Below are 72089 nucleotides of genomic sequence, written 5' to 3' on the forward strand. Positions count from 1 at the left end.
TAGCCAACAATTGGTGCCTTAAACCCACCCCTCTCGCGACAAATTGAGGAGCCATCATTTCTGGTCTCCTGATGTGAAGCTTGCTACCCATATGGCATTCTACGGCATTGTTTTAAGCCATGAGTGAGTAGGAGGCCACATTTGTTTTCACTTGTGACCAGTTCCTCAAAAAGAAAAATCACCAAATGGTGCATGTTTTGCGCTGCGAGGTTCTCATGCATGCGTATTGTCAGAGAATTATGAGTCAATTGCAAGTAAATTAAATATCAAAATTCGATACGCTTTTCATGATTTGGTCATACATCAACCAGAATATGTTCCTCTAGGTCACTAAGAGGAGTTGAGGTCTTGAGGACACGACATGTTAATTATTTAACCTAAACCGAACATTATCCTTCCAAACAACCTGGTAATCCCTAAGATGCACATCATACACCTCACTAGCACCAACTGCATGAATAATCAAATGTTGCAAACCATACAAATGGTCGCCAAAACTCAAGAGCGGAAGCAAGCATTTGTCTTTATATAGAATATCTGAAAAAGGACCACATGTAACCCTGAGGGTGCTCTGATCTCATTCTACACCATAGGATTCCATGACTTCCAAATGACTCAGCAGCTTCCCATTACTGAAGCTCAATAGCCATGTTCAAATTGTTGTGCTACACTATGCCATCAAATGACATCAATTACTCAGGCTCTCTTGAATGTGCTGCCACAAGGGGGCGCTCCGTCCTCCATCATAACCTCTCCATCTTGCTGGCAACCTCCTCCACGTGGGCAGCAAGCTTCAATTCTCAAGTTGTCGTCCCGTCTCCTCTACCGGCCCTGCCTCCCAAATCCCCTCCCCCAACCCCCCACCCCCCCACCCCTTAAGGGCCTGTTCGGTTCCCGGGGATTGAGGTCCCGGAACCGTTCCGGCCAGGAACGTTTATTTAAATTGCACGTAGCAGAGTTCAGCGGGAATGGTTCCGGCCAGGAACTACTCTAAACGAACGAGCTCTAATACAAAACCAACTTCGGCAGTCCAAAATCTCAGAAACCCTAACACATCCCCCCTGTCGCCCAACATTGCTATCTTTCTTCAGTTCTTTGACTGAAAGTATTCATTGATTCTAAGTAGTTGAAATCTAGGAGGTGGGAGAATATAGAGAATATCTCTACACATTTTGGTAAAAAATACAAGACTTTTTTTTCTCACAATGAAGAGTTGGATTTAGTATTCACAAAAAAAGAGTTGGATTTAGAATAGGACATGTGTGAAGATAGAAATCAGTCGAACACCAGCTACTAGTAGCGGGGGCTACGAAGCTGATATCTAGGCCGCGTTTAGGCCGCCGCGCCGCCCGATTACTGTAGCTGATATCTACAGTAGCGTTTTGTTTTTATTTGGTAATAATTGCTCAATCGTTGACTAATTAGGCTCATAACGTTCGTCTCGCAAAGTACAACCAAACTGTGCAATTAGTTTTTGATTTCGTCAACATTTAGTACTCCATACATGTACCGTAAATTTGATGTGATGGAGAATCTTCTTTTTACATAGTGCCAAAGTTTGGATTTTGATGGAACTAAACATGGCCCTAGTGCGTTTGTTGACTGTTGACATGCTGTCACTTTTGGCCATCGGAATCGTCAGCGACTTTTAGCCTCGAGGGTGACTTCATGGTCCAAGTAGGCTATACACGTGTTACATCTGAAAACAGTAATTTCTAATTTTTTATCTCTTCGAAAGGAAAATCCTTGTGCAAACTGACAGCTGCTGTCTCCCTCAAAAGTTACTGTAGCCGACACCTAGGGCCAGCCAGCCGCAACAGCTGAAACCCAGCAGCCGAACAAGGCCATAAAGCAAAGGTTTGTTCAACTTGAACACGTCTTTGCTAGCTAGTCCCGTAGAGACCGGTCGTGCTGGTAACTATTTCATGCAGCAGGGAGGATCCAGCACCACCAGTGCGCGAGGTGAGCTTTATTTGAGCTCCTTATTGGAGCATTAAGCCCCTTCAAATTAAAACACTCTATACAGATTTGAAAATTAAAGGCAGAAAATAATAATGAGTCGGATCCTCTGGTACTATATTGTATCCGAACACGCACCCCTCCTTTCATGGGCCCACCAGCATATGCCAGATGGATTTCTTGCAAGAGTTGGCGGCAAGAACCGAACACACCGACCAGACTCCAGAGCAGTGGCGTGCATCCATGAGACGACTCACGACCGTACGCAGGCAGGACCGACCATGACGAGGACGAGGAGGATCGAGCCCGGTAGGCCCATACGGGGTTAGGTTACGCATGCATGGCTTGCACTTGAAGCTCCCTAGCTAGCTGAGAAAGGGGGACTAGAGATTCTTATTCCCCTGTTATTCCCTCCCAGATTCGTCGTCCGGTATATCAAGCATGAGAAGAAAACGCGAGAGAGGATAAGCAGACACATGATCGGGATGCCTTCATCCGTGACCACGTGAGTCGATCGGACACAGAATGACAGGGTATACGATCGAGGGTGAGGTCACAGTTTCACTTCCAGAAATGCATGTATCCGGGCCAGTTTCTCTCGCCCATGCATCACCTCGTACTATGTACACAGGAGTACTAGCTAGCTTGCTGCACACGCTTTGTCTTGACACGCGCATGTATGCATAATCAGAGCCTAACCTGTATTCAGACAAAGTTTTAATAAATAACGTAATAAACCATACAGAAACTGGATCGAGGCAGTAGTGGTTTTGGTGATGTGCATGGATTTGAAGATGGATCAGTTGCAGACTAGTGAATGAACCCTAGTGTGACATGGACGACGCACAGTACTGCGGACGGAGATAAGCCTCACAGTTTAATTTCCATCAGAGCGAGCGAGGAAGCGACCAAAAACGGAGAGAATCTCAGCGTGGACTGGGAGGGACCAGCCGCACCGCACGGCGGCCCGCGGCGAGATATTCCCCTGCGGCCGCTGCCCCTCCCTCCCCTCCCCTCCCTGGCCGCCCCGCCCGGTAGAATCCAAAGCCACCCGGCATGACATGATGCTGCCACTGTGCCACATACAACCAAGCGACCGAATTCCCCTCCTCATCACACGCGAACAGAACGCTCGCATGCGTCGCAGTGGGAATTCACGCGTGCTTGCTGCTTGCTCGGTCGACGCTCTAGCTACTCCTCCATCTTACGCTCTGGCTGGACTTCTGCAGCTGCGCGCGCGTCTTGCACATGCAGCGAATGTTTTCAGGTCCTGGCCGTGACGGCATCGGCATGCAAGCTCGCATACAGGCTAGCTAGGGCTGCATGTACCTTGCACGCTGTTCGCTCACCTAACCTAATCCTCACAGTGCAGTAACAAGTACCAATAGTTTTTTTCAGCTATGTATAGTATTATACTCCCTCGTCTCAAAATAGAGGTTGTCGTGGGATACGTGTAGGTCAAACTTTTTCAACTTTAACGTAGAAAATGCGTACAACATTTATATCTCCAAATAAGTTTATTATGAAAGTATATTCAACGATCACCCTAATAATATTAATTATGTATTATAAATATTAAATTTTTTTATATATTTTGTCAAAGTTAAAATTATTTGACTTCTCGGAAAGTGAGAATCACGTCTATTTTGGAGACAGACGGAGTATACATGTAGCTTGTCGGGTTGCTTAGCCTATCGTGGCGCCAATGCAAGTTGTGTTTGATCAGGGTATAAACTAATTCAGGAGCGTTTGCCTTGTGTTTATATATAGTTCGGACAGCGAAAGGCCACGGTTTGATTAGGTTTCCTTTGGCGCACGGCCTCACTACTTGGACTCGCTCTATCTGACTCGGCGAAGACTATCTTTTCCGGTTGATAGCTGGGACGACGGGTCGAGTATACATTATACGTGCGGCATATATATACTCGTATATATGCACTACTCCGTACGTCACCGTAACAACGCAATGTGATTGCCGGCCTAACAAAGTCACTTCGAGCGATTTGACGCATGCGTGCTTGTGGCAAATGAAATCCACCACCAGGCTATATATACCTATATATATTATCTATCTATATATCTTTATATATAGGCGGGGACATGCGTGAACTACGATCGATTATTTTGTAAAGTTAACCACCAAACCGGAGTCATGTTTACGTGTTGCTTTTGTCCGGATGCTCTTGGCTAAGCACATGTACAACTGTCGTCGGTCGAAATCTGAAGGGTTGTGACCTGTGAGATAGCTAGAAATAGTCATTTCCCAACATGGAGGGGGGCCTGAGATATATGGCTGTGGTCATTCGCCATCGTACATATGGATTTCCTTCCATTAAAAAGCCTAATAGAGAAATCAGCACACGTGAACTATTTACCAGTGGTGTATACTCCATATCTTTTGTTATGGACCTAAATATGGGCTGTCGTGATGGGCCAAGCGAGGCCCAATGCCGGGCCCTGGCCAGCCGCAGTCTCACAGGGGGGCACGCAAGGGCTAGGGGGGGGGGGGGGGAGCCCCACCGTCCCCTCTCACCCGGGAGAATCTGGAGTAGATAGAAATTAGAGATAGATTTTGGTAAGTTTGGAATAAATAAAGTAGAGTTTGTTTAGAAAATGAGAGTCCATTGCTTAGGAAATACTAAGATTAGTTGTTAGGAAAGGAGAGCTAAGGACTCCTCTAGTTTGCTTGGGAGTCAAGTCCTATAGGGACTTTAAATATAGAGGTCATGTAATTGTTTTGATCTTAAGCAAGAATTGAGCAGTTGCTCTCCTCTCTCTCTCTCTCTCTCTCTCTCTCTCTCTCTCTATCTGGAGTAGATAGAAATTAGAGATAGATTTTGGTAAGTTTGGAATAAATAAAGTAGAGTTTGTTTAGAAAATGAGAGTCCATTGCTTAGGAAATACTAAGATTAGTTGTTAGGAAAGGAGAGCTAAGGACTCCTCTAGTTTGCTTGGGAGTCAAGTCCTATAGGGACTTTAAATATAGAGGTCATGTAATTGTTTTGATCTTAAGCAAGAATTGAGCAGTTGCTCTCCTCTCTCTCTCTCTACCTCTATCTCCCTACGCCTCCACCCCTCTCCCTGTGCCTGCCCTGCTCGGCCTAGCCGTTGCCACCCTCTTCCCTCCTGCGACACCTGCAGTAGCCGACACCCCTCCTAGCAGGACTATGACACCTGGTATCCGAAGGCCATTTTACATCCATGGGCAACACCACCACCATGTCCACGGAGACGGAGTGGCTTGATGCCTTTGCCGCTGACCTCAACAAGCGCATGGAAAAGGTGTAGGAGCACCTTGTCAATGTCGATGCTCACCTGAGCAACATGGAGCACGGAGGCTCCAAGGAGAACACCGACGTCACTGTTGTGGCCAAGGCAAAGCTGGAGTGCGAGGCCGCCGCCAAGGAGCTCGAGGTGGAGACTAAATGTGCCATGGAGAAAGTTGGACGCGCCTTCCTCAAGGAGAAGAGGGAAGGATCAACATTGTCGGGGATCCTGAGATCATGGAGAAAGTGATGAACAAGTTGTTCGTCGCCATGCCAGAGATGGGGTGTGCCACCCAAGATTCCCATGCCCCCATCATACTAGCACTCATCATCAGCACCGGGTTCCTTTCCCATCCTCCAATTGCGCTAACACAATTTTTCGTTCGCCACGTATGATGGCAAGGAGGATCCACTGTCCTGGCTTAATCGTTGCGATAAAGTATGGTATGCCTCTTTTCATCTCATAGGTGGAGCTTGACAATGGTACATGTGCCTGACGTAGGACAAGGCGGTGACTGATTGGGCATACTTCCCTCGTTGCGTCATTGAGTGCTTTGGGCCACCGACCTGACTGCAACCCACTAGGCGAGCTGGTGTCCTTGTGAAAGACCGACACCATCAATGACTACACCCAGCTGCTTCCTAGCACACGTGGAATGTTTTGGGACCCTTGATGAGCAACAATAGGGCAACATCTATGCACCGGTGGCCTGCTAGAGCCGCTGAAGACGGACGTGGAGCTCCTGAACCCGCAGAACATGGAGATGGCCATGTCTTTGGATCGCGTATATGAGCGGCAAGCAGGTGTCATCACTTGTCTATGTTAAGATACCCTCCTATTTGTAGAGATGGGCCTCTTATGTTGCCCACCTATTGTAGAGTCGAGATGGAAGACTATAGGAGCGTGAATAATCATTTCTAAAATTAATCACGCCAAGTGCACATCGCACTACTCCTGCTCAGCCTAGAAATTCAGGGGCTCAGAAATTCCAAGGCAGGGTTTGGAATTTTTCGACCCAGAAATGACAAGCGAACCAGAGCACCCTAGTAGGAAATTTCATCAGAAATTTTGACCCTCTCGGAAATTCTGAGGATTACAGAAATAGCCCGCCAAACTTCATTTTCAAAGCCTTTTTAAATGTGCTCAACTCCACCAAGTATTCCAACATATCAAGTGTGTGAGTTAGCATTTTGGAACATTTTTCTCTTGTACCTCACCACTGTCACTAAGTGCAATGCATATGCAATAAATGAAACTCACACATAGTGGCTGTAACACCCTCGGTGTTATGCCCTAAATAAATTACCAAATCATGTCATGAGCATCATGTTTACGTGATAATACATGTGATGGAATGAATAGATGAAGTATTGCAACCTAAAATAATCAATAAAAATGCTAAACGAGAAGCTATTCCATAACTCAGGCAATTATCAAGTAGGGTTTTAAACCAATTTTTATTGAGCAAAAATATTATAGAAAAAGTTTGGGAGAGGGCAAACTTTGAAGTACAAACTTTGTAGATGACAATGCAACTCTTGTTGTAGAAAAATAGAATTGCAAGCTAGTATTTCTAATAGCTTAGAAATAGAACTTGAAATTGAATTTAGCTCAAGACTTAGAAGATTCTTTAAGTTTATTGACAGCAAGACAATGTCATGTTTGGGGATTTATTTTGTAAAATTGAGTTAAGAGGTGATGACAAGCCTAACCGCATGTGGCCAACCCTCCTCCATCATTCTCCACTCCAATTGTCACCTCAGCCAGGTCCACGGTGAGCCCCTATTGCTCGCACGTTAGCTAGTTAGGCTTCTAGCCACCCGAGCTCACCGGAACAGTTGTGTCGCCGTCGTGGATGGCCGCACGCCGCTGCAGCCTTCACCAGCGAGTCCCACCACCCCTCACCATTGCTTAGCGTAGCCACCAAGATCAGAGATGGTGATCGACCTATTAGGTGGGTCCCCGCAGGTCCTAGGTGGCCGGTGTAGGCGCCCAGTATCGTCGCTTGCCACGCCGCCGTGCCGCCATGCACTGAGTTGCCGAAGGTGTGCGCGGGTGAATTAGGGAAAGATGGGGGGTTAAGTGAGATGGTCTGGGAGAGGGGTAAATTGTGTTAGTACATAGTTGTGATTTAGAAGAAGTTCGAGGCCTCTTTTGCATAAACGCCAGCGCGAGCAAGATTCCCCAGCCACGGGCCGCCTCGCGTGGGCCGGCCTCGCGTGGGCCACAGAAGCGGGCTGGTGCGCGCATGCACTATGTCGCGAGGGCCGCACATGTGGGCCGCGCGAGAGATTCACTTTTCATTTTCCTAAGGAATTAGAAATAGTTTTCGAATTTAATTTCAGAGCTGATCTTTGGTAATTAATATAAAATCATGTAGGTGTCCAAAAATTATAAAACAAATTTTGTTATGGTCCTAAAATTGTGATCTATCTGTTGGTATATTTAGTTCATATTTATATGTGTTGACACTAGGAGCTATTAAATCATTTGAGAATGCTTAATAATATTAAGTTAATTATTGTAGGATTTTTTGTGGTAAATTGGTGATAGCTTTAGTCCTAAAATTTTTATAGTAGCTTCATTGTATTATTATGTGCTCATTGTAATTTTTGTAGCTTTAGAATAGATTAAGCATTAGGGTAGTTAAATGCTCTTTGTTTCAATATACATTAAATCATTAGTAGAAATAAAGATATATCCTTAATTTGTAAAGCTAAGGGTTTGTTAGTTGAACCCACACTTTGCTTGATGAAGATGGTAGTTAGCTTAGTACCTTAGTCATTAGAGCTAGCTTAGTAGCTTAGTATGAGTATTCTTATTTTAAGAGTTGTTGTTGCCTAAATGCTAAGTGTTGCATCATCATTGCATGCATGAAGAGAACGAGTTGGCGGAGATCGTGACCACCGGCGATCACGAGTTTGAGGAGATCATTGAGGAGTACGAGGAGGAGATTCTCATACAGGAGGAGGTCCCAAAGCCATCACTGGCTGACTCAGTTGACACCGCGTCTACCCAAGGCAAGTCCCGGTGCATAACCCCTTATTTTTTATAATCACTATATATATATGTGATGTGCATTTATGTTACAAGAATTTTATGAAAACCGCATGCATAGATATATCTACCTATGAGTCCTACTAGTACAGGTTCAAGTAGCTGCTATGCTTAGGTTTTTGGTAGTGTGAGTAACCTGCCGTTACTCACAATAAGTGATTATTGTAATTACTCATGATAAAATGATGAAAGAAAAAATGAAGACTAGCAGGGATATGGTATGGGTTATGGTGGGTGTGGCGAGTTGTGTCCCACGGCCAACGGGGCATAGCTTGGTTACATTGTTTTCCCTGTCTGTGTCAATTGAGGACCGTCCATTGCTGTGGATGATAGTCAGGTCACAGACTTATTATCCTGAGCACATACTTGCTTATGGGAGCTAGAAGGCTCATTACGCTCTTATCATGGGTTCTAGCTCTTTTCGGACTAACTGATTGGAGGCGGGGAAAGATGAAGGTCTAAGCACCATATTGAGACCGGGTCTCAAGTGTGGGGGCTTGGAGTCTAAGTTTGGACAGGGGACCTGGACCCCGTGACATGAGTGAAATAGGTTGGTATTGTTTGTGCCTAGGGTACAAACGAGGCATGTGTTTCAGGGTACCCAGATAGGATACATTGGTTCACAAATCACTATTTATGTGAGATGGTACGACTTGGCTATGGTCTAGCACCGTAGTAAGAACTGGAATATGAAAGATGGTAAATTGGTTCTGATTTCTCAACCCTTGCTTGAAAGTAGAATAGGTGCTTATCTAGAATGGTTAGCTAATGAAGTAATTATGACTGCTAATTAAACTTGATCTTAAGGACATACTTCTAGTATCGCTTTTCGCAAACAAAAAGAAAACAGCAAACCCATATTGCCTATCATACCCCTTATAGTTGGGAAACTATTCCCACTAGTTGGGTAAGTCTTGCGAGTACATTGTGTACTTAGGGTTTATTTTACCCTATTGCAGGTGCAGCTTGAGGAGTTAGCTCTTGTGTGGAGGATTCTTCTAGTGGGCACGGATGGATCCTTGTATCGTTTCCGCTAGATGTTCATTTAAATTCCGCTATTTAATTATCGCACTCTAAACTCTGATATTGTAATAAATAATTTCCAAGACTCTATGTTGTAAGAAATTGATTAAGTGATGTAAGCTCGTACTCATTATTGGATCCTGGATGTAAAACTAGATTGTTTCGAGTTCTCCCTTGGGGTGGGCTCGATGGAACTATTCGGTTTAGCCACTTCCGTGGTGCTTAGTGTCTAGCGGAACACAAGCGTCTCCGAAAGTGTGTTATTTCGGGTGGTTCTACCACAGGTGGTATCAAAGCCAATAATGAGTATACGGGTTTAAGAACTCTTTTCAAAACCTAAAATTTGACCAACAAAAGCTTTGTGAAAAGTAGGATGCGATAAATTACGTAAATAAGTATAAGCCCTAGTAATATGGTCTATCTAGGATAGTGGCACTGGTTTTATCTAATCAATTTTTGCAGGTACACTAACTTACGCTGCGTAAGAATCGTTTAGCGTACGGAAAGTGAGTGTGCGCTGTGCCAAAAATTATATGTGAATGCCGCTATATTCTGGCTTGAGCTGAACGAATAGGTCAATCCATGCATCATGAAAAGAGAATCTTGCTTAAACTAAACTCTCCCACACGTATAATTTTGGGTAGTAAATTGATAGGATAATAAATAAAGAGAAATGCTTTAACTCTTAAGAAAAAGTTCTCGCTTGTAACCATTTATTGGGCCTTGTCATATCTCTAGCCGTTTGTTTCTAAGTATGGAGGCCTGGTCCCTAACGGTGGGTTCCTATCTTTTTATAGATGAACCTAAGGTCTAGTCACGGGAGCACCAGTGCTAGGATGGGCCATGGTCTTGGTGAAGACCAGGGCAAAAATGGTCGTGGCGATGATCATGGCATTGCCAATGTGGAGAGCCACGAGGCCCTACTCCTTGGTCCTCCTCCTCCACCACCACCCTCGCCTCCGATGACCGACATCAAGATGATGGCTGCTCATCGCGAGTCAGCCCATACCCTAGAGATGCTAGCATAGGCTATTGGTGGCTTCACCCATGGAGGCCCCAGTGGCAATGGCGGGAACGGGGGTGGTGCCCGCGGTCTCGAGAGGCCCTGTTCCTATCAGGACTTCTTGGGGACACACCCAATCATGTTCACGCCGACTACGGAGCCTCTAGACATGGAGCATTGGCTTCATATTCTAGAGCAGAAGTTTCAGCTGCTCAATGTGACGAATGAGCAGAAGGTGCGCTTTGCCGCACAACAGCTTCTAGGATATGCTAGTGCTTGGTGGGACACTTTCAACACCATGCAACCTATGGACCACCATGTGACTTGGCGGGAGTTTACCACTGCTTTCTTTTAGTACTATATTCTTGCTGGTTTGCTGAAGAGGAAGCTGGCTGAGTTTCTGGAGCTAAAGCAAGGAAACATGACTGTGATGGAGTATGTGAACAAGTTCAACCACCTTACACAATATGCTGGGACTCATGTGGATACTGATGAGAAGATGGACCATTTCAATCATGGTCTCTCTTGCATCTTGCAAGAGAAGCTGTATACAGGAGGCTATCAGACTTTTGGTGCTTTGATGAATGTTGCCATTGCTATGGTGGGACTTTAGCGTGACTCTCAGGCTGAGTGGAAGCGCAAGAGGGTGGTCACTGGGTCTTCTAGTCACCCATAGTCACAGAGGGTACAGGTTGTAAGGAGGGTGTCCTATCACTCTCTAGGTGGACAATCATCCCACCAAACTTAGCAGACTCACCAGGCACCTCCCACTCAGCACTGTGCACCTACTCAGCAAGTACAAGCAGCCTCAGGGATAGCAGGTTCTGCCACATTAGGGATAGGGGAACAAGCTAGGTGCTTGTTTCAAGTGTGGCAAGGGAGGCCACTATGCTTGTGAGTGCCTCCAGAACTAGCTTACTCAGTCTTCTCATCCTTCAACCAACTCTCATTTGGTCAAGAGGACTATCATCAGGAAGAAGGTGCCCGTGAACCGCCCGGGATAGGTTAACTTCACTAAGGCTGAGGAGATCCCGTAGGGAGAGCCTATGATGGCTGGTATGTTCACCATTGATTCTCACCCAGCATATGTATTATTTGATTATGGTGCATCACATTCATTCATAAGTATGGGGTTTTCACAAAGACACAATATATCTACTATGGCTATTCCTATTGCCTATAGAATCAGAACCCCAGGTGCGCAGTTGTGCGTTAAAACTCATATGGACATAGTGAGACTAGTGCTAGCCACTCACTCTTATCGTCTCCAGTTCATGGTGCTGCCTGGGCAAGGCATAGATGCAATTCTAGGAATGAACTGGTTGAGAAATTATGGGGTAGTCTTGAATCTTAGACAAAGAATTGTTGAGTTGAAGCTTCCTTTTTCTAAGGATAGAATGTCTCTCCTGATGTCTTCAGTCCCCATCCTACCAGTTATTGCTTATACTGAAGCTTCTCCTGACCTTGCCTCTATTTCTGTGGTTTGTGAGTTTCCAGATGTCTTTCCTAAAGATCTACCTAGGTTACCACCGGATAGGAATGTGGAGTTTGCCATTGAGTTAGAACCTGGTACTGCTCCTATTTTGCAGCATCCTTACCGCATGGCTCCAAAAGAATTGGCTGAGATGAAGAAACAATTAGAGGAATTATTGGAGAAGGGATTCATCTGTCCTAGTTCTTCACCATAGGGTTGTCTAGCTATTTTTGTGAAGAAGGGCGGCACTCTTCGGATGTGTGTGGATTATCACCCTCTCAATGCGGCAACCATTAAGAACAAGTATCCCTTACCTCATATTGATACTTTGTTCGATCAGTTGGCTAATGCAAGAGTGTTTTTGAAGATTGATCTTCGTTCTAGATATCACCAAATTAAGATCCGGCCGCAAGATATCCCAAAGATAGCTTTCTCTACTAGGTATGGCCTTTATGAATACCTAGTCATGTCTTTTGGTCTCACCATTGCTCCTGCATTTTTCATGTATCTCATGAATTCAGTCTTCATGCTAAAGTTAGATAAGTTTATAGTGGTGTTCATTGATGATATCCTGATATATTCTAAGAATAATGAAGAGCATGCACAACATCTTTGTATAGCCTTGACTCGATTACGGGAACACAAGTTGTATGCCAAATTTAGCCAGTGTGAGTTTTGGTTGGATCAAGTGCAGTTCTTGGGACATGTCCTAACACCTGAAGGCATCTCTATGGATCCTGGCAAGGTGCGGGATGTGTTAAATTGGAAATCTCCAAAGTTAGTGCACCAGATTCGTCAGTTCCTTAGTCTTGCTGGTTATTATCGGTGCTTTATCCCTGAGTTTTCTAAAGTAGCTCAGCCAATGATCAAGTTGTTCCAGAAGGATGTCAAGTTTGTATGGAGTTCGGCTTGTGAAGAAGCTTCTAAGCCCTGAAGAAGTTTCTTACCTCTGCTCTTGTTCTTGTTCAACCAGATATTGATAGGCCATTTGATGTGTATTGTGATGCCTCTAGGACTGGATTGGATTGCGTGCTTATGCAAGATGGACGTGTAATAGCTTATGCTTCACGTCAGCTGAAAAAGCACGAGTTGAATTATCCCACCCATGATTTAGAGCTAGCTGCAGTTGTGCACGCTCTAAAAATTTGGAGACATTACCTGTTGGGAAATAAAGTGTATATCTACATGGATCATAAGAGTCTCAAATATATTTTCACTCAGTCCGAGTTGAATATGAGGCAACGGCGGTGGCTTGAGTTAATCAAAGATTATAACTTAGAAGTTTATTATCATCCGGGAAAAGCTAATGTGGTTGATGATGCCTTAAGTCGGAAGTCGCATCAAGTTGAAGAAGAATCTTTGTCTCTCAACCATTCTGAGGTGTTTCCCCATATTGCTCTAGTCTTAGATTTACTTGAGCAAATTATTATAGAGCAAAGGCAAGATGCTTTGGGAATTCTGCATATCAAGAAGCTAAATGCCGAAGGGCGTGGTCCTCATTTCAGTATTGATGATCAAGGTGTGGTGAAGTTTAAGAACCGATTGGTGGTTCCCTCAAGTGACGAGCTTAGGAGAAAAAAATTGGATGAAGCTCACAACTCCAAATTATCCATTCATCCAGAAAGTAACAAGATGTATCATGATTTGCGTCACTTGTATTGGTGGCCAAATATGAAACATGATATTACCAAATACATCTCAGAATGTGATATTTGTGGAAGGGTTAAGGGGGACCATATGCGTATGCCTGGATTTCTACAAACCTTGCCTATCCCTGTTTGGAAATGGAATGATATTTCCATGGACTTTGTTGTGGGTTTGCCTCGCACGGCAAAGGGGTATGATTCTATTTGGGTTATTGTGGGTCGCCTTACCAAGTCCACTCATTTCCTCCTGGTAGATACAAGGTATTATGCCAAGAAATATGCCAAGTTGTATTTTGAATGGGTTGTGACCCTACATGGAGTTCCTCTTACCATTGTTTCTAATAGAGGGTCTGTTTTTGTCTCTCATTTCTGGGAGCAACTCTAGAAATGCCTTGGTACTCGCCTCCTTAGAAGTTCAACTTATCATCCGCAAATTGACGGTCAGACAGAAAGGGTCAATCAAGTACTTGAAGACATGTTGAGAGCTTGTGCCATTTATTATCCAGAAAAGTGGGACGAATGCTTGTCTTTAGCTGAGTTTTCTTATAATAATAGATATCAAGAAAGCATTCGAATGGCACCTTTCGAGGCCCTATATGGCATGAAGTATAGAACACCTCTTAACTAGGTTGAAGTGGGTGACCATGGTTACTTTGGACCTAATTTCATAAAGGAAGCAAGAGAGCAAGTTAGCGTTATTCAGAGTCATTTGAAAGCAGCTCAGAACTGTTAGAAAGCTCATGCAGACAAGAGGAGAAGGCCTTTGCAATTTGAAGTTGGTGACCATGTGTACCTAAAGGTATCCTTGATGAGAGGTGTGCATTGGTTTGGGGTCCGTGGGAAATTAGCTCCTCGTTTTGTCGGACCTTATAAAATTTTGGAGCGGTGTGGTTCGGTTGCTTACCATCTCCAACTCCGGGATATTCTGTCAGTAGTCCATAATTTCTTCCATGTTTCCTAGTTGAAAAAGTGTTTGCGAGTTCCCAATGAAGTGGTTGAAATTGAAGGACTCCCTCTCCAACCTGATCTTTCTTATACTGAGCATCCCATCAAAATCTTGAATGAAAAAGAGAGTCACTAGGAACAAAGTGGTGAAATTCTATAAAGTCCAGTGGCAAAATCATTCGGAGGACGAAGCAACTTGGGAACAGGAGAGTTATATCCTGGAGCATTATCCCCATCTTCTCCCCGATGTATTGAGATAATGGTTTAAGTTAAAAGTTTACTCTTCTCCCTTTTTCCCACACTAGGCACACACATGAAATCTCAAGACAAGATTTTGTTTAAGAGGGGGAGAGCTGCAACACCCTCGGTGTTACGCCCTAAACAAATTACCAAATCATGTCATGAGCATCATGTTTATGTGATAATGCATGTGATGGAATGAATAGATGAAGTATTGCAACCTAAAATAATCAATAAAAATGCTAAACAAGAAGCTATTCCATAACTCAAGCAATTATCAAGTAGGGTTTTAAACCAATTTTTATTGACCAAAAATATTATAGAACATGTGTGTGACACCTAAATAAAGTTTGAAGTACAAACTTTGTAGATGACAATGCAATTCTTGCTGTAGAAAAATAGCTTTGCTAGCTAGTATTTCTAATAGGTTAGAAATATAACTTGAAATTGAATTCAGCTTAAGACTTAGAAGATTCTTTAAGTTTATTGACAGGAAGACAATGCCATGTTTCGGGATTTATTTTGTGAAATTGAGTTAAGAGGTGATGTCGTGTTTTAGCTTGGATTGTTTGCCTAATAGACCCTCTTTAGCATAGTGAAGGCGGTTTAGTGTCAACCTCAACAGTTTAGTTGCTATCAACGCTTTAAAATTCATGCACGACATGGTCTCGGGCTGGTTGGCCGCATGGGTGCGGTCACCACGCTGGCTGCCCCGCGCAACACGCGCTGCCGCATGTGGCCGGCCGAGGTTGCTTTCGGCCTGACCATGGCTTGGTTGTGGCCTGGCGTTGTAGGCCGCTGCGTTGTTGCTTCCCTCACCACCGCACCGCTGTCACCGCCGCTGCCGCCTTGCCGAGCTACTAGGGCATAGCCACTGCTGCCCTTGGCTGCTGCCATGCAGTGCTACTATCATCATGATGCCATGCTACGCTGCTCGCCTTGTCACTGGGCACACGTGGGTTGTCTCGGTTGCCTCGTGCCGTCGCCTCACCTAAATGGCGCTGTGGCCGTGCATGCCGCGCCCCACCTGCCTCCGTGCACGCATGTGCTCTGGTCATGTTGTCACGTAGCGAGTGTGCAGATGATGCCTCGGGTCCGGCCGACCGCTTGCCGCCAATGTGTGGATGACCAGAGCTCATACCAATCCCCTCTTCCTACAGCCTATGCTGTTAGAGCCACGCCCTCGCAATCAGCCAGGGAGAGTTCAGCTCAATCTGATGCAACATGTCCACAACCTCATCATTAAGTCCTCTAGCTGCCCAACCCCACCCAGCCTTGAAGCGGGCATGGCCAACCAACAATTTGGGGTTTTCCTACCGTCGTGTCAATAAGGCCATGCTCGGCCATTACCGAGGGCAGCCCTGCATCAGTCCACCCGAACCAATTCGAGTGTACGCTAGCTTCGCTTCCATCCCCTCTTCGCTCTACGTGCCTTGGCCGAACGTCTATCGCTTCCTCGGCGTCGCTAATGCGACCGTGCCACCGCGGTGCGCCGCTGCACGGCTCGGCCACATGTGGCCAACCCTCCTCCGTCATCCTCCACTCCAACTATTACCTCAACTAGGTATACGGTGAGCCCCTATTGCTTGCACGTTAGTTGGTTAGGCTTCTAGCTGCCCGAGCTCACCAGACCAGTTGCGTCGCCGTCACAGATGGCCGCACGCCGCTACATCCTTCCCCAGCGAGTCTTGACACCCCTCACCACCATTTAGCATAGCCACCAAGATCAGAGATGGTGATCGGTCCATTAGGTGGGCCCCCGTGGGTCCCAGGTGACCGGCGTAGGTGCCTAGTTGAAAGGTCCTAATGGCTAGAGGTGGGGTGAGTAGCCTATTAAAAATTTCTACAATAACACTTAGGAAACCGGTTAGATAAATATGAGGCAAAGTGAGTGTTGCGCTAGCCTACTAAAAATGCAAGCCACCTACCCCAATTCTAGTTTCTATAGTCTGTATCCACACAATGGCTGTCACTACACTAAGTTAGTGTGCTCTCAAAGGCTAACTAAAGAGCCACACTAACCAAACTAACAAGCTCTCACGACTAGCTACACTAAAGAGCTTGATAACTAGTTTGCGGTAATGTAAAGAGAGAGAGCAAGATGGTTATACCGCCAAGTCGAGGAATGAACCAATCAATCACAAGAATAAATACCAATGAAGACCAATCACCTCAGAATCAAATGATGACACAATGATTTTTTACCGATGTTCACTTGCTTGCCGGCAAGCTAGTCCTTGTTGTGGCGATTCACTCACTTGGAGGTTCACGCGCTAATTGGCATCACATGCCAAACCCTCAATAGGGTGCCGCACAACCAACACAAGATGAGGATCACACAAGCCATAAGCAATTTACTAGAGTACCTTTTGGCTCTCCATTGAGGAAAGATAAAAAACCTCTCACAATCACCACGATCGGAGCCGGAGACAATCACCAACCTTCGCTCGACGATCCTCACTGCTCCAAGCCATCTAGGTGGCGGCAACCACCAAGAGTAACAAGCCAAACCCACAGCGAAACACAAACACTAAGTGCCTCTTGATGCAAACACTCAAGCAATTCACTTGGATTCACTCCCAATCTCACAAAGATGATGAATCAATGATGGAGATGAGTGGGTGGGCTTTAGCTAAGTTCACAAGGTTGCTATGTCAATGCAAAAATGGCCAAGAGGGTGAGCTAGAGCCGGACAAACACCTTATATAAGCGTCCACTCGAAATAGAGCTGTTAGGCTCTCACTGCAACCCAACTTGGGGCGACCGAACATGCTGGTCAGATCGACCGGACGCATGAAAGCTCTAGTTTGGTTTTGGTTAATTGATGAAACCCTAAGTGCTAACCTAGTTTATCAAGATGATTATGAGATAGGTAGCACTACTCCAAGTGATGAAGCAATGGCGAAGATCATGACAATGGTGATGGCATGGAGATGGTCAAATGCTTAAACGTGGAAAAGAAGAAAGAGAAAAACAAAAGGCTCAAGGCAAAGGTATAAAATGCAGGAGCCATTTTGTTTTAGTGATCAAGACACTTAGTGAGTGTGATCACATTTAGGATAGATAGCCGTACTATTAAGAGGAGTGAAACTCATATCGGAATGCGGTTATCAAAGTGCCACTAGATGCTCTAACTCATTGCATATGCATTTAGGATCTAGTGGAGTGCTAACACCCTTGATAATATTTGTGAAAAAAGGCTAACACATGTGCGCAAGGTGTTTGCAGGGTTGAGATGGGTTTGGGTCCCTCTCTCCCTCCCGCCGAGCTTGCGAGGCGGGATTCGGCGCTTTCGAGAAAATGAAATGTCTATTTTCTATTGCGCCGGATGCAAAATTCTTGGTGGTTGGCACACTTGAGCAAGGGTGAAGAAGTTAGAGTTGAAATGGAGTTGGTCGAAATGATGCTGGCGTCGGTCTACTGACCGGACGCTGGGTCACTCAGCGACCGGACGCTGAAAGGCTGCGTCCGGTCGAGCTGGCAGTGAGGTCGCCAGTTTCGGTGTTGCACCGGACGCTGGACCTGAGATGCACCGGACGCTGGTTTCTGCGTCCGGTCAAACTGACAGGTCTGCACAGTGGCTAAGGGTTGAGCACCGGACGCTGGCTGCGTCCGGTCAAGGTGGACCGGACGCGTCCGGTCGAAAAAACATGCCTCGGGGAGCTTACTGGAAACGACCGGATGCTGGGGCTTCAGCGTCCGGTCAGTTTTGACCGGAGCGTCCGGTCAACTTCGTAACCGTTGAAATCTGACGAACAGCGTTTGAAGCTGGTGACGCGTGGCGTCCATCGGGCGACCGGACACTGAGGGCCAGCGTCCGGTCGGTATGACCGGAGCGTCCGATCAGAGCGTGTTTTGCCCAGTGAAGGGGTACAACGGCTCTATTTGATGGGGGCTCTATTTATAGCCCCATGGCCGGCTCAAGGGATAACACTTGCACATTTTCATTGACATAGCAACCTTGTGAGCTTAGCCAAAGTCCTCCCACTCATCTCCATCATTGATCCATCATCATTGTGAGATTGGGAGAGAATCCAAGTGCATTGCTTGAGTGATTGCATCTAGAGGCACTTGGTATTCGTGTTGCACTGCGGATTTTGCTTGTTTCTCTTGGTGGTTGCCACCACCTAGACGGTTGGAGCAGCGGTGAAGGATCGGCACGAGTTGGTGATTGTTCGTGGCCGCCTTCGGTGATTGTGAGGGGAGTTGTACCTTCCCCGGCGGAGTGCCGAAAGGTAACTCTAGTAAATTGCTCGTGTCATTGAGTTACCTCACTTGTGGGTCGGTTCTTGCGGTGTCCTATCGTGTGGACGAGGTTTGTGAAACACCTCTTAGCCGCCGAACCACCAAGTGTTGGTCGACACAACGGGGACTAGCGTGTTGGCAAACACGTGAACCTCGGGAGAAAAATCAATTGTCTCTTGTCATTTGCATTCTCCCGTGATTGGTTTGATCTTCATCTTGTGATTGGTTCATCCCCTACACGGCGGTATAATCATCCTACTTACTTGATTACATTCTTGCAAACTAGTTGATACAAGCTCTTTAGAGTAATTAGAATTGAGAGCTTGCTTTGTTGTTTACATTCATCTAGTTGAGCTCTTGAGAGTAGCAAGTTTGTGTGCCTAAGTAATCATTGCAACTAGAATTGTTGGATAGGTGGCTTGCAACCCTTGTAGAGCTAGAGCAAGTTTGCATTACGCTATTTGTCATACTAATCAAATTGCTCTAGTTGATTTATAGATTTTTAAATAGGCTATTCACCCCCCCTCTAGCCATACTAGGACCTTTCAACGCACCAGCCCCAATGTCCAGTCACTGATTGTCGTCCATGTGTCCCCGCGTTCAACGTCATCTGTATGATCTCAACGGTCAAGTGACTCAGCGCAACCCCTAAGTCACGACCGGACGCGTAGGCAAGCCGACTAGATGCACCACGCTCACTTTAGGTCCTCACGCGCATGCGCACCAACACTAAAAGACCGGGCGCGCCGATGGAATGACCGGACGCTCCAATAACGTGGAGTCCGATCACTTCCAGAGAGCATCCGAGCTACATTTTCTCAATCAGACGTGTCTGGTGTTCCTCGACTGGACCTAGCTCAGCGTCCGATGCAATACCCTAGGTTACGCTACCTCAGCTTCTTCTGAACTGACTCACCACTGCCGCGTCCGGTCACATTTTGACCTAGCGTCCGATCACTTCAACAACAGAGCCCGAGCACGCCACCTTCATCTAAAATTGATCGGACGCTCTCCCCCGAGTTCGGTCACTATGTGACCTATGTCTAGTCACTGTTTCACAGTGACAATCACCTCCTTTACTTCACTAACTTCTCCACCCTTGTTCAAATATGACAAACACCAAGTGTATCACCTTGTGCACGTGTGTTAGTATATTTTCACAAACATTTTCAAGGGTGTTGGCTCTCCACTAGATCCTAAATGCATATGCAATGAGTTAGAGCATCTAGTGGCACTTTGATAACCGCATTTTGATAGGAGTTTCACCCCTCTTAATAGTACGGCTATCGATCCTAAATGTGATCACACTCACTAAGTGTCTCGATCACCAAAATGAAAAAGCTCCCATCAAGTTTTACCTTTGCCTTGAGCTTTTTATTTTTCTATTTCTTCTTCTCCAAGTCCAAGCATTTGATCATTACCATGGCATCACCATCATTATGGGGGGGGGGTATGACCCTAGATACCCACGGTAGAGCACATGGGCTGCGCTCTTAGGGGCGGCCTAGCCCACAAGACGAAGCCTTGAGGGGCATGACTCTGGTCGGCGCCTTCCGCAAGACATCTAGAAGATATCCCAAAGATACTATGAGATCTATTAGGATATGTATGATCCCAAGATTCCTGTAATCAGTTATTACTTTTTGGTTATCTCTCATATCTAACCGACTTGTAACCCTGCTCCCCAGACTATATAAGGCGGGCAGGGACCCCCTCCAAACACACACAATATCAGACGATGCTAATACAAACCAACAGACCACAGGAGTAGGGTATTATGTTATACTAACAGCCTGAACCTGTCTAACTCATGTGTCTCTGTTGTCTTCTTGTTCTTGATCTCACGCTCCTCTGCCGATCAATCTACCTTTGTGGGATACACCTCGGAGGACTACCGATGATATTCTATCGATAGTTGGCGTGCCAGGTAGGGCTGTGTGTGCTATTTCCTTATCGAACAAGATGGCTTTTTTTGTAGGCTCTTCGTCCCTTCCGTAGCCTAGCCAGATCTTCACGGTCAGATCCATCTCGTGGGTCATCAACGCTGACGGAGTCGAAGAGCTCCTCGAGCCGATGCGGATCATTTCTGTGTCGACCACCCCCACGCCTGCAACTATAGATCTGATCTTGGAACCACTTCTGAGGTCGCCTTCATCAACGACCCACCGCCCGCTTCCTCGCTACCAGAGGAGGCAGATCAACAATGATGATCTGATCGAATCCATCGATTGGGTCGGTCTGAAGCTCACTGATTGCCTCTCCATCGCCGAATCAGCCCTGGATACTTTGGTTCAGCACCGACCACCCTCTAATCTAGATCTATTGGAGGCTGCTCGGAAAACTCCAGGAGTTGCGGCTCTACCCTTTAGGCTCACCAATGTTGCCGTTACTTACCAAGACGCCCTGAGGGGGCAATTTGCCGACCAGGTGGAAGATGCCCATCCACTCGCCGACCAGCTCGCCGTTCAGCCTCCGCTAGCCATCAACATGCTACACTTAGGCCAGTGCCCCAGAGCGTCCCTCCAGACCATCCTAGAGGAAAATCCGGGCTTCGAGTCTCATGGCTCTGTAGAGACCCTCGCCGAAACCTTCACCGAGCAGCTCCTTTTCCCACCCTTCTGGTGTGGCACGATCTTCAACGTCAGTGTCAATAGCCCTCCTTAGAATGGTGAAACCGAGGAGGAACGCGTCGCTCGTGAGAACTAGAACGTCAACCGCGCGCAGCGCCGAGAAAACGAGGCAGCTATTGCACGGGCCGAGGCTGCTCGAAATAATTGGCTCGACTCACAAGGAAGGCCACTTCCACTCCACCGCGACCTCGATGAAGAGTTTCTCCGCATTGATGGCCACGACGTCTTCCAGACTCCAAGCACCAATCTGGTAGTGGCCGCCAACGAGCTCGCCCGCCTCCCGCAGACGCCTAAGCTCGCCAAGGTCACCGCCATGCTTAAAGCGGCACACTATCAGGTTAATGAGGTTCGCGAGGATTAGAGACCTTCGTGCTCCACGAGCATGATTCGTCGATCAGCTGCGCTAAGATCCAATCGCTGCCCCAGTCAAAGCCATTTCACCGACCAGTCACTGCCTCTATAGGGGGAGCCAAGGGCCATCGTGCCGAACACCATCGCCAACATGACCAGGAGGTCGAACAGGACGCTCGAGTCCACCTTAGCAACCTCTGGGATGCACGATGCCATATCGAGCAACGTCGCTTCGGTCGCCATGAAGATGAAGTGCACCGCCGCCAGGAGTACAAGTAGGAGTACGGAAACCCGGACTCAGCTCTCGAGCAGATCGATGCCGACAACGCTGTAGCTGATACCGACCATAACCTCGAAGGGCCTCCAACGTTTATGAGGGCACTCCAAACACTCCAATGGCCCCATGGTTTCAAAATCACTGGGGTCGAGCCCTACGAGAGAAGGATGAATCCAACACAGTGGCTACAGGCTTACGCCACCGCTATCCGCACCGCCAGAGGAGACACCATTGTCATAGCGAACTATCTCCACATCAAGCTCACACCACCTGCCATGAGCTAGTTTACTAGCCTTGCCCTGGACTCCATCGGATCCAAGGAAGAGCTAAAAAATGTCTTCACCGACAATTATATGGCTACGTGTACTCGGCCAGGCACCAAGCATGATCTCAACCGCATCAACCAGAAGCCATCCGAGCTCCTCCGTAGCTACATTCGATGCTTTTTTGAGATGAGGAATTCTATTCCCAACATCACAGAAACTGAGGTCATCACCGCCTTCACCCGAGGACTCCATCATGAGCTTTGCTCCAAGTTCAACCGCAAGCCACCCACAGGCATTGGCGAGATGATCACTACTACCAACTAGTACGCAGACCCCGAGGAAGCTGAGGTGCGCTTCAACGAGGATGCGGGCACCCATCGCCAACCTCGCCGCTACGACGACCGCCCCGATGATCGATGCCACAATGACCGCCGCTTCAACGACCGCAGTTACCATCGTGACAGCGGCCGTGATCAACAGAAGGACCCAAGCCTGGCCAAAATTGTCATCGCCGACCAGACCACATCGTCGCCGCTGTCAATCAACCTCGCTCCAAGCGTAACTACGACGAGCAGTACCAAAAGATCCTCGATGGCCTGTGCCCTCTTCACAAGAACGCCAAACACAAGATGAAGAACTGCCTCGGCTTGGCTAAGGAATTTTAGGACAAAAAGCTAGAAGATGATGCCAACGATGGAGTCGGAGACCACCGACCACCTGAGGGTAACAACAATGCCTTCTAGGACCATGACAAGGTGGTCGCCACCATCTTTGGGGGCCTCGCCACCACCGAAAGTAGAAGAGAACAGAAGCTCGCCGCACGGCGGGTGCTCTCCGTGACTACAGAAGACGACATCGCCAACCCCAGTTATCGCCCATGGTTCGAGGTACCCATCACCTTCAGCAGGGCCAACCAGTGGGCGGACATCCCCTACATAGGGCGTTTCCCCCTCGTCCTTGATGCAACCGTCCAGAAGGTGCTTTTTAGAAAGGTGCTCTTGGACGGTGGAGCGCCCTGAATCTCCTCTTCGTCGGAGCCCTAAAGGAGCTGGGCCTTGGGTTATCAGATCTCACACCCTCCGACTCCTCCTTTTGGGGTGTGGTACTTGGTAGGGCCTCCAAACCGCTTGGGGAGATCACCCTGCCAGTACAGTTTGGCATGGCAAGCAACTACCGCGCCAAACACATCAACTTCTACGTCGCCGACTTCAACACCACCTACCATGCCATACTTGGTCGGCCAGCTCTGGCCAAGTTCATGGCTGTACCACACTACACTTATCTAGTGCTGAAGATGCCTTCGCCTGTAGGAGTTCTAGCCCTGTGGGCCAACCTCTCCATCGCCTACGCCTACGAGATAGAGAGTCTCGCTCTCGCCGAAGCCACCGACCTCTCCATCCAGATGGCCAATGTGGTCACCAAAGCCAAGACATTGCCCGCCGATGACATGGAGATCCCAGAGCTAGAGCCTCCCCGTGCCTTCGCCAAGTCCAAGGAAATAAAGGAGGTCGGCCTCGACCTCGACGACCCTTCCAAGACCGTGAAGATTGGGGCTCATCTTGACCCCAAATAGGAAGGCGCGCTCGTCTCCTTCCTACGTGCCAACACCAACATGTTTGCTTGGAAACCTACAGACATGTCGAGGGTACCACGGGAGAAGATCGAGCACTCCTTAAATGTCTCGCCGACCTCCAAACCGATCAAGCAGAAACTCCGCCGATTCACGCTAGATAAGGAGGCTATTAGGGTATAAATAAAATGGCTCTTAGCTACCGGATTTATAAAAGAAGTATATCATCCTGAGTGGTTAGCAAACCCTGTTCTCATTCGAAAAAAGAATAAAGAATGGAGAATGTGCGTTGATTACACTAATCTTAACAAACACTGCCCTAAAGACCCCTTTGGTTTGCCTCGGATAGACGAGGTTGTAGACTCCACCACCGGCTACGAACTGCTCTCCTTCCTTGACTGTTACTCCGGCTATCACTAGATCTCCCTCAAGGAAGAAGACCAAATCAAGACGTCGTTCATCACACCCTTTGGTGCATACTACACCACCACCATGTCCTTCGGACTTAAGAACGCCGGGGCGACCTATCAAAGGGCCATTCAGATGTGCCTCAATTAATAGATCGGCCGCAACGTCGAAGCTTACATCGACGATGTGGTCGTCAAGTCTAAGACCGCCGACAATCTTATTGCTGACCTTGAAGAAACGTTCGCCAACCTAAAAAAGTACCGATGGAAGTTGAACCCTTCAAAGTGCATCTTTGGAGTTCCATCCGATATACTGCTGGGCTACATTGTCAACGCTCATGGCATCGAACCCAACCCTAACAAGGTCTCCGCCATCACCAACATGAAATGACCAACATGCGTCAAGGATATACAGAAACTTACAGGCTACATGGCTGCTTTAAGCCGCATCATATCGTGTCTCGGTGAAAAAGGGCTACCGTTCTTCAAACTCCTCAAGGCCTCTGAGAGCTTTTACTAGTTGGAAGAGGCAGATACATCTTTTGAGCAGCTCAAGGTGTTCCTAACAAAGCCTCTGATCATGACGGCACCACAGCCAGACGAAACTCTCCTGATCTACATCACCGCTACTTCCCGCATCGTCAGCACAGCCATCGTGGTCGAACGTGAGGAGGCCGGCATGCCTATAAGGTGCAACACCTGGTATACTTCATCAGCGAGGTCCTTAATGAGCCCAAAACTCTTTATCCTTAGGTCCAAAAGCTGCTATACGGCATCTTGATTACATCGCGTAAGCTCCACCACTACTTTGAGTATTACAAGGTCACCGTGGTCTCCGAGTTCCCTCTGGGGGACATCCTCCGTAACAAAGAGGCTGTACTCTATGGATGAGGTCTAGGCTCCTCCACAGTCAACCTTTGTTCTACCTGATGCTCTAGGGCCCTCTCTGCCTGCTGCTCCGGTTTTCCCTCTGCTTGTTGCTCGGGGACTCCCGTCGTTTGCCCCGTAGGGACTCCCGTCGTCTGCTGTGTGGGAACTTCCCTCGCCCGCTGCTCGGGGACTTCCCTCATCTATGGCTCAGGGACTTCTTTGCCTCCCCTTGATTGATTCCCTGTGGGAGTGCCACGCGGAGGCTCTTTTGTGCTCTGTGGAGGATCCATCGGAACTTCATCGTCATCCGACCAGTCGAACACAGCGGTCCTTCACGTTCGACTGGTCTGATCATCGCCAAGTGAGATGCCACCTAGTTTGATGGAAGCAGAACCCGTCGTCTTCCTCCTCTTCTAGGTTGGCTCATCTGCCGCTGCCCTCTTCCTCGGGCTTTCTCCGACACCGGGGAGAACTCTCTGTCCGACCAACATCCGTGCCTCCGGAGTCCGACGAGACACCGATGGCATTTCCTTCAGGTTGAGTTGGTGCTCGTGCATCCAAAGCTGGTGGCCAATTGCCCTTCGGCACACTTGAAAAGTACACCGCCCTATCCTATGAATGGATCTTCGCATAGGTAAATCAGTCTACTGCTCGGCAATGAAGAAGGATAAAAAGCATCAGGAATACACAACTAAGATATTTACCTGAGGAGGCAGATTTTTGCAGTTGAAGGGCCTCATATACCCTGACATGTTGAAAGAGGAAAACGGAGCGAATAGCTCTACAGCCCGCTCTTCACAAACGTTCCTCGACAGCATCTCCGGCCTCGACCGGGTACCGTCGGTTTCCCCCTTGAACTCGAAGGCTGGATGCGCCCTCTTTACAGGGCTGCACGTGGCGTACTATAAAGCTTGCCACTACCAATCCACCGTTGGTTCTCATGCCCCTTATTAAGGCAAGAAGCTCCCTCACTTGCTCCATGTCAGCGTTGTTCGGTGTCTCCGACCAGCTCCTCCGACTCTCCAGGATGTGGTCGGTGTCGCAGCGAATGGCTAGGTGGCTCTGTTTTATGTAGAACCACCTGGCATTCCACCCCTTCAATGATGTGTTCAGTGGGACAGTAAGGTACTCGCTCGCCATCCCATTGCGTAGCTAAAGGTACACCCCACCGACCACTTTAGAACCACCACCGCCTCTCTTTTTCAGCCAGAATAGGTAACGGAAGAGGTTGAAATGGGGGAGGATTCCGATATATGCCTCATAGAAATGGATGAAGATTGAAATATGCAGAATGGTATTGGGATGGAGGTTGCATAGACTAACTACCCAAAGCTCCAATAGATCCCTCAGGAATGGATGAATAGGAAATCCCAACCCACGCCAGAAATAATCCTCGAATACCACCACTTCATTAGTATGAGGTGTTGGGAAGGACTCACCAAGGGTTGGCCGCCATCCGGTGGTGGCACGGTCAGGAAGAACGCCAGCCTCCACCAATCTATTAAGCTCCGCCTCTCCCGTTCACGACGGCACCCACTCTTCGTCCCGCCGAGCGCTGGCACTCGCCTTCTTGGGGCTTGTTTTCTTTGATTTGGCAGCTCCTTTCTTCGAAGCCATCTCTCCGATGTGATTAGGGTTTGGCGATGGAAGCAAATGTGGAAGCGAATCTGGAAACGCGAGGATTGAGGATGAACACGGAATGGCAGAGTGGCAAAGGTATGAACGTGGGATGCGGCGGCACAGTTATAAAGCACTTTCCCCACCCTCTCACATTCGAGGGTTTTTGGGAAACCATGCCCACAATTTGCGCCCCTCTGAATTCTCCGACGCAGATTAATGGGCCGCAGCCTGGGCTTTCGCGTAACTGCAGCCCATGTATCTCATTTATTGCCGCTGTTGGTTATTACTAGCCGAATAATTGCCGCCTTCTCCACCATTTATTGAGGCTCAGTAACGGGTTACTGTACAACCATTACTCCAGTTTTTTCTCCATGGTGGAGTTTTTCAGATATCTCCGTACACGACTCAGGGACTGGTTGCCTGCTCGATCGGTCTTTTTAATATTTTTCTATTTCTGGCCCTGGCACCACGTGACTGCATCACCTACTATCAGGCTCGGGGACTAAGTGGGCACACTTCACCTTGCGGTGAATGTGCTCTCTCTCATTTTAGGGCTACGCTCGAGGACTGGCTGCCAGCTCAGCTGGTCTTTTGCTATTCTTCTACTTTGGACCCTGGCACCATATGACTACATCATCTACTGTTAGGCTCGAGGACTAAGTGGGCACACTTCACCTCGCGGTGAATGTGCATGCTTTATTTTGGAAGACTCCGTGCCTCTCGAAGCTGAGGAAGATTATCTCCTTTTCTCGTGGATAGACTCTACGTGGGCTCACTTCATCCACTACGAAGAAATTTTTGATTCTAAACTTGAGCTCCTTACACCCTTATGGCAAGCCATGCTTGGGTTATGCTGCTCGCCTACGGTTCGTGCTGCTCGGCTATGGTTCGTGCTGCTCGAAAATAGTACACGCTGCTTGGCAACTGCTCACAACTGCTCGGCAACTCGTCACGGTGGTCGGACCATGAGTTCGACTGCTTGGCTTTGTTCGCACCTGCTCGGACAAGCTCAAGATGACGTTGCACAATGGGTACAAGGTGCTCGAGGACTAGCTATGGGGGGTATGACCCCAGATACCCACGATAGACCACATGGGCTGCACCCTCAGGGGCGGCCCAGCCCACAAGACGAAGCCTTGTAGGGCACGACTCTGGTCGGCGCCTTCCGCAAGATATCTAGAAGATATCCCAAAGATACTACGAGATCTGTTAGGATATGTATGATCCCAAGATTCCTATAATTAGTTATTACTTTCCGGTTATCTCTCAGATCTAACCGACTTGTAACCCTGCTCCCCGGACTATATAAGGCGGGTAGGGACCCCCTCCAAACACACATAATATCAAACGATGGCTAATACAAACCAACAGACCATAGGGGTAGGGTATTACGTCATACTAATGGCCTGAACCTGTCTAACTCATATGTCTCTATTGCCTTCTTATTCTTGATCTCACGCTCCTCTGCCGATCAATCTACCTTCGTGGGATACCCCTCGGAGGACTGCCGATGATATTCTGTCGACAATCATCATCATCTTCACCGTTGCTTCACCACTTGGAATAATGCTACCTATCTCATGATCACTTAGATGAACTAGGTTAGCACTTAGGGTTTCATCAATTCACCAAAACCAAACTAGAGCTTTCAATCTCCCCTTTTTGGTAATTGATGACAACCCTTACACAAAGATATGAATTGAAATTTAATTGAATCAATGTTGCTTGCACAAGCATATTTACCATGTGTAAAAGGATATGGACAAGTTTTATGAACCTCGAATGGTAGCAATTGCTCCCCCTACATATGTGCTAAGAGTTTGGATAGTAGCTTGCACATATGTTTATATAGGAAATGTAGGAGTCAATGTCTACCAAATGATGCTAAGGTATAAGAGATGTACCTTTGAAGCGTGATACCAATCGGAGTGCACCAATATACCATCCTTAGCACCATGAGTAACTAGACATCCACAAAAAACTAGAATACCCCGTGAGATCAACATTAGAAGTAAGGGTCTAGTTTTCATAATATGAGCATGAGTCTTAGTTACTTAACCTATGCATACTAGTTTTTCATTTCATCATTCAAGCCTACAATTAGCATACACCACACAAGCATGGTTATTGAAATTTAAAACTTGTGCCATGCAAGTAAATATATGAAATGCACATTCAAATGCATCCACCAAGTTTATGAACTTGCTCCCCCTACTTGTGTGCTCAAAATTTTAATTGATCCCTTTCTTTGTCATATCTCTCCCCCTATGTCAATTTCTCCCCCTTTGTTATCTTTTCACTATCTTTGTATACTATTTCACCCCCTTTGTCATCAATGACCATAAAGGTTTAATTTTAAATAGGTTTAGATTATTAATGTTAATCAATGGGGTGAGGATCATTTTCTCAAATTTGGTCCAATCTAGATCACTTGCCAAAGATATTTAACTTGGTTTGATCCAAGGACAAGCTCCTTCACACCTTCAAATAAGAGTTATCTTGTACTATGTTGAGTTAAACACTTAGAGCTCATTTTCTAGATCAAACACTAGGTTTACAAGCCCACAAACATGTCATATGCTACCCCTAGACCAAACTAAGCATAGAAGCAATAGTGGTACCATACAAACATTAAAATCATTTTATTTTCATGAATGAGCCTATTAAATGTAAAAGAGGACTAGATGCACTAAACATGTCCTTAGCAAAGATGTATGCCATGCCAATCAACTTTTACCTTGGTTTGCTCAAAGCAGAGGCATGTCATATAAGTGGGGGGTGCATGAACACATATTTGAGAAATCCAATATGCTCAACCTATTCCTTAGCTTGCAAAACCTTTTCTCATCTAATAGCTTGGTGAATATATTGGCAAGTTGATCTTCGGTGCCCACACTCTCAATGCAAATGTCCCCTTTTTGTTGGTGAACTCTTATGAAAAGATGTCGAACATCAATGTGCTTTGTTCTTGGATGTTGAACCGGGTTGTTGGTTAACTTGATTGCACTCTCATTGTCATATAGCAATGGCACTTTCTTGAACTTGATTCCAAACTCATTCAAGGTGGCCTTCATCCAAAGTATTTGTGCACAACAACTACCGGTGGATATGTATTCGGCTTTGGCGGTTGATAATGCAACACTATTTTGCTTCTTTGATGACCATGAAATAAGTGATCTTCCCAATAATTGACATGTGTCTGAGGTGCTCTTCCTTTAAACCTTGCATCACGCGTAATTCGAGTCAGAGTAACCAAGTAGCTCAAACTTTGCTCCTTTGGGATACCACAAATCAATATTTTGTGTATTCTTCAAGTACCTCAATATTCTCTTTGTAGCCTTCAAATGACTTTCTCTTGGCGAGGCTTGAAATCTTGTACACATGCATACACTAAACATGACATCCGGCCTTGATGCGGTCACATAGAGTAGGTTTCCAATCATAGACCGATATAATTTTTGATCCACCATATTGCCACTTGCATCACTATCCAAGTTGCCATTTGTCCCCATTGGTGTGCTAATGGCTTTGCTATCACTCATGCCAAACTTCTTGAGTATGTCTTTGATGTACTTGCCTTGACTCATAAATATACCATTCTTCAATTGCTTGATTTGAAGACCAAGAAAGCAACTTAACTCTCCAATCATGGACATTTCAAACTCATTAGCCATCATCTTTCCAAACTCTTCACAAAAGTCTTGATTGGTTGATCCAAATATGATGTCATCAACATAGATTTGCAACACAAATAAGTCTTTGCCAATCTTCTTTGTGAAAAGAGTGGTGTCAACCTTGCCCATCATGAACCCTTTAGAGAGTAGGAAGTCCCTCAATCTCTCATACCATGCTCTAGGTGCTTGCTTCAAGCCATACAATGCCTTCTTAAACTTGTACACATGGTCGGGCTTCTTGTCATCTTCAAAACCAGAAGGTTGCTCAACATATACTTCATCATTGATGTAACCATTGAGAATGCACTCTTGACATCCATTTGATAGAGCTTAATGTTGTGGGCACAAGCATAGGCTAATAAGATTCTAATTGCTTCTAATATAGCAGTCGGGGCATATGTTTCTCTAAAGTCAAGACCTTCAATTTGTGTATATCCTTGTGCTACCAATCTTGCTTTGTTCCTTACTACTATCCCATCTTGATCTTGCTTGTTTCTAAAAACCTATTTGGTTCCAATCACATTATGTCCCTTTAGTCTCTCTACTAATTCTCATACTTGATTTCTTATGAAGTTATTCAATTCTTCATGCATAGCATTTACCCAATCAACATCCTTCAATGCTTCATCTATCTTCTTTGGTTCAATAGATGTCACAAATGAGAAATGCTCACAAAATAAAGCGAATTTTGATCTAGTTTGCACACCTCTTGAAATATCACCAATGATAGTGTCGAATAGATGATCCCTTGCAATATTGGTTGGTTGGAGTATTAAAACTTGATTGCTTGCACTTGCTTGATCATTGGGTTGAGATGATGTACTAGCCACTTGATTTTGTTCATTGTTATGAGAGCTATTTGTACTAGCTTGATTTGTATCATCTTGCAAATTTGTGTTAGAGAACAGTTGCACTTGATCATCTTCATCATCATTCACTTACCTAGGCCTCAATTCACCAACATCCATGTTTTTCATGGCATTTGAAAGTTGAATACCTCTAACATCTTTCAAGTTCTCATTCTCATTTTGGGAACCCTTGGTTTCATCAAATTCAACATCATGAACTTCCTCAAGAGTAGCACTATCCAAATTCCAAACTCTATATGCTTTGCTAGTAGTTGAGTATCCAAGTAGGAATCCTTCATCACATTTTTGTCAAATTTGCCCAATCTAGTGCCTTTCTTCAAGATATAGCATTTGCAACCAAAGACCCGAAAATATGCAATGTTGGGCTTTCTACCATTCAAGAGCTCATATGGTATCTTCTCTTTCAATGGGTGACAATAGAGGCGGTTGCTACAATAACAAGTCATGTTGATAGCTTCGGCCCAAAAAGATTGACTCACATTGTACTCACTAAGCATAGACCTTGCCATATCAATGAGTATTCTATTCTTCCTCTCAACAAGGTTATTTGATTGTGGAGTGTACTTGGTCGAGAATTGATGTCTAATTCTAAATTCATCACACAACTCATCAATTCTAGTGTTCTTGAACTCACTACCATTGTCACTTCTAACTCTCTTGATGGTTGTTTCAAACTCATTGTGAATGCCCTTGACAAATGATTTGAATGTTGTAAACACATCACTTTTGTCCACTAGAAAGAATGCCCAAGTGTATCTAGTATAATCATCCACTATCACAAAACCATATTTGTTTCCACCAATGCTAGTGTATTGTGTTGGCCCAAACAAATCCATGTGCAATAACTCAAATGCTTTACTAGTGCTCATCGTGCTTTTCTTAGGATGGGTGTTTCCAACTTGTTTACCAGCTTGACAAGAGCTACAAAGCTTATCCTTCTCAAATACAATATCTTTCAAGCCTCTAACCAAGTCATGCTTAACCAATCTATTCAATTGTTTTATTCTAACATGACCAAGCCTTCTATGCCATAACCAACTCATGCTAGACTTAGTGAACAAACATGTAGATAATTGAGCTTCACTAGCATTGAAATCAACCAAGTATAGATTCTCATATGTAAAGTCTTTGAAGATCAAGTTAGAGCCATCTACACTTATGATCTCTATATCCTCTACCCCAAAGATGCATTTAAATTCAAGATCACACAATTGAGCCACGGATAGTAAATTGAAGGTCAAGCTCTCTACTAGCAACACATTGGATATGTTCATGTGATTGGATATTGCAATCTTATCAAGCCCCTTGACCTTACCTTTGGCATTGTCACCAAATATGATACTATCATAACCATCATTGCCATTGGTATTGATTGAGTTGAACATTCTTGCATCACCGGTCATGTGTTGAGTGCACCCACTATCAAGAACCCAATGTCTTTCTCCGGCTTTGTAATTGACCTACAAAAGAAGATCAATTCTTTTTAGGTACCCAAACTTGCTTAGGTCCTTGAAGGTTAGTGACCAAGCTCTTTGACACCCAAATGTATTTCTTCTTTGAGCCCATCCATGGTGTACCAATGAACTTAGCTTTCACACCATTTGTACCCTTAGTAAGCACATAGAAAGAATTAATCTTAATTGAGGATATACTAGCATTTTTACTATTATTCTTGCACTCATGCTCTTTATGACCAACTTGCTTGCAACTAGTGCAAAACCGACTATTGTTCTTCACAAAACTAGTCTTGTGAGGAGCAAAGGCCGCCTTACCTTTCTTGGGGATATAGCCCAATCCCTCTTTGTAGAGAGAAGCTCTTTGGCTACCCAAGCACATAAGCAAGCGGTCCTCACCACCATAGGCCTTAGTCAAGGTGTGAGTGAGCTCATTGACCTCCTTCTTGAGAGTCTCATTCTCAACCATTAGTGAGGCATCACAAGTGAAACCATCACTACTAACAATGTTTTCCTAAACGGTAAACGATCTTTACATGGTCGCCCTTTGTTTAGCGTTTAGCCTGTTTACACGGTGTTTAAACGAAGTTAAATGGTCTAAATGGTTTTGTACTTTTAAAAAATACATATAATTATATATGTGCATGTAAAAAATCAAGTATTGTAGCATTTATACATATTTATCAGAGTAAAAATCAATTATTTTTGGTATGTATATATATTTATGCATGTGAAAAGAACCAAATATAGATATTTATGCATGTAACATATCAAGCGTACACATTTATAAATATAATAAACTTAAGTATACAAATTTATCCATACAAAACTAAACTAGATTTACCTCGTGTTCGCCTAAACAGCCGTTTAAACAGCTATTTAGCCCGTTTAATACTGTTTATCTTCGTTCCGTTTTGGCCGTTTCGACCGTTTTTTCCTATTTTTTGACCGTTTAAACGGTCAACCGTTTAATTTCCGTTTACCCCCTAAACAAAACAGTTTACCACCATTTACCATTTAGTGGTCGTTTAATCGGCCGTTTAGGCGAACACTGCTACTAGAGGAGGTGGAAGTAGAAGTGCTACAAGAAGGGTTAGTGGGAGCAACAATGATAGGCTTATGGAATGATTCATCAATTATATCACAAGTTAAGCCTACATCACATGTCTCAACATGCTTCTTCTCATTTTGCTCATTAAACAAAGAGGAATGAGCTTTTTTAAGCTTCTTGTGAACCTTGCCAAGCTTCTCATGGGCTTTCTCTAGCCTCTCATGAGATGCATTGAGCTCATCAAAGGCTTGCTTAAGGGCTTTTAGTTCCTTACGCAAGCTTTTGTATTCCCTTCTCTTAATGTCAAAGTGTTCTTTAGCATCATCTAGCATGTCAAGTAATTCATCCTTAGTTGGTTCATCATCATCACTTTCATTTTTATTTTCATTACCATGTTCCTCATCACTTCCATCATCATAAGTTTATACCTTAGTGGCCTTAGCCATGAAGCATGATGGAATGTCAAAGAGAGAAGGCTTCTCATTGATAGCAATGCTTGCAAGTGCCTTCTTCTTGGTGGTCTTGTCACCATCACTATCATCGTCGTCACTTGAGGAAGCATCACTATCCCAAGTGACTACATATGAACCACCCTTCTTCTTCTTCTTGAAGGTCATCTTGTCCTTCTTCTCTTTCTTTTTGTTCTTGTCCTTCTTATTTTTCTTGTTGTCATCACTATTGTCGCTATTGTATGGGCATTGAGCAACAAGATGGTCTTTGCTTCCACAATTGAAGCACCTTCTTGACTCTTCCTTGTTCTTGGATGAAGACTTCTTTCATCTAGCATGGTAGCCCTTCACCATGAACTTGCCAAATCTCTTAACAAAGAGAGCCATCTTCTCATCATCCCATGAACCATCATCTTCACTTGATGTGTCTTACTTGGCCTTGCCCTTGGATGATGTGGCTTTGAATGCCACACTCTTCTTCTTCTCATCCTTCTTCTCATCTTTCTTTTCCTTCTTTTCTTCCTTCTTATCATCGTCTCTATATGTATCATCGGTCATTATATCTCCTAACACTTTGTTTGGTGTCATGGTGTCCAAACCACTTCTCACTAGAATAGTGACCAATGTGTCAAATCTTGAGGGTAGGCATCTCAAGAACTTATGGGAGAAGTCCTTGTCCTCCACCTTCTCTCCAAGTGCTTTGAGATCATTGACAAGCACTTGAAGCCTATGAAACATCTCCGGCACACTCTCATCCCCCTTCATCTTGAAACTAGCAAACTTCGCATTGAGGATATATGCCTTGGCACCCTTCATGGCTTGAGTGCCCTCAAATGATTCCTCCAACTTCTTCCAAGCCTCATAAGCCATCTCAATATTCTTGATGTGCTCAAATGTTCTCTCATCAATGGCATCATGAATGGCACTAAGAGCAATATCATTGTTCTGGAGAAGCAATTCTTCGGTGGCGGTAGGATTCTCTAGATCTTCTATCTCAATCTTGGTCACCACCACTTTCCAAACCTTCCTATTTATAGACTTGATATATGTTGTCATCTTAGCCTTCCAATAGGGATAGTTGGAGCCATCAAATTGGGGTGGCTTCTTGGTGTTGTTGATTTGAGCCATTTTGACACCAAATGTTGTTAAGCCTTAAATCACGGTGACATCGGCTCCGATACCACTTGAAAGGTCCTAATGGCTAGAGGGGGGTGAATAGCCTATTAAAAATTTCTATAACAACACTTAGCAAACCAGTTAGACAAATATAAGGCGAAGTGAGTGTTGCACTAGCCTACTAAAAATGCAAGCCACCTACCATAATTCTAGTTTCTATAGTCTCTATCCACACAATGGCTATGTCACTACACTAAGTTAGTGTGCTCTCAAAGGCTAACTAAAGAGCCACACTAACCAAACTAACAAGCTCTCACGACTAGCTACACTAAAGAGCTTGACAACTAGTTTGCGGTAATGTAAAGAGAGAGAACAAGATGTTGCCTAAATGCTAAGTGTTGCATCATCATCGCATGCATGTAGAGAACGAGTTGGCAGAGATCGTGACCACCGACGATCACGAGTTCAAGGAGATCGTCGAGGAGTACGAGGAGGAGATTCTCATGCAGGAGGAGGTCTCAAAGCCGTCACTGACTGACTCAGCTAACACCGCGCCTACCCAAGGCAAGTCTCGGTGCATAACCCTTTATTTTTTATAATCACTGTATATATATGTGATGTGCATTTACGTTACAGGAATTTTATGAAAACCACATGCATAGATATATCTACCTATGAGTCCTACTAGTATAGGTTCGAGTAGCTGCTATGCTTAGGTTTTCGGTAGCGTGAGTAACCTGCCGTTACTCACAATATGTGATTATTATAATTACTCTCATAATATAAGTGATGTAAGCTCGTACTCATTATTGGATCCTAGGTGTAAAACGTGGATTGTTTCGAGTTCTCCCTTGGGGTGGGCTCGACAGAACTGTTCAGTTTAGCCACTTCTGGGGTGCTTAGAGTCTAGCGGAAGACAAACGCCTCTGAAAGTGTGTTATTTCGGGTGGTTCTGCCACAGTGGCACTAGATAATCGTTGCAAATAATTAGAAGATTTCCCTTCTTTATAGTATGACTATCTATCCTAAATTCGGTTTATTTCTTCTCTACTCAACTTAGACCGGAGAAATGGAATGTTCTACAAATTAAATATACTTTCGCCTTGCGTATTCCATTCCATCTCCTCCATCGGTGATGCCACACAAGCATCCATCCTCCATCAAGCCACTTGTAATCAATACAAATCAACACTTGGCTTGATCTCTCGTAAATGATATGTCCCACTTCATGTCATCATGTGGCCTTATTGGTTCATCGAGCGCAATTCCGCTTGCTCTTCACCGTGGCACTCGGTCCATCTGCGCCAAATCCTTGCCTCTAACTTGCCCTTTACACTAGCAAACCAGTCCATCATAGCCAAGCCATGTCTCTTGATCTTCTGTACCTAGCCACATGACACCATGTCATGTCTCATGTGCAATGAGCTCCTTCAATCAACCCTAATTGAGCATTTTAACAAATCGAAGCCACTTCACCACCATGGCTCAAGCTCCTCACACTAGTATACCTGTGGAATAATCACATGTGTATCTCACATCAAACATATATTAGTCCACCTAGGTTGTCACTCAATTACTAAAACCAAACTCTAGGCTTTCAATCTTTCCCTTCTTGGTAATTGTTGATGACAACTCTACAAATGGAAATGTTTAATTCTCCAACATATATAACACCTTACAAGTTATATATCTTAGGCTTCTGTAATTGTTTGTAATGCGATATAGCAATAGGATTTTATGTCATAAATATTTATGCAATCCCTTTGTGTATATAATGGAGAGAAAAACTCCTGCCACACATAAGTCTTTTTTTTTATAATGTGTGGCTCTGCATTTTGTTTGAAATAAACCTAAAAAAGTCACATAATAATTAATTGCACGTATCTACACGATGCAACAATCTAAAGCAGGACTTCATTAAGAAAGAAAGAAAAAAGGAGCTTTCGCACACGTACCTGCATTTCCCTCTCAGAACTGAAAATCCAGCCGCTCTTGTGCGTACTGTCCCTCATGTATACATGTGCGCAGCGCACACGAGCGAGCGGACGTGTGGTGAGCGTAGGGTAACAAGCTCCCAGGGTCGGTGGACCCAAGTCATCAGCCGCTTCACGTACACACCTGCGTGAGCCTTTGCCTTTGCCCCCGTGGCATCATCTGTACAGTACCCCCTGTCTCTATTCTCACGTCCCTGTCTTGCTCTGAGTTGTATGTACGTATATTCTCACGTTACTGTTTTTAAATTTCACACTATACCTGCTAGCCCTTGGGAAAGTTGAGATAAAGACTACACACATCATATCGATTTCTCTTCAAAAAAACAAATACAGAAAACAAAATGGTTGATACATACAGGTAGCACAGCAGCATATAGTAGTGTGTGGAAAGAAGGACGACGGAAAGGAGCGAGAGAGGAGAGAGAAAAGTATGACAAGGATGCGAAAGAAATCAGACAACGACCTTCTTAGCCTCCTCCATATCCTCCTCTCCACTTCTTCTCCTCCTTTGCCATGAGTTCTATGCTAGGCCAGCAAGAACCATAGCAAGAAGAGCAAGCAACAGCTAGTGGCAGCACTCGAGAGAGAGAGCTGGGAGGAAGGTATCGACAAGAAGCAAAGCCATCTCCCTTTTTTCGATCACTTTGGTTCTTTTACATACCTACGTGTGGATTTCGGTGTTTGCGAGCTTTTTGCTCGGTCGCCTTTTCTCGCTTGTTTTCCAGTGCAACTGCGTGCCTTGGATTTCCTGCGCTCTTTGTTCTTTTGTTGATCTTGGACGAGCCCTAATCCTTTGTTGTTTCTCCCCCAGCTTCGATCTTGTCGATTCCTTGGTTGTTTGTTGTTTCAGATCAATTTGAAGCCACACACTCACACGTATGAGATAGGTATGCGCTTCTTCTTCCTTCAGTTCGATCTCCTTTTGCGCTTTCCTTTTGGTTCTTTGCTCCTGCTTTCGGAAAAGAGCTAGCTTTCTGACATCTTCTTGCGCTTGCTTGCTCGCATGGTGTCCAGTAGTGAGTAGTGACAGTCTTGATTCTTGCTTGGATAACTTGGGCTTGTTCTTGCCTTGCCTGAATTGGAGACTGCTGCTTGTTTTGGTGAAGGGGGATATAGAGACGATCGACAGCCCAGCTAGTACACTCCAGAAACAAGGGCTACCAAAAGGGAAAAGATTCCCTTGTTCTTGACCGGCTTCTCAGGGAGAAATCTGGAGGCGGTGATGGCATCCAATTCATCAGCGGCGGCTGTGGCAGCTATGTTTGGAATTAAGGATGCCGACCACCAAGACCAGATGAAGCCACTACTTGCGCAGCAGCACCAGCAGCTGCCCCCTGCGCCACTGCTCAACGTCGCTTCGTCGTCGGCGGGGTCCGGCCAGGCGACAGGGGCATCACCGCCGCCAGTGAAGAAGAAGAGAAACCTACCAGGTAATTAATCCGAACTTGCAAATAGCCTTTCCAATTCCAATCGTGCATACCTATCTTAATTATGCATGGGGCCGGGATTTGGTGCGATTTTCATCATATCTAGGGAGAGCTTCTTCGTTTTTTTCTGTGGAAATCTTATCTAGGTTTCTTGGTTCTGGAATTTTTGGTTCCTCGTTTGTTCTCCGCTGGATTCGAAACTACATGAAATGATCCTATATTTTTCGCCAGATCTTCATCTTTGTGTGTTCCCGTCATCCCGTGTCTTCCACTTTTGTCCACATCTTGATCGATTCGATTCAAAGGACTGGTCGTCACATGCATGTTTACTGGCTAGTACTTCATTTAAAGCGTGTAGCCTCACCTGAATGAATTCTCTTCAATCAATTCAGGACAAAAGTAGTGAGCTAGCGCACAACCAAATCCACAATTTCACTTGCTCTATCTATATTCCCCAGCTAAATTCATCGTCTGAAGGCATAATAATTCTGAATCATGAGCGTATATTTGTCAGTTAAACGTAGATTTTTTTTAAAATCTTTGCAAGATTCCATGCTCATATGAGCTAGCTAGCTGTTTCTTCCCTCCGTTCTTCCTTTGCTATCATATCGCTCTCTTATCAATACACACAGCAGACAGAGTCCATGACGCAGGATCTACGTCAATTCCTTTGTTCATTTACAAAATGCCCTTTTGCTCCTTTGCTGCTCAAAGTCTCGTGACAATATTCTGCCCCTCGTTGCCTTGTTTTGTCCATACCTCACCAAACCAAAAAGGAAGGGAAAATATACTCTCCAGCTGTGTATGTTGTATATTAACCCACAATACTACTCCAGTACGGTACTACTGCTAGCTGGGTGGCGCCAACCACCCTTTGGCGGCCAGCCGGCTAATCATGCATGCATGCCATGCAGTAACTTACTTACCACACTGCAATATTACTTCTCTCGCTCTAAGCTAGCTCGGCAAGCGAATTCTTCATTCCACAGCTAGCTAGCTCTTGATGATGATATAATGCATCGATCGAGCATGCATATATACAGTATACTCTAAACATATATGTGATGCTAATTTCTGTTCGATTTAACACACACGAATCATTATCATATATATTGATACTACGTGCAATGCATGCATGACGATTGACGATGACGCAGCAGACCCTGACGCGGAGGTGATCGCGCTGTCGCCCAAGACGCTGATGGCGACGAACCGGTTCGTGTGCGAGGTGTGCAACAAGGGGTTCCAGCGGGAGCAGAACCTGCAGCTGCACCGGCGCGGCCACAACCTGCCGTGGAAGCTGAAGCAGAAGGACCCGGCGCAGGCGCAGCGGCGGCGCGTGTACCTGTGCCCGGAGCCGACGTGCGCGCACCACGACCCCGCCCGCGCCCTCGGCGACCTGACGGGGATCAAGAAGCACTTCTGCCGCAAGCACGGCGAGAAGAAGTGGAAGTGCGACAAGTGCTCCAAGCGCTACGCCGTGCAGTCGGACTGGAAGGCGCACTCCAAGGTCTGCGGCACACGCGAGTACCGCTGCGACTGCGGCACCCTCTTCTCGCGGTACGTATATACATGCATTTCTATATACCTGTCCGACTGCGTGCCTTCCTTCTGTATATATATCTCTATACGTACGTACTACGTGCCTGTCGTCACCATCGATCTAATAGCTAGCTAGGCCTGTATGGAGTAGTACGCGTAGACGTAGCTACACGTACGTGCGTCGTCTGTGCGGCGTGACTATACGCCGTTTGGCTAATAAGTCAGGACTGAAAATACTGTTGACTGATTTATTATAAAATAAATTTATTGACTGAAAAAGTACGACTTATAAGCCGAACGAATGGGGCATAAGTCCAGCCTAGTCTTATGAGTGCAAGGAGAAAGCATGGCATGCATGGTTCGGCGCGCCATGGACGTATCTCCTACACATCAGCATCGGTTTCTGCATTGCATGCATGACACCTCCCGTGCTGCTAGCGCAGCACGCAGCATATCGTTCCGTGACATAAAAAGTACAAGGATACTGGTGCATGCCACGCACGCAACTCGGCTTTGGTGAACGCGCAGAGAATGTTTAGTGCCGCGTAATTCAGGGTTAGGGTTTTTTTTTTTTTTGTCTCGGTGCGTACCAACCAACCTTTTGTTTTGTGTTGTGCCCGTGGGAGAGAGAGAAAAGAGAGGGGCAGGCAGGAGCCAGGCAGGCAACTGCATGCACGTGAAACGGCCATTGTCTCGATCCTACTAGCTAGCTAGCTCTACTAGATACTACTGGTAGATGCGAATGTCTCAAAGCTTTCTTGCTGGCCCATCGTCGTCAATCCCTTGTGAGTTTTTGTGGCTCAAAAAGCCAAGAGGTCGGTCACTGCTACAATCTCCACATATATACTGTACGTGCTGTATAAGTGAATTAGAGATGCACATGCATGCAATCTCCCGGCCAGCGGGCGCCATGTTTACTTGGTTGAATCGCTGCGTCGAGCCATGCATGTAAACTAGCTAGCGCGTAGCCTGGTCTGTTTGCACATGAGCTGGCTGGCTAGCTAGATGCCGAGCAGGGCGCCAGCAGGGCCATCCGTTGGTCGTGTGTCAGAGAGCCAGGACCAGGTTCACAGTTTAGTCACAGCTTTTCCTCGGGTGTGTATACGTTGCTGACCGATCCATGCGTGTCCAGGCCCTCATCACATCTCTTCATCAGAGTTCACATGCACGTACTGCAACTCTCAGGAGCAGGCGCAGAGATCGATCCACGCACACTCACGCGCGCACATTGCCGATTTGATGGAATCGCCCGGGCTGGGCTGCAGCTGGAGCGAGTGGTGGTCACCACTATCTTTCACTAGTTTGGCATGAATCTATCTAACCGGAAACAAGCATAAATGGAATGTATTAACAGAGGCTGCAATCTATTGATTGGGGGCATACTAATATCCTCTCCTGCATCAATAATTTTGGGGAACCGGGCCCTAGCTAGCCGATAGGAATATACTTATTCCGTTCTAAATTATAAGATATTTTAGCTTTCCTATGTCTAGATACATAGTAAAATCAATGTATCTTGAAAAACTAAAATATCTTATAATTTAAAATGGAGAGATTATGTACATAGGCTTTGTTTTCGTGTGGATGTTTTTTCCTTAGGAAATGCATCTATGCACATTGTATGTGGGTACATACGACGAAATCCTTGTCGTTGATAGTACTCTATAGATTATATTGGTGCACGTAAGGAACATTAGAGCAAGTATAATAGCAGGTTGTAGATGAGCTGAATGCTTGAGGTGAAAGAAAAAAGAAAAGGAGAGAGAACGGATCCGGATACGGACTGTGAGTTTACAGGCATCTCATGCACAAGAACCAATAAACTTTACGAGAGACGAAAGTAGAGCATATATTAATAGTAAAGTGCTCGCTACTATATAGATATGCTGAGAAGATCCATACAGCCAAGCCTTGTCTTATGCTTAGCTAGTTCGAATACTGGACGGAGGAACATTGGATCCATGTATCCATAACTACGAGCTAGCAGGAAGAAAAAACTATTGTGACCTTTTTATTTCTTCTTCTTGGAGCTCTTCTTGGCTTCTTGGGCAACGAGATTCGCTGGGAAGCTTTTCTGATGTCTTTTGGTGTCCCATGGCGGTCGCTAATTAATGTCAACCTCTATAATTTTCCCCTCTGCCTTTTCCGCTTGGAAGGTTGCCGCTAGTTAGTATAGCATGCCAACCTACCTGCTACGTCTCTAACCCTTTTCCGCTTTCTCCTCCTTGATTGACATGAGTTTATGGGATTTCGGGCTGACATCGTGTGTCCGTGTGAGAGAAGTGCAACAAACATGATTAGATTATCATACACAATTGGCCTCTTTTGTAACAGCATTTAATTAGTGGCAAAGAGTTGAAAGTACTAGTAAACGCACTGCCGAGAGTTTTCATACTAATGTACCAACATTGTTCTTTTTTGTACTTTTTGACTTTTGTTCTCTTTAAATAAATCCCTGTAGGGGCCTCGGCCACTCCTGTTCACTCGAAAAAAAAAACTGTGTGAAATTGAAGCTACGGAAGCCAGCATACATCACTAGACAACGGCTAGAGAGATATGCTGTACCATCTGAAACTGATGTTGTTCATCTCACATACTCTCTCAGACCCCCAATAATTCCACAAATACATAAGGGGCCCTAGGAGTTCTAGAATGGTTTAAGGGAGATGAAATAACTCTTCAGTCTTCATGTATCCCCATTAAATCACATTGTGCAAGATTTAGCGAAAGTCACGAGGTTCATTAGTCGATTAGGTCGCTCCCAATGCTAGGTTTTATTGTACGGTTTCAAGAATGACTTGTGGGCGATCAAATGAACAATAGTGTATAGTTTCATTTCACAGTTTTATAGGCCTACGTATGTAAACATGCATGGTGTTATAAAATAAAATACTCCCAGTAGAGTTTCACTCAGTTTCCAATACTCGGACATGTGCAATTAGGTGCTTCTTCCTTCTTCTATTTCTTTTGCAGATAGATATTTCTGTTGGTAATGGAAATTGGGATTACCCTAGGTAAAAAAAATGTGTTGAAAACGCAACGTGGGTTTCATCTAGATGAACCTCATCTCCTCTTTTTTCTCATATTTTCTGTCTCATGTCATCATTTTTGTCGATGTGACATCTCATTAACTATGAATGAAATTCCCACTGGCCGGTCCCAACTTAAAAACTATGAGATAATCTCTATAATTGTCAAGTCATGTAGACACTACACGTAGCATATTCTCAATGGATGATTTCATCAAAAGATTTTTTTTCAATCATGTGTCTTCTCTCTCCTATCATCTACCTATCACATCGCTTCATATCATTGTTCTTGTGTAGACATAGTTTCTTGTATAAAAAACTATTTCGTCCTCTCTCTTCCTTAATTTCAATGTCACATCATCATTTTACTTTGTTGGCACCCTAATTGATGACCATGGAAACCATCATAGTTTCTGGGTTGGGATGCCTTTATAGAAATAATGGTGGGTATTTAATGAATAGTGTTGTAGAATACTACCTTATACTCCCTCTATAGAAAAACATACAAATCTAGCATTTGAGTTTTGTACTCAAAATAATGTAATTCTTGCTAAGGTCCGGCCCATTCTAGCCAAAAGATAAAAATGACCATGCATGCATACAGGGTCAAGATCCGGTTGCATGCATTCAAGGTCATGCTCTGGTGGAGAGTTAGGTTTCTTTGGGAACTAGCTCATGATGTCATGCAACATTAATTATCCCTGCTTAAGGCACATACTCCCTCTGTTCCAAACTAAATCAATTTCTAAAGTTGTCCTAAGTCTAGCTATTTTAAATACCAAATATATATATAAATGCACCAATATTTATGGCACCAAATTAATATCACTAGATGCATTATGAAATGTATTTTCATAAGGGCAGTCCCAATGGTGTATTGATGATGGTTTCTATCCTCATTAAATGACTTGCCACGTAGGCAAAACGCTGACATGGCAACGTAATTAATGAAGAAAGAGAGCAAAAATCATAGAAATGGTTTCTTCATGAAGAAATCAGGTCTACTCTTGACCCAATGCACCAAGAAACCGTGAAATCGCCATTGGGGAGAAACCACCAGTTTCTAGGGAGCTCGTGTCGCACTCCCATTGGAGGAAGAAGATAGAGTTGGGAGAGAGAAAGAGAAAATAGTTATTACTCATAGAAACCCTGGGTTGGAAAGCAGTATTTTTTTGGTGTGGTATCCTATGTTATAGAAACTTCTAGTTTCTTTCATTGGGACTGCCCTAATGTACTTATTTAGTGCTATAGATGTTAATATTATTTTCAGTAAAACTTAAGATAGTTTAACTTAGGGTGATTTTAAAAATTGATTTATTTTGAGATGGAGAGGGAGTACATCATTTTTCCTAGCATTAATATGTTTGAGAACTCCTAGAATTGTATTTTTTATAGGCACATGGGAGTATCTGACAGCAATTTTTGAATGTCTGAATCCCTTAAATTTTAGGTCCTAAAATAAATCCTTATATTTGGAGATGAATAGAAGAGTATATAGAGTTCACATTTTAAAAACTCTACAAAAATCATGTCACACCTGGGGCACATGCTGAATTGAATTCATATACAAAATCTTAAGAATAACAAAGCCCAATCGTATTCACAAGATAAGAACAAGAGCAATACGATGTGTAATGGTGACATTTTATTTTTATGAAAGAAACATGCATAGTGCTACTTTATGTTTATCATTTCAACAGTATTACACACCATATTTGAAAATTAATCATTCACTCTTGAAATTTTTGCATGGGTGTGCCCATTTTCAATGTTTTTAAACACTCGAAAATTTTTATTGTTGGCTTGACAATCATTGACACTATAGTAAGGGCCATTTCACCATATAAAATGTTCCCCTAAACACTAGAATTAACCATCTCGGTAACTTGCCAATATATACTTAGCTTATGTGGCACTGTACTCGAACTTACTGTAGATCTGAATTTATTCTCGTCATCACGCAGTGTTTTTCACTGTAACGCGCTGTCGTTCTGTTTGTCGTGTAACCGTTTCACGTGCAAACTTCCATTTGGTTTCTGAACTGCACGTCACGAGCACTCCATCCGTGCAGACATGTATTGCCGCGTGATCCAACTGTTACTGACTTGTCAATCACATGCATGCATATGCACACGTGATTGCATCATGCATCCATCCATGCAGGAGGGATAGCTTCATCACCCACAGGGCTTTCTGCGACGCCCTCGCGCAGGAGAGCGCCCGGCTGCCGCCCCCAGGCCTCACCGCCAGCCACCTCTATGGCGCCACCAGCGCGGCCAACATGGGGCTCAGCCTCTCGCAGGTCGGTTCCCACCTCGCATCCACCCTCGGTGCGGACGCTCACGGCCACCATCAGGACCTGCTCCGGCTCGGCGGCGGCAGCGCCGCGAGCCGCCTTGACCATCTTCTAGGGGCGTCCAACGCCTCCGCGTTCCGCCCCCTGCCGCCTCCACCATCGTCGGCGTTCCTCATGGGCGCGCCGCAGGAGTTTGGCGAAGGCGACGGCACTGGGTCCCACGGGTTCTTGCAGGGCAAGCCGTTCCACGGCCTCATGCATCTGCCGGATCTCCAAGGCAACGGCGCCGGGGGTCCCTCGGCGTCGTCGGCTCCGGGTCTCTTCAACCTTGGCTACATCGCAAACAGTGCAAATAGCTCAGGTACTTCCAGTCATGGCCATGCAAGCCAGGGACACCTGACAAGTGATCAGTTCAGCGAAGGAGGTGGTGGTGGCGGCGGCGGCGGCGGCTCCGAGTCGTCGGCTGCGATGCTTTTCAGCGGCGGCGGGAACTTTGCCGGTGGTGACCACCAAGTTGCTCCTGCCGGGATGTACAACAATGATCCGGCCGTGATGCTGCCGCAGATGTCCGCAACGGCGCTTCTGCAGAAGGCGTCCCAGATGGGCTCCAGCGCGAGCGCGCACGGCGGCGGCGTTTCCGTGTTTGGGGGCCTCGTCGGCTCGTCGGCGCCCTCCGCTACGCACGCCCGGGCACCCACCATGCTCGACCAGAGCCAGATGCACCTGCAGAGCTTGATGAACTCGCTGGCTGCCGGCGGCATGTTTGGCGGAACCAACAGCGGCAGCATGATTGACCCGAGGATGTATGACATGGATCAAGATGTGAAGTTTCACCAAGGCCGTGGTGGCGCTGAGATGACGCGCGACTTCCTTGGCGTCGGTGGCGGTGGTGTCATGAGGGGGATGACGGTGCCGAGAGGGGGGCACCAAGACGGTGCCGGTGACATGAGCTCCTTGGAGGCCGAGATGAAGTCGGCCTCGTCACCCTTCACTAGAGGCAGGATGCAATAAGAGAACCCTGTGCTCGCACAGTGAGCGAGTCCTGAGCAGCCTGCCATGCATGCATGCATCCATGGGTGTACTAAATCCGTTACAGCAGGTTGTTATAGTGTACACTGCACAATGCATGGGAGTAGTATAAGGTTGCTGCATTCCATGCAATGAAGCAATAAAGGGTAAAAAGACAGGTTTCAACCTAATCTTAAGACATGCATGGTGAGCAAGGAGCTTCTTTGCTACTAATCCAAGAGCAGGCTAGATCAAGTAGAATCATGTGATCGATCATCTAATTAATTGCTGCATGCTTGGTGGTGTAGTTCCTGTCGAACATTTGTTTTTGCTGGACTATATATGTAACTGGGTTAATTATACAGGAGGAGATAGTATTTATCAGTAATGCTGTAGCTAGCTAGGTTAGTAGTACTGGCTGTATTAGGGGATGATAAGAATTCATGCCCCCCCCCCCCCCCCCCCCCCCCCCAAAATTTCTTTTGTCTGTTGTTTTTCCTTCTACTGTACTTACCGTACCCTTTAATTTGGAGCAAAACCATTTTTATTGCTTCTTATAGTGCATTTAACAATCACACCATACCCATTTGGGGACATATATATGATATGCATTTTTTCACAGTATATAGTTTACTTCTTTTTTTTTCTCAAGTACAGTATATCACTACGTAAAAAATAATTTTTAGCAACGGTTCGTTTTTTTGTAGGGGCGGCTGGTGATGGAGCCGCCCCTACAGTGGCGTGCTCCGGTGCCCAGACACCAGCCGCCCCTACAAATGGAACAACAGGGGCGGCTGGTGATATGAGCCGCCTCTACAAATGGAGTCTGATTTGTAGGGGCGGCTCAATCACCAGCCGCCCCTGGAGTTGCTATTTGTAGGGGCGGCTGGTGATTGAGCCGTCCCTACAAATGCCCCCGTATACATAGCTACGATTTGTAGGGGCGGCTCAATCACCGGCCGCCCCTACAATGACCCCCGTATACATAGCTCCGATTTGTAGGGGCGGCTCAATCACCAGCCGCCCCTACAAATGACCCACATATAAAACAGCTGAAGCACCTTCTTCCTCCTCGGGTCACTCACTCCAACCCGTGAAACAAAGGTGGGGAGGCCTTGGGCACCTCCCAAAAATTGCTCTACTACGGGGAGAAGGTTTTGGTCTCAAATCCTTTGGTGGAGAGGTTGTAGAAGGTAAAAAAATGCTATTCCACACTTTTTTTTATAGTTTTAATGGTTGGTTAGTGAGTAATTAGAGTTTTGTTTTCTCTCTCTTCTATGGTGCTTGAGCTACTTATGAAGCAAATTAGACCCAAGTTTTAAATGTACTAGGATAAATTAGGGATGGGAACAAGATCATACCCATGTTTCTTGATTTTAGTGAACAATTAGTTAGTTTTATGGATGTTTCATGTGCATGTGGATCTAGATCTAGTGTTTGGTTTTTTTATTAATTTCGTTTTTGTAAATTTATGTTTCATGAAATTGGACTAGGGTTTGTATGAAAGATATTGGATAAAGTATAATTGTTGCTAATTGTTGTCTTTAAAATTGTTTATTGTAATTAATAAATATGTATTTTAATTATTTATGGATAAATGGGCCATTAATTAATTTTCCTATCATGGTGTGTTTGTATGCTTCATGTAATTATATTAGATTTATATTCATATATATCTGAAGTATATACAATTATTCTCAAGTAATTATTAATTTGATTCATTTTTATATATATCTGAATAAGTAGTCCTTTAATATTTATTTTGTTGTCGTTGTAAAAGATGGAGTACAGGAACTCTTGGATGTATGGTTCGTTAAGGTTCAAGGCAGGTTTCCCTGAAGAGGTGGATAAATTTATTGAAGCCGCAAAGAAGCATGCAACGACATTGAAAGAGAATAAGGATACAATTATTTGCCCCTGTAAAGATTACAAGAACCGTATGGCATGGACAGATGTGACTATCATCAGATCACATTTGATTATGCGAGGATTTGTTGAGGACTACACAGTGTGGATTCATCATGGTGAAACGGTTATTGTTAACAACGAGGATGAGGAGGAATACGACGACGAAACCATAGAATCCCTGTCCCAATATTCAGTAGAGCTTGATGCACGAATGGATTTCGAGTTTGGCAATGAACAAGGTGGTGATGCTGGTGGTTGGGATGGTAACGACGAAGGTGGTGCCAATAATGATGGTGGAGCACGTGTCGGGGATGAAGATGATTTGGAGGACATGATTCGAGCCCTTGGACCAGAGATTTTACTAAATAGCCCGAAAGGTCTAGAAAATTTGGAAAGGGTGACAAAAGCATTGAAGGAGACTGTGTATGGTGTTGAAAAGGGCTGTCCGACACATTGGACATTGCTACGTTTTGTGCTTGAGCTGCTTATCTTGAAGGCTAAGTACGGCTGGTCATACTATAGTTTCAATGATCTATTGCATCTCCTGTCATGGGTGCTGCCACAACCAAACTTAGTTCCTGCCAACACATACCAAGAGAAGAAGGTCATAAGTCCATTAACAATGGGGGTTGAAAAAATCCATGCATGCCCCAACCACTGTATACTTTTTCGTGGCGAAACGTTCAAGTCACTGGATAAATGTCCCCAGTGTGGGGCCAGCCGGTACAAGAACAATGACCTTTACAGTGGGATGAACCCTCCATGGGGAAAAAGAGGAATTAGAAGGGTACAAAAAAGGTGGTACAAGAATCTCAACCCCCAGAGGACACTCTATTAGGCAACGATGCAAAGCAGAGAAGAATTCCTGCCTTGGTAATATGGTACCTGCCAGTGACAGACCGCTTGAGACGTATCTTCCTAAACCCTAAAGAAGCCGCACTCATGACATGGTGGGATGATGAGCGCAAGGTGGATGATGATAAGATTGCACACCCGGCTGATTGTAGTCAGTGGCAAAGGTTTGATGAGAAGCACAAAGAATTCAGCGATAACCTAAGAAATGTACGATTTGGCTTGAGCACCGATGGAATGAATCCCTTCAATGAGAGGATGAGCGACCACAGCACATGGCCAGTGATCTTGACCATGTACAACATCCCAACATGGTTGTGTCAGAAGAGAAAGTACCTTCTCCTCACTATTCTTATTTCTGGCCCTAAACAACCAGGCATTGATATAGATGTGTTCCTCGATCCTTTGATGCAAGAAATGGAGAGGCTATGGAGGCATGGGGAGTAGATGTACGATGCGTTCCGAAAGGAGGACTTCATATATAGAGCAATAATATTTGTTACTACCAATGATTACCCCGCGCTGTTTGCTTTATCTGGACAGATCAAAGGGAAGACGAGATGCTTGGTTTGCTTGGATGGTACAACATGGGTGTACCTGGATGCATCCAAGAAGATAGTTTACCTAAGGAACCGACGCTTCTTAAAGACAAGTCACAAGTACCGCAGCAAATTGTTCTTTAGATTTTATTGCAACACCCCAGAGATTGAACCCCCTCCGGATAGACGTCATAACGGAGAACACATGTACAGAATGGTGAAAAACATACGCATCGTCTATGGAAAGAACAATCCGGATGGGACAAACAGAGATAGAAGCACACCTCCTATCGAAGGCGTACCTTTCAAGAAACAATCGATCTTCTTTCAGTATCTGCCTTATTGTCCAGACTTGGAGGTCCCCCATGCCATTGATGCTATGCACGTGCAGAAGAATGTTTTTGAGAGTATCATTGCTACCTTGATGGACACATGCAAGTCAAAGGATGGTCTAAAAGCACGAAAAGACATGGTGCAACTAAACGTGATGCCACAGGTTCACTCAGTACCTGAGGCTAATGGAAAATACACTCTACCCGCGGCATGCTTCAACCTAACACCAGACGAGAAGAGAGCTATATGCACTTTCCTGAGGGGGATCAAAGTCCCGACTGGGTTTTCAGCAAATGTGAAGAAGCTAGTGTCGATGAAGGACTTGTCAATAACACACTGCAAGGCTCACGATTGCCATGTGATGCTGACAATGTTTCTACCTATTGCAATCAGGGCTATAAAGCCAGAGTTCTTGAAAATGGCCATCACCCGCATGTGCTACTTCTTTTTGAAGATCTCAAAGAAGACGATTGGCAAGCAAGAGCTAAGCGACCTACATGAATTTGTGGTGGAGACACAAAACCAACTGGAGATGTGTTTACCTCCTGCTTTTTTTGATATAATGCCACATCTCATGATTCACATGGTTCATCAAATACAGGCGCTAGGCCCTTGCTACTTGCATGAAATGTGGTCCTACGAGCGGTTCATGTCGATTCTAAGTCGATACGTGCATAATCGAGCATACCTAGAGGGCTCCATGATAGAGGGTTACAGTACTGAAGAAGTCATCGAGTGCTGTCAAGAGTACCTAAAAGTACAGAAAGGAATTGGTAAACCCGATTCTCGTCACAAGGGTAGGCTGGCTGGGAAGGGCACCAGTGCTAGAAAAGTGTTCATCGACCATGATTACAAAGAGGTGAGTCGGGCGCATTATAGTGTCTTACAGAGTACACAACTGATGCAATCGTACATTGATGAACACAGCTGGCGGAGAGAAATGGCTGTTCGGATGATTGGGTCATGAAACAACACAAGCAACGACTAACTACATGGTTGAAGGACCAAAACATACCACCTAGAGAAATAATAGACTCTATTACCATCAGTAGGTTGGCGGAGGGGCCATTGAGATAAGTGACATCTTGGAATGCTTATGACATCAATGGTATACGTACTATACCCACGCAAAGGATAGTAAATATGTGAACCAAAACAACGGTGTTCGAATAGAGGCTCTCGATGGATTAGGGCAAAAGATCCAATACTTTGGTATCATTAAAGAGATATGGGAACTTGACTATGGAAGGGATATAACGGTGGCCCTGTTTCGATGCCGCTGGATCAAACAACACCAACTGAACGAGATCGGATTGAGAGTCCTGGACCTCGAGAATCTAGGCTACCAAGATGACCCTTGGGTGCTCGCTTCACGTGTCGCACAAGTTTTCTATATGTCTGACCCACAAAGTAACCTCCCCCCAAAGAAAAAGACAAAGCACGTGGTTGCCTCTGGGAAACAACACATTATTGGAGTTGATGGCATGGATGATGTTGAAGCTTACAATAACTACGATGAGATGCCGCTATTTATAGACTTTCCTAAGAAGATCAGTGTTGTGGAAAAGAACCTCCCCAAAGACATAATGCCATGGGAACGAAAAGGTGTCAAAGGGAAAGTCGTTATAGTGGGCTAGCTAGTTGTTGAACGTGGAGTGTTTGTGTAAGTGTGTGTTTGTAAGACTTCATTTATGCATGCGTGTGAGACTATATATTTATGTACGTGTGTAAGACTATATTTTTGTATGTGTGTGAGACTATATTTTATGCATCTGTGTGAGACTAAACTTTGCAACATCAAGATGACTCTATTTAAACATCTACTCTATTACTACAAAATTTCATTTGTCAAAGTTTGAGCACTTCAAATTTTCAAATTTAAAAAAATGACAAGTTCGAACGATATTTTCAACCATTAAATGATTTTCAGCTAAAAAGTGATGAATACCAAAGTTGTATAACTCATCAAGATCTATAACTTTTATTTTGATCATTTCTTCATCTGACAAAGTGATAGTAAATATTGTTCACAAATCAACATGTTTCTCGTATAGTTCATGAAACTATGAGTCATATGTGAATTTATGAATAATGTTTACTAATACTTTGTCACATGAAGAAGTGACCAAAATAAAAGTTGTAGATAGTGAGGAGTTAAATAAATTTTATGTTCACGACTTTTATTGTTGAAATCATTTAAGGTTTCAAAATCTTGTTTGAAGTTGCCATTTAGTGAAATTCAAAATTTCAACTGTTCAAATTTGGTCAAATGAAAATATGATCAAAATAAAAGTTGTACATATTGATGAGTTCTACAACTTTGGTATTCATAAGTTTTTCATTTGAAATACTTTACTCTTTCAAAATATTGTTTCAAGTTAAAATTATTTGAATTTCAAAATTTGAATCGTTCAAACAAAGTCACATGACAAGATGACCAAAATAAAAGTTGTACATGTTGATGAGTTATACAACTTTTATGTTTACAACATTTTCATTTTATTTCATATAATGTTATAAAATTATAGTCGAAGTTTTAAAATTCAAATTTTTAATTTTTGTTTTTTTGTTTTCTATATTGTTTTGACTACAATTGTTTATATATATATTTCTTCATATATAGAATAATACAAAATATTATATTTGTACATATACACAATTATTTTTATAGTACTTTTATTTTGGTCACGATTGTTTTATATATACACAATTGTTTTTATAATACAGAATTAATAATTAAAAAAATAAAAAATATTTGTAGGGGCGGTTGGATCAGGAACCACCCCTAGAAATGAATTTGTAGGGGCGGCTGGATCAGGAACCGCCCCTACAAATGCATTTGTAGGGGCGGCTGCATCAGGAACTGCCCCTACAAATCATCCCGACTATAAAAGAAAGGGTGCACCGACGCCGCCTCTTCTCCTCCGACGCCGCGCGCCTGCTGTTGTTGGTCTTCTCCTCCGACGTCGTCAGGGTTTCCACCGACGCCGCCTCCCGGACCCGCACCCCCTCCCCACACCCGCGCGCCTGCTCCTTCCCGCAACCGCGCCCCCTCCCGCCTGCTCCTCCCCACTCTAGGGTTTCCGCGCGCGCCTGCTCCTCCCCGCACCCGCATGCCTCCCTAGGGTTTCCACCGGCGGACGGCCTCCGCGCCCCCTCTCCGCACCCGCGCCCCCTCCCGCCTGCTCCTCCCCACCCTAGGGTTTCTGAGCGCGCCTGCTCCTCCCCGCACCCACACGTCTCCCTAGGGTTTCCACTGGTGGGTGGCCTCCTCGCACCTCGATCGGTCCCCACACCCGCACCTCCTCCTGCCTGCTCCTCCCCGCCCTAGGGTTTTCACACGCGCCTGCTCCTCCCCGCACCCGCGCACCTCCTTAGGGTTTCCACCGACGGGCGGCCTCTGCGCACCTCGACCGACGGGCGGCCTCCGCGCACCTCCACCGGTGGCCGGCGGCGACTTGGTACTGGTAGTGGTGGTGGTGTGGTGTTGTGCTGCTGGTTCTGACCAGCGGCGTACCGTTGCTATATGTGCGCCTATGTGGTGTCGTACTGCTTTGTTCTGGTGCTGTCAACTGTGGCCTAGTTCCTGGGCTCCCTGTTGCGCGATGTACCTTTGCTTCTCGGGTTGGTGCAATCTACGTGCTGTGAGTTACCCGTTGCCCCTCTCGGTTTTCAGTTCAGATATTTACATTTGTGCAATCTGCTAGTACTGTATTACTTGGGTGTGATTGCAATTGCGTGGGTGGATTAAATTGCTCGATGATACAATGCGGTGTAGTGAGACAACGTGACAGTGAAGGGTGGTGTTGATTATTTTCAGCATTGTCTTATTACCTACCTAGTATTTTTATCTCTACTATTGAACTGATTACTTGCTGATCAGTTAGTTAAACCTGTGAGCATATAACATGTGTTACTTTTAATATTTGTGTACTGTTCTAAAACTTCAGTAACCTGGTACTCGATTATATTGCTGTCTTTCTAGGCATTTAATCTTTGATCTAAAAACCCTATAATTTGCTAAGGAGGACTGTCATGTTCGTCTAGGATCTGAGATCACCAACAAGCGTTGGAAGGCTGCCTCATGCAGCAACCCGCTGATTTGAGAGCAAATATAAATAAATAAATATGTTGGTTATCAAATAATATATGGAAATTGGGAGGAAACTTGGTACTTCTACTAGTGAACTTGAGCTGGCACCTGTGTTTCTCTATCGGTGGTCGTGAAGCTTTACTGTGGTCAGATTTTTGTGATAAGTTGGATATCTCAACTGTATAAACTAAAGATTGCACGTATGCTGGCTGTTTTTTAGCTGTGCACTTCCTCACTTTATTGGACAAGATTAACTGGAAGCATGTGATGTTTTACAATTGGCACACGTTGAATGTTTTTAGTCCTGAGACTAAATAAACTACTAGATGCAAACTCAAGATACATGTTCACATATATTTGGACTAGGTTTACTTATTGATTGTTCCCACTAAATGCTTTATTGGTTATATACAGCTGGTGTGTAGTGGTTGTTGTTGCTGCTGCTACTACTACTACCATTACTCCTACTCCTCCTCCTCCTCCTCTACTCTACTACTTTCTACTTACTACTACTACTTTCTACTTACTACTACTACTTGCTACTCCTAAGTGGCTGCTGCTCTTACTCTACTACTACCACTCCTTCTCTGTTTTTTGCTTATATATTGCTGGTGTGTAGTGGTTGTTGCTACTACTACTACTACTACTACTCCTACCACTACTCCTACTAGTACTCCTCCTGCTCCTACTACTACTCCTCTATTTTTTTGCTTATATACTGCTGGTGTGTAGTGGCTACTGCTGCTGCTACTACTACTACTACTCCTCCTACCACTACTCCTACTACTCCTCGTCCTCCTACTACTCCTCCTATTACTACTACTCCTCCTCCTCTTACTACTCCTATTACTCCTCCTCCCTGTACTTGCTACTCCTACTGCTGCTCTTCTTTCAGTGATGCTCCTACTACTACTCCTAAGTGGCTGCTGCTCTTACTCTACTACTACCACTCTACTGCTATACTTACTCTACTCTACTACTTTCTACTTACTACTACTACTTGCTACTCCTAAGTGGCTGCTGCTCTTACTCTACTACTACCACTCCTTCTCTGTTTTTTGCTTATATATTGCTGGTGTGTAGTGGCTGTTGCTGCTACTACTACTACTTAACTACTACTACTCCTACCACTACTCCTACTAGTACTCCTCCTGCTCCTACTACTACTCCTCTATTTTTTTGCTTATATACTACTGGTGTGTAGTGGCTGCTGCTGCTACTACTACTACTACTACTCCTACCACTACTCCTACTACTCCTTGTCCTCCTACTACTCCTCCTCTTACTACTCCTACTACTCCTCTTACTACTCCTATTACTCCTCCCTGTACTTGCTACTCCTACTACTGCTCTTCTTTCAGTGATGCTCCTACTACTCCTCCTAAGTGGCTGCTGCTCTTACTCTACTACTACCACTCTACTGCTACACTTACTCTACTCTACTACTTTCTACTTACTACTACTACTTGCTACTCCTAAGTGGTTGCTGCTCTTACTCTACTACTACCACTCCTTCTCTGTTTTTTTGCTTATATACTGCTGGTGTGTTGTGGCTGCTGCTACTACTATTACTACTACTACTACTCCTACCACTACTACTACTACTACTACTCCTACTCCTCTTACTACTCCTACTCCTCCTCCTCTTACTACTCCTACTACTCCTCTTACTACTTGCTACTCCTAAGTGGCTGCTGCTCTTACTCTACTACTTCCACTCTACTGCTACACTTACTCTACTCTACTACTTTCTACTTACTACTACTACTTGCTACTTCTAGCTACTAACTGTTGGTTGCTGTTGCTTTTTTTGCCAAATCTCCCAGGACTCACCCAGGACTTGTTGTCATGTCTTTTGCCATCAGCTGCTGCACTATGTTTGCTAAGCAGCTGTTGGTTTTTTTGCCAAATCTCCCCTCTCCTCTCCTCTCCTTTATTTTGCCGATGATGAAATTGTCCAAGTCCATACATTATATGGAATATGAGCTGATGATAAAGGACTTGTGAGGAACTTGGCATCATTAGCAGCCGCCCCTACATTACCTTCTCCTCTCTTCTCTATTATGATGCCTTGATGCTCTAAGTTCAAGATCAGATGATGATTGACATGTTTTCGAGGCCTCTACCACTACTACTACTACTCTTTTTTTGAAATATTGTTGTTTTATAGGACTACTTTGGTTTATAGCCCTTTTTGATTTCTTATACCTTCTCGCGTACCTAAAGCACACTTTCTTGCATCTATTAGAACAAAGCGCGAAATAATGTCACGGACACCAGACAGTGTAGCCCGATGCCCTGAGCATGATGAGCACCCAACCAATGAGAAGCAAGAACTAGAGGACCAGCTAACTCAGGAGCAGTTCAATAACGAGTTAGAAAAGGATCTAGAAGTGATGCTTACTCAGGAGCAGTGTGACGAGGAGGAAGGGGGAGCAGAAGGAAGAGCAGGAGAGGCTGCTGAAGGCGAAGAAGAAGAGGATGATGATGATGATGACTCAGAAGAGGGATATGAAAGTCCTAAGGATCCTTTCCCATGTGAAGCCAGAAGGAGGCCAATGGAGGAAGATTTGGACAAGGATTTTGACCTGAACGAGGAGGTAGAGAAAAAGCCTTAGCTTGTAAATTTTGCTAAAGCTTTGGCTGTGTTACCTCTGCTAACACTTTGACCTGTTGTATATACAGGTCCCCCCTAAAACTCAGAAAAGACGATGTCGACGTCTGTGACATCTCACTGGACAAGACAGAGTAGAGGAAAGGAGAGCAGAGGCAACAACCATAGAGATAGATCACGATGCCTCTGCTCCACAAACTCAAGACACAACCATGACTACCAAGCCTAAGAGGAAACGAGGGGATAGAAAAGGAAATCTATATCCAGATAAGGCATGCTATGTGATAACGGAGGTTGGGCCAGCAGGGGAGATCCTTGAGCCGAAGAAATTAAGTGGAAAATTTCATAATGCGATCGGGGCCCTAGTAAGAGATAAATTGAACCCAGCAATCCCTAACTGGAAAGAGGTACCAGAGAACACAAAGAATGCACTATGGGATAGGCAGCTGAAGGTCAATTTTAGATTTCTAGAGGGTAAGCACAAATTGGTAAAAAAATGCTATCATGATGATGGGAGAGTCATTCCGACGTTGGAGGTCGGAGCTCAACACGAAGTATATCCAAAAGGGGTTAACTCCCTTCATGAGTTCGGCAAAATAACCCCTAGTCAATGGGAGGAGCTCGTAGATCAGAAGACTTCACTGGAGGCATTGGAGCTTAGTGCCCGTAACACCGAGCTGGCGAAGAGGAACAAACACCACCATCATCTAGGCCCTGGTGGCTACTATGCCAAGGAAGAGTAGTTTAGGAAGATGGACGAAGAGGCCGCAGCTGCTGGGAATATCGATGTGATGAATTTGAAGGTACGCTCAAGGAACTGGATATATGCGAGGAGTACAGAATCATCCGGCAGTAATCTTAAGTTTGATAAGCCAGAGACCCAAGAGGCGGTATCAAGGATACTGAAATATACTGAAGACAAGGAGAAGGGCTCATTCAATCCTTCTAGAGAGAGGGACGAGCTTAGCCTTGGCTTGGGAAACAAGGAGCACACAGGCCACACCAGGGGGCTAGGGAAAAGGACGACCTGGAAGCAAGGATTCAAAGATGACAGGCACATGTACAAGAAACATGGCTGAGATCGGGAGACTAGTCTTGAGCTCCAAGTGAAGGCTCTAGTTGCGAAGGCGCTGGAGGAGCAAGGACTGTCTACGGAGCCACGGATATTAGTGACGTCGCTGGGAGAACTGGCATTAGTTGGCAGCCCTCCGAAAGTTCCTAGCAGCCAAGGTTCCACTGCAGCCACAACCCCAGTCGATCGCATATGGGAACCAACTAGTTGCACCTTGGTGTTTCTCAACGGCCGGCAGAACACTGTGATGGAGGTGGCAATAGGTGTGGCACATCCTCCCGATGGCTTACACCACAATAATAAGATACCACCGGACTACACTAGGGTCGAGGTGCATACAGTGAAGCCCGAGTTCATGCAGTGGAGGATAGACTATGCAACTCCTGAGGGGCTGGTGTTACTCGGAGACATTATGGGGCAGTTCATCCTCTGGCACAAACGGGATATTATATTGATTGCTTCTTCGCCGCCTCCCCCTCTCCCAAATTTGGAGCGAGTTGTTGAGGTCGGGGAGATATTTTCACCGTCTCGTAACCCCCACATTCCTAAGATGCCACATTATTCCCCGCCTCCTAGCGAGCATGTGCCTGATGAGATGCCACAACCTTCTCTAGCTCATACCGAGCAAGTGCATGATGAGATGCCATAGTCTTCTCAACAAGCACAACCGATACATGAACAACGAGTGCCTCCTGAAGAAGGTGATGCATAAGAAGATGAGGACGTGCCTGAATGGGAAACTCCGAAAGAAGATTCCAATCAACATAAGGCCAGTTTATGTTTTGATCAAAGACTGTCTCGTCGGTGTCCAAGTGGTATTCCCATGACCAGTTCAAGCCTGAGAACCAAGTTAAAAAAGTCCCATCACAGGGGTTCTGAGGAGGCCAGTCACTAGCAAACTCCACCAAATTGCAAAGCAGTATCCAAATGTTGATGCCATCGAATGGTCAAAGGATTGCCTCGAAAACATATGAAAGAGGCAAGCTCTTCGTACCAAACCGGGACATCCAACGCCTATCACTTGGAATGAAAAGGTTCCACGATTGGTACTTGCGTGTTCTCCCAACGAGCATAGATATTATACAAGCATGCTTCCCCACTGGCACATTTGGAAGCCCAGCCGGGAAAATTGTCTTTGACTTCAATGACATGCACACATGCTTTCACCTGGGAGAAATGGAGATGAATCTAATTCGCACATGGTGCCTATAAGTCATTGTCCTCCCGATATGATATGAATGTAATCTTTGAATTTTATTGTAACTAACCCACATCGTGATTTGTAGAATGCAAGTGCACATTGTCAAACAAATGCCAAGTGTGAAAGCCGGGTATGTAGACCCTCAAGCTATAGCCCAAACAAATTTTAATTACCCTAAACGGTGAACACTGGATGCCAAAGAGCTAGCTGCTGTAAAGACTCTTCGGGAGAAAGAGCGCATCCGTATGGCGAAACTAAGGGAAGAGTCCCTTAAGGTTGCAGCATACATTGCCATGGTTTTCAAAAATCTCCAACAACACTCTACTATATGGCTACCATACAACTTTGAGTAAGTTCAACTCTATACTTAAAGCTTTGTTCGATATATTTTATTCGATGCAAAAGTGCTTATCTAGTTCTATGATTAAATCCATGCAGCAACCACTGGATTTGTATAGCCGTTGATGTCGAGAGGAGCATGGCATGGGTCTTTGATTCATTAGATAGGGATACGATGACATACAAAGACTTCATATTGATTCTCAAGACGTATACATATCGACAATCCTCATTAGCTTATATGTTTGTATACATACTTGTAACGTTCACTTTTGGATACTAACAAGTTGTATTTGCTAAAATAATTCGAACAAGTTATTTAGGTTCTATGTCACTAATCATCATGGAAGGCATGATCCAGCAAGGAAGAAAAAAACTGGCTATAAAAACACTATGTGCGGTAAGTGTAACTTACTTCTTCAGTACTCTGTTACATGGCTATCAAAAGCATTACTTAACATTTTCATATGCAAAACACACAGTGCCCCAAGCAGAGGCCTAGGAGTGTACATTGTTGATACTATATATGTTCTATGATGAGTAACACAGGTGCCTACAGGAGACACCCCTTAAGGGTAAGTTTGAACCTCATCACCCGTAGTATAAAAACTTCGTACATGGTATCAAATACTAAACCAAAACTTGTTCTCTTGTAGTGGAGAGAAGAGAAAGGAATAAAAGAGACCCATACAAGGATGACCAACTCTTAGAGCTCGTCGGCGACCTTTGCAACTTCATATTGGACCAGATTGTACACGTCAGAGGCGCCTACCATGACCGGGAGTCTGAGTTAGGTTCAAATCCTCAGTACCAACACCTTCGTGAGACTGAAAGGCTAGCTCTAGGACGTTGATAAGAATGTGTATGGAATTTATATATTTAACGATGGGTTGTATATATTCTTATGAATTGGACTTGTAATTGTAGTTTATAGAATACTCTTGTGCTTGTAGTCATGGTCGCGGGGCGTTCGGCAACGCGAACGCGGTTCAGAACGTTGGTCGCGGGGCGTTTGGCAACGCGAACGCGGTTCGGAACGTTGGTCGCGAGGCGTTCGGCAACGCGAACGCGGTTCGGAACGTTGGTCGCGGGACGTTCGGCAACGCGATTTTGAATTGTAAATTTGAATTTTTTTGGCGGAAAACGTACTGTAGGGGCGGTTCTAGATTGAACCGCCCCTATAAATACATGTTTGTAGGGGCGGCTGGTACTACAGCCGCCCCTACAAATCGATTTGTAGGGGCGGCTGGTATTACGAGCCGCCCCTACAAATCGATTTGTAGGGGCGGCCTGGGAACCGTCCCTACAAATGCATGATTTGTAGAGACGGTTCAGTAGGGGCGGCTGGCCAAACCGCCCCTACAAATGGTTACGAGCCGCCCCTAAAAATCGATTCTGTAGTAGTGTATGTTTTCTTATTAGTTACTTTACCAGCCAAAAAGAATTTAGGTGCTTATATTATCTGGTGAAAAATCTGTGTGACTTTGTTTGTCACTGTCTGGCACTATATCTATAGCTGTATGTGCAAATAACATTTCTCTATTGGCCCTATTCACTTCTCTTATAATACGTACTTTTCAGCTTCTTTTTTCAGCCGGAACAGTATTTTTCTCTCACAATAAATCAGTCAGAACAGTGTTTTGACTTGTTTTTTCAGCGAAGCGAACGGGGCCAATTACATCCACCAATCTCTTTTATGGGTAGGAAAAAGAGACTTACAACATATTCCCTTTTAGGTTCAACAAGTGGAAATTGTGATTATATTACCATAATTATTTGATACGAGCGTCGGACCTTTACTCAAGTATCGGATAGACGCGGGGTGTGGGGGTCATGTGACACAACATTTGTTTATTAATATCTAGTTAATTTATCATCACCTGTCCATCCACTCCGTCGCCGCTCGCTCCTCCTAACACATTTCCTGCCCTTGATGCTCTGCGTGCCTGCCCCGCATTTCCTGCCGATGCTCTGCGTGCTTGCCCCGCTTCTCCTGCACTGTTCATGCCAATGCTCCGCATTCCCGCCCTGCTGCTCCTACCGCTGCTCCACGCGCCCGCCCTACTGCTCGTGTCATTGCTCCTGCTCCACTGCCCGCCCCGCCCGACAACGCCGCCAGCGCAAGGAGAAGCGATGAGCCTTGGCGCAGAAGCCCTCTGGCCTCTCCTCCTGCTACGGTTGTGGTGCCCCGATGCAGACGGTACAGTGGAGGAGGCCGCACCAAGATATGATGCATGTTGCAAATGCACATTTGAAATGTTTCAGATGCTTTAGAGGTACGTTTCAATTGTTTCATACGGATATTGCAAAAGTAGATTGGGATGTTGCAATGGTTGTACACATACTTGCAAGCGTATTCTCCAATGTTTCATCTGTTTTTTCAGACGTATGTTGCATGTGTGTTTATCTAGATGTTGTATATGTTTCACACATATATTGCAAGTATTTTATATGGATGTTTACGTATGTTTGCAATGGTTTTCAATTATTTTTGCAACTGTTTTGTATGCATGCTTCAAATGTTTGATCTGTCTTTTTTTGTATGTTGCAAGTGTTGCATCTGTATATTTTAAAAGTAGATCGGGTGTTGCACGTGGGATGCGCGTGGGAAGCGGGAGGGGGCCCGAGCAGTCCCCGCGTGGGCGACGTTCGAGCGGCGTGGGCCCCCGCATGGCGCGAGTGACGTAGGCGCGGTCGAGCGAAGTCCGGGCGACGCAGGCCCACGCGTGGACGCACGAAACGGAGGGGAAACCGACTATAGCCTCGTGTCCGGACCCATGTCCAGGGCGCTAGCAGTGTCGATTATATTATGACTAAAATTTCAACATATATGTATCACGTGGCCTATGCCATGCACCAAGAAACTAGCTAGGTGCAAGTGCAACCCCCCTCCCACGGCACTGCACGTTCTAAAAAAAATAAGAGAAGTTTTCTTGTTGAGAAGCACCATGTAAATCTTGGTACTTCCTTGTAATAATATTTGTACATCTGCATAAGAAAAGAATGAAGTACCATAAGTTCATTTTTTTTGTTAAACGTAGTCCCTCACATATATATACAGCCATATACTCACTCCTATGAATTCACGCACACTCAATCCCTATGAGCACCTCCTATAGACTAAGTTGGACTGGCAAATCTCAAGATTGACAAAGTTATCGTATGTGTCTCGCTACCAACGAACACGTTACCTACCACCGAAAGAATAGTATCATTAAATCCTAGATAAATTTGATCCTAGGATTTGAACCTATGAGCATTAGTGTCGAGTCGAGGATTTAAACCTAGATGGATAAGTTCCACCACAAGGAGCCTAACCAACTGAGGCTCAGTTCGCAAGTTCTTATAATTTGATCCTCAGGGCAAGGTGGCTTAGATTACAACCGGTGGACCAAAATGCCCCTACTCTAGGGGTAGGTCCTAAGCATATTCCTGGTATGTAGGGGCATTTTGGTCTTTCCAAAATAAGTCTTACATGAACCCAAGTTGAATTTGAGTTTCTAGGTTGGCGGTCCTTCGCTGCAAGCCTTTAGTCCTCGAGCGCCACTCATTGCTAGCACGAAAATCCAAGACCTTGGACTACCCGAGATTGTCTTTATTGGGCCCTTAATTTGGCTCCTTGAACATGGCCTCGCCCTTCATTCCCTTCAAGCCTTCCAAAAGTATTTTGTCTAGACTTTGCAAATGGCTTCGCTAGGTTTCTTGGTGACGCTCCTACGCTCGCCCTTTCAATTCAGAACCCTTGCAAATACATCTATTTTTGACAGTCTTGCGAAGACATCCTCATTGGGGGCCGTCACTCTCAATCTAATGTTCTCTGCATGAAACAACATCTTGAGAGCCGTGGATAGTTAGGTCGTCAGTTAGCCGTGAATATGGATGGCAATCAAGGGAGAAAGGCTTGTCCATACAAACGGTAATGGCAATGAGAGGATCAAAAATTCTAAATTGATGGCAATGAGGGAAATCTATAATTTTAGATGGCAATGAAGGAATTGTCCTAGGTTTGAATGGCAGCGAAGGAATTCTCTCCATCCTCCGTAGGGTATCGGCCCCAACAATTATCGTTATCAAGTAAAACAAGGTGGAAGTGATGGCGAGCAGTGCTCCTGTGTGTCCAATCATTCGCGGCTCCTGGCCGAAAAATATGAGTACATCGTATGAGAGGTGCATCCAAGAGTGAAGTACAAACAGTGCAAGTCTGTGCTCAAGTATTGCACTGCCAGCTAGCTAGCCGCCGTTCTCTAACAGCTCATGCTGATCGTGATTTATATACTAAATGCTTCCAGTTCCAGTTAGTGGCACACACAGAGATTTGTAAGGTTGCATTAATTGCATGTACGTATATAAACCAACGATGGCGCCGTGTTGTGCACGGTGCACATATATAGTAGGGCATGCTGGTGATGGGGACAAGCAGTATTCCTTGTGCCGGGTGACGAATTACGTACAGTGTATATAAAAGAGTAATAGGCCGGGCTGTGAGGAGTCGTCGCTCAGCTGGTTGGTACGGTTGAGCTTTCACCAGGGTATGTTCAGGTTCAACTAGCGGATCGATCGGTCTCTCTCATTATTCTCTTCTTGATTAGTTCCTTTTGTTGAAAAGCAGTTACCTGCTGCTCGTCCCTTTCGTTACTTAATAAACGAGTACAGAAACAAGTTGTACTCCTGGTTAGAAAACTCCTTCAGTCTCAGTTTTCTAGCCAGGAGCACGAATCTGTAACTGGTCCCGGTTGGTAATACCAACCGAGGCTAAAGAGGTCTCCCGGCCTAGCCACGTGGGTCGGCCCTTTAGTCCCGATTGGTATTACCAACCGGGACTAAAAGTTTTCTTTTTTTTCTTTTTTTTTTGTTTCTATTTTCAATTGATGATTCGTTTTGGTTTTCGAATAGGTTTTTGAATACGCATTCTACGCTGCTAATAATATACGTATTATACACGCTTATAATGTTCGAACATTTTGTACAAACTAAAGTATGAAACTAACATATATATTACATGTATATACATATATTGTATGTTATTTTATGTACATATAATATATATATATATATATATATATATATATATATATATATATATATATATATATATATATATATATATTACAAATAAAGCTTGCATTGCATATGGGATAACAAATTCACTCCATCTGGTTTTGCTTCCATGTTTGGTTCATGTCATTGTAGAACTCGCTGGCGGTGTTTAAGACCTGGTCATTAAGAAATCCTGCTATGGTCTCTTGAATTGCTTTCAGTTGGTTACGTCGTATGACTTTTTCCTTCAACCATAGAGTCTTCAATAAAAGTTAAAGGAAAAGTATTAATATATATATATATATATATATATATATATATATGTTGGTCACGTGATTACTTATATATATGAGCAATAAAAGAAATTGTGAATATATGAATATATTTATATAACGTACTTTGAGGATCTCTTCAGGAGTTCTTTTTGAGTACACCATATGATGAACTCGCAAACATAGTATCCGCAGTAGTTGGTCCCCTGTTCTTACCTCAGAACCCACTTTTACGAGAAAAAAGATTCGGTGAATTGAAAGCATGCATGGTGTTAATTGAATTATATATATATATATATATATATATATATATATATATATATATATATATATATATATATATATAGTACTTACTTGAGATCTCTACTTACTTTGTGTGCTATTACATTCAGTGGCGCTTTGCAATGTTTCATGTGGTGTTCCTCAATGAAATTTTTCCAAACACTGCGCCTAATAAAATAAAAAATTAATTTGGCCTTTAATAAATGTTGTAGTTAAGAGATCATGGTATATATAGTTGCTAGAGAGACCAAATTACCCTTGGATAATATCTATCATGTCTTGGTACTCTGTTTGCTCTTTTCTTAACGAGTCTAAGATGCTCAACCGACTATTGGCCATATCGATGACCATCAATATCCAGTGATTGCTGCATATGTTTTTATACACAAATATGATCAACATTAACTAGAGTCAACATATATATATGGGAGATAGCTTAGCTAGTAAGCAAATAATTGAACAAATGTCCATATGATCGACATTAATTATTTAACACTCACTTGAAGTTGTAGGGGAAGAGTATGTCCTTGTTTTGTTGGTTCACTAAGAACCTTATGAGATTTTTCTCGAGTTCAGCTTTCCATTCAGGGCGGGGGATTAGGGTGTTTGAATACGACTATTTGGATCAACGAAAACCAACATCATTATCCTTTCTCTTTCTGAGTTTTGTCATCTCATATCTGCATATATAAAAATATAATGTGAGGATATATAATTTATATATATATACATGTAGCTTTATATATATACACTTTAATAGTGAAAAATAATCACACTTACAGACAATAGCAGCTAATGAGACTTTTGTCGAAAGAGTCCAGGTGGCATAGTTGGTGTAATTCTAAAAACTCGACATATATAACGTCATCACCACTGGAAGTAATGTTGGTTTCTAACTCTGACAGAAACAAAGGTCGTCCCTCCCCGTTCACACGTCGCCATGTACCACTTGTTTAGCAGGTACATTTGCGTACCCAGTTCACCTAAGGCCTCAGGGTTGTATAGACTCTTTCCATGTTTAAATTTCTTCCAAGGATCCACTTTCGGAGCAGATGGTCCTTCATCGAGCACTTGGGCAAGGTCCAAACCAGTATCCTCGTAAAACCGAACCAGGTCCTCAAAATCGACGTCCAGTAAGTCTAAGTTTGAACCATATTCATTACGAATGACAAGAGGGGGGACTGATTGTTGCGATTGTTGTCCGAGTTGTGCAACACCTTTCCCTGCTCTAGTCTTTTTCTGCGCTGCCTCAAATGACTTGGTGAGAGAGCGGTCGTAGTTCGATTTTGACAGGGTCTTTTGAGATTTCCCACTTTTTCTGGTCCACCTTCTTTCTTAGAAGATCTGGAGTTAGGTAGAAGTACGGTTTCTCCGGGTTCTCACTCGCTTCTCGTTGCTTTCTTACTTTTTTGAAGAAACTGTTCACATCTTTTTATACTGCAGCATTTAATTCCTTTTCACTTTTCTCGTAAGACAGTTTTTGGAGAATAACTGATTAGAGGAGGCTTTCTTCTTTGCAGCTGGTGGGCCAACGGCTTCATTTGTGGGACGGACCTCTTAGGAGCTGGCTGCTTCTTGGTCATCAAGGGAGGCTGGGCAGCCTGTTGGAGACCTCCTTGGAGGCGTTGGAGACCTCCTTGGAGGTGGCGGCGAATACACTGGTACAGAAACAAGCTGTACTCCTGGTTAGAAAACTCCTTCAGTTCCGGTTTCCCAGCCGGGAGCACGAATCCGGGACTAAAGAGCCCCTCCTTTAGTCCTGGTTTTTCGTCCGGGACTAAAGAGGTCTCCCGACCTGGCCACGTGGGCCGGCCCTTTAATCCCGGTTGGTATTACCAACCGGGACTAAAGGTTTTCTTTTTTTCTTTTTTTGTTTCTATTTTTAATTAATGATTCGTTTTGGTTTTCGAATAGGTTTTCGAATACGCATTCTACGCTGCTAATAATATACGTATTCTACAAGCTTATAATGTTCGAACATTTTGTACAAACTAAAGTATGAAACTAACGTATATATTACATGTATATACATATATTGTATGTTATTTTATGTACATATAATATGTATATATATATATTACAAATAAAGCTTGCATTGTATATTCTATTATATCATTGGGATAACAAATTCACTCCATCTGGTTTGGCTTCCATGTTTGGTTCATGTCATTGTAGAACTCGCTGGCGGTGTTTAAGACCTGGTCATTAAGAAATCCTGCTATGGTCTCTTGAATTGCTTTCAGTTGGTCACGTCGTATGACTTTTTCCTTCAACCATAGAGTCTTCAATAAAAATTAAAGGAAAAGTATTAATATATATATATATATATGTTGGTCACGTGATTACTTATATATATAAGCAATAAAAGAAATTATGAATATATGAATATATTTATATAACATACTTTGAGGATCTCTTCAGGAGTTCTTTTTTAGTACGCCATGATGAACTCGCAAACATAGTATCCGTAGTAGTTGGTCCCCTGTTCTTACCTCAGAACCCACTTTTACGAGAAAAAAGATCTGGTGAATTGAAAGCATGCATGGTGTTAATTGAATTATATATATATATATAGCTAGTACTTATTTTGTGTGCGATTACATCCAGTGGCGCTTTGCAATGTTTCATGTGGTGTTCCTCAATGAAATTTTTCCAAACACTGCGCCTAATAAAATAAAAAATTAATTTGGCCTTTAATAAATATTGTAGTTAAGAGATCAGGGTATATATAGTTGCTAGAGAGACCAAATTACCCTTGGATAATATCTATCATGTCTTGGTACTCTGTTTGCTCTTTTCTTAACGAGTCTAAGATGCTCAACCGACTATTGGTCATATCGATGACCATCAATATTCAATGATTGCTGCATATATTTTTATACACAAATATGATCAACATTAACTAGAGTCAACATATATATATGGGAGATAGCTTAGCTAGTAAGCAAATAATTGAACAAATGTCCATATGATCGACATTAATTATTTAACACTCACTTGAAGTGGTAGGGGAAAAATATGTCCTTGTTTTGTTGGTTCACTAAGAACCTTATGCGATTTTTCTCGAGTTCAGCTTTCCATTCAGGCGGGGGATTAGGGTGTTTGAATACAACATTTGGATCAACGAAACCAACATCATTATCCTTTCTCTTTCTGAGTTTTATCATCTCATATCTGCATATATAAAAATATAATGTCAGGATATATAATTTATATATATATACATGTAGCTTTATATATATACACTTTAATAGTGAAAAGTAATCACACTTACAGACAATAGCAGCTAATGAGACTTTTGTCGAAAGAGTCCAGGTGGCATAGTTGGTGTAATTCTAAAAACTCGACATATATAACGTCATCACCACGGAAGTAATGTTGGTTTCTAACTCTAACAGAAACAAAGGTCGTCCCTCTCCGTTCACACGTCGCCATGTACCACTTGTTTAGCAGGTACATTTGCGTACCCAGTTCACCTAAGGCCTCAGGGTTGTATAGACTCTTTCCACGTTCAAATTTCTTCCAAGGATCCACTTTCAGAGCAGATGGTCCTTCATCGAGCACTTGGGCAAGGTCCAAACCAGTATCCTCGTAAAACTGAACCAGGTCCTCAAAATCGATGTCCAGTAAGTCTAAGTTTGAACCATATTCATTACGAATGACAAGAGGGGGGACTGATTGTTGCGATTGTTGTCCGAGTTGTGCAACACCTTTCCCTGCTCTAGTCTTTTTCTACACCGCCTCAAATGACTAGGTGAGAGAGCGGTCGTAGTTCGATTTTGATAGGGTCTTTTGAGATTCCCACTTTTTCTGGTCCACCTTCTTTCTTAGAAGATCTGGAGTTAGGTAGAAGTACGGTTTCTTCGGGTTCTCACTCGCTTCTCGTTGCTTTCTTACTTTTTTGAAGAAACTGTTCACATCTTTTTATACTGCAGCATTTAATTCATTTTCACTTTTCTCGTAAGACAGTTTTTGGCAAATAACTGGATTAGAGGAGGCTTTCTTCTTTGTCAGCTGGTGGGCCAACGGCTTTGTTTGTGGGACGGACCTCTTAGGAGCTGGCTGCTTCTTGGTCATCAAGGGAGGCAGGGCAGCTGTTGGAGACCTCCTTGGAAGCGTTGGAGATCTCCTTGGAGGTGGCGGCAGTGGCGACGTTGCATAATCATTGCCCGAAGCACTATGATAATCTGGAGATTGAATAATTGGACTTAGGTTGGTGGAGGCCCTGCTGTGTGAGTACAAAAAAGAATAATTAGGTATAAGAAATTATTATTATTAATCATGCATGTCAATAGAAAATTAGTGAAAAAATTGTTTCGTTCACTTTTGTCCGCACCTATTGTCTGGCAGTTGAGGAAGCGGCGGTGGACTAGAGACCCCGAGAATAATGATGTAGCGCTTGCGCTATAGTATGAATGTCTTCTCTGCTTCTCCTAGAGTCTTCTCCCCATCACCTCCTGGAATGTCAAGAGCCAGATCACTAAAACCTTTATTAACTCTATCCACTAAGACGCTAACATATCCAGGTGATATTATTGCCCCATGGATTCTTGGTGTCTTGGTAGGATCTAGAGAAGAAAAAACAACGAGAGCCACCATGATTGTGGCATTCCCTTTTGGAATATGTAGCTCATATGATGTAAACGGTGCAGTGATGTCATCCATGAAAAAATGTAGCATTGAGTCATCTTGATTTGGTAACTCCGTGGAAGCGTAGCTGCTTTTCAACTGATCAGGGGGCTAATATTAATGTTGATTCCTAGATCTGATGCCTGCCTTTGGGCACTCATTGCTATTTGCACTTGCTTTATGATTTTCTCCTGCATTCTAGCTTGCATGTCTTTTTCGCGCTCCTGTGCTTGAAGCAACGCCTCCCGTGACTCACGAACATATTCCTCCAACCTGCTGATCCACGCTACTTCCTCATCCTTCCTTCTCTGCTGGCTTCTGTAGGTATCTCTGTCATTAGGAAAACCATGCTCTCAAGAAATGTTCCGTCCTAAACCTCTCGTCCAGCCACTGTGTTCAGCAGTCCCGATGGCATACGTCAGTTTATCCTTCTCTCTATTAGGCATGAACGCACCAATAGCTTTAGCTTGTAGAGCATAAGAAAATCTTTATGTTGCTCTTTCGAGTATTGGGCCATGAACTAGCTTTCCGGTCTCTAGGTCCAGTCTTCCCCCATGAGCGAAAAACTAATTCTTCGCGCGTTTGGGCCAATTGAGTGATTCTGGTGTATACCCTTGGCAAGAATGCTCGCTTCCATTTTTCCCACTTGGGAATGGCAGTCGCGTAGCCACTTGATCCCATGCCATGGTGGTATACCTTATGTCGGGCACTCTCTTGGTTCCTTCTCATCTGTTCCTCACCATCTTCCGATGTCTTATACTGTACAAAATCATTCCAGTATGGCCTCAACTTCGCGAGCGGGCCCCTAGTATTGAAATTGGGCGTTAGGTTCTTCTTGACATATTTCGTGTATAGGGATTTTTTCTAAGTCTGGAATTGTGTGGCCATCGTCTACATAGCCCACTTTCGAACTAGCTCCTTCAATTCATCATCGTTGATATCATCATAATCATCCGCTTGCAACGTGAAATGTTGAAGGATGTCATCCCAAATTAAATTCTTAACAAGATCAGAGACAAAACTAACATGAGGCTCGTTGATCTTTTGCTTCCATTCAGGGCACTGATCGGAAGTCTGTCCCTTACAAGGTACCCACAGTGTAGCACGAATTTCCTTGCATGTGCACCAAGTGGTTCGCCTGTCTCGATATTGAATTCCGATATTATGTAGTGCCCCTCCAAAAGATTTTTTGGGCCTCGAATATTTTTGCTTTTCGCCATTGTGGTCGTCGATCCAGAGCGCTACGTATAAAAAAAGAATAAATAAATATCATGTGTACACATAATAGATGATAGATATTCAAATATATATATATAATATTCAAATATATATATAAATATATATACCTCATCAGTATTTTCTTGCACAATATTTTCTTGCTCATTTTTAAGAGCCAGGTATTGACTCCCGTCATCTATATCCTGCTGGTCACCATCGGCAAATTGAGTGCCGGTGTTGATAATATCCATCATTTCTTCATCCATGTTGTCTCTCGGGGCAGCCATCTAGTTTTTACACCACTAGATATATCTATAAAAAATAAAAACCATATATCTATAAAATGGATCGAGTCATGTGCTTAAAATTAATTAAATAACTACACTCAAAATTCAAGTCTCCAAAGCATAACTTTGATTTCTTATTTTCTAAAAATATTTATTGGTAAGTGATATATATATAACAAATTTATATATATAACAATATAAATTTAAAACTCTCTAATATGTATAACTACACTCGAAATTTACTGGCAAGTCTTCATTTTGTCGTATTTTAAGTCTGACGCAATGACGTAGACATAATTTTTTTCAAGGCTACTAATTCAAAGTGATGAGACCATCTTTCGACAATGCCCATTCAAAGCGATGGGACCATCTATATTATGTAGCATAATAGGTTGTTTTAGTTTTGCGAAAGTCTCTTAATTTTGACTAAGTTTAAAAAATATATCTTAAAATCTGTACCAAAAAAATATTGACAGTACACTAGTTTAAAATTGTAGCAGATGGTGCACTTATCTAGTATTGCAGTTGATGGTGCACTTATTCAATATTATAGTTGTTAATGAGATATTTCATAAACTTAGTTAATTTTAAAATAGAAAAATATGACTTGCAACAAATTAAAACATCAAACGCATTGACCATGGGCCTTTGGAG

General features: G+C 44.3%; 1 protein-coding gene across 5 annotated transcripts; it reads left to right on the forward strand.

Moving 5' to 3' along the window:
* The first annotated feature begins 37865 nt into the window (after positions 1–37865).
* On the forward strand, positions 37866–47143 carry LOC136477908 (protein indeterminate-domain 6, chloroplastic-like). Of its 5 annotated transcripts, none has more exons than XM_066476165.1 (5): positions 37866–38059; positions 38269–38344; positions 38472–38887; positions 40042–40444; positions 45619–47143. In XM_066476165.1, exons 3-5 carry the CDS (start codon positions 38680–38682, stop codon positions 46760–46762), a joined length of 1755 nt encoding a protein of 584 aa, XP_066332262.1. In that variant the 5' UTR covers positions 37866–38059; positions 38269–38344; positions 38472–38679; the 3' UTR covers positions 46763–47143. The 5 variants fall into 5 exon arrangements, with proteins under 5 accessions (XP_066332262.1, XP_066332264.1, XP_066332260.1 ...); XM_066476167.1 differs by having other exon boundaries at positions 38475–38887; XM_066476163.1 differs by having other exon boundaries at positions 38564–38887.
* The last annotated feature ends 24946 nt before the right edge of the window (positions 47144–72089 follow it).

Source organism: Miscanthus floridulus, chromosome 8, assembly GCF_019320115.1.
Source record: "Miscanthus floridulus cultivar M001 chromosome 8, ASM1932011v1, whole genome shotgun sequence".
NCBI lineage: Eukaryota > Viridiplantae > Streptophyta > Magnoliopsida > Poales > Poaceae > Miscanthus > Miscanthus floridulus.

Bases quoted from the DNA above. Each gene is read 5' to 3' on its own strand.
- LOC136477908 (XM_066476165.1), top strand. From the start codon at position 38,680: ATGGCATCCAATTCATCAGCGGCGGCTGTGGCAGCTATGTTTGGAATT. The intron at 38,888-40,041 runs GTAATTAATCCG...ACGATGACGCAG, and splicing joins GAAGAAGAGAAACCTACCAG to CAGACCCTGACGCGGAGGTG. The intron at 40,445-45,618 runs GTACGTATATAC...CCATCCATGCAG, and splicing joins TGCGGCACCCTCTTCTCGCG to GAGGGATAGCTTCATCACCC.